The sequence below is a fragment of the Scomber japonicus genome, chromosome 14 (genome assembly GCF_027409825.1).
Source record: "Scomber japonicus isolate fScoJap1 chromosome 14, fScoJap1.pri, whole genome shotgun sequence".
Classification (NCBI taxonomy): domain Eukaryota; kingdom Metazoa; phylum Chordata; class Actinopteri; order Scombriformes; family Scombridae; genus Scomber; species Scomber japonicus.
In genome coordinates, this window is record NC_070591.1 from 1,503,501 (window position 1) to 1,575,589 (window position 72,089).

General features: G+C 41.0%; 3 protein-coding genes across 3 annotated transcripts in view; all 3 read right to left on the bottom strand.

Annotated features, from left to right (window-relative positions):
* Positions 1-7,670: 7,670 nt before the first annotated feature.
* On the bottom strand, positions 7,671-11,245 carry LOC128373235 (protein NLRC3-like). The gene is made up of 3 exons (XM_053333528.1): positions 11,206-11,245; positions 8,190-9,529; positions 7,671-8,147 (listed from the first exon to the last, which is right to left on the bottom strand). The coding sequence occupies exons 1-3, from the start codon at positions 11,243-11,245 to the stop codon at positions 7,671-7,673; spliced, it is 1,857 nt and encodes a 618-aa protein (XP_053189503.1).
* An 11,025-nt stretch (positions 11,246-22,270) lies between these two features.
* On the bottom strand, positions 22,271-59,073 carry LOC128373236 (ribonuclease inhibitor-like). The gene is made up of 5 exons (XM_053333529.1): positions 58,991-59,073; positions 55,251-55,259; positions 52,733-52,903; positions 38,061-38,234; positions 22,271-23,264 (listed from the first exon to the last, which is right to left on the bottom strand). Exons 1-5 carry the CDS (start codon positions 59,071-59,073, stop codon positions 23,237-23,239), a joined length of 465 nt encoding a protein of 154 aa, XP_053189504.1. The 3' UTR covers positions 22,271-23,236.
* Positions 59,074-64,332: 5,259 nt separating this feature from the next.
* Positions 64,333-72,089, bottom strand: part of prkn (parkin RBR E3 ubiquitin protein ligase) — a 13,094-nt gene continuing 5,337 nt past the window's right edge. Inside the window, 5 exon segments of the mRNA XM_053333481.1 lie at positions 64,333-64,564; positions 64,705-64,822; positions 65,380-65,610; positions 70,186-70,247; positions 71,419-71,555. Coding sequence (XP_053189456.1) covers positions 64,461-64,564; positions 64,705-64,822; positions 65,380-65,610; positions 70,186-70,247; positions 71,419-71,555 — 652 coding nt within the window. The 3' untranslated portion in view covers positions 64,333-64,460.

The following is a 72,089-nucleotide window of genomic DNA, read 5'->3' on the forward strand; positions in this document are numbered from 1 at the left end:
CTAGCTCTTATGATGCATGCTGGGATGGATCCCATCTTGTGTCATTGTTCTAACATTAAACACAGCTGGGAGCAGTTGGGGAGGAGCTTACCATCACAGCTGAAGCTTTGTTAACCCTTAAACAGACAATGTGCACCAGGAGATACAGACTCTTTCTCCTTCCTTCCGTCCTTCCTTCCTGTTGTCCTTCCTTCCTCCCTCCCTTCCTTCCTTCCTTCCTTCCTTCCTTCCTTCCTTCCTCAGATCTAAGTTCAGCTGTTAGGGTAAATGTTCCCTCCTTCTGTCCTTCCTTTCTTCCTTCCTTCATCTGTTCTTCCTTCCTTCCTTCCTCCCTCCCTCCCTCCCTTCCTCCTTTCCATCTTTCTTCCTCCCTCCTTCCTTTCCTTCCTTCTTCCTCCTCCCTCCTTCCTTTCCTTCCTTCTTCCTCCCTCCTTCCTTTCCTTCCTTCCCTTCTTCCCTCCTTTACTTCATATCTTCCTTCCTCCCTTCCTTCCCTTCCTCCCTCCTTTCCTTCCTTCCTTCCTTCAGGTGCAAATGACATAACTAGTAAGGCCTGTTTAAGGGTTAACCCTCTAACCCTCTAACCCTCTAACCCTAATTCCCAGGACCAGCAGCTGCTCGTTAAAGGTCACCAAAGTTAAACTTCACCATATAAAGTTGCATATTTACAGCATGAAGCTAATATTTGCTGCGACTGCACTGAAACGTTTGCTGCTATAAATGTTGTTCTGACACCTGATCCAGTTTAATTTCTTTAAGATGAGAACAAACATACAAACTGCAGGAGGTTGTTAACATTTACACCTTCAGGAATTAATACTAATACTTGATTTCCTGTCGTCACCATGTCGTCATGTTTGTTTTTACTTCCTGTGTTTTCCCACCGTTGCTGATTACATCATGTGTTTCACCTGTGTCTTGTTTCACTCACCTGTGTTCAGTTTGTAATCAGTCCTTCAGTTTTCAGTTCAGTCTTTATGGAGTAGTCGGTTTAGTTCCTGTGTCTGGGGCCCCGCTTCAGACAACAGTAAAGAATATAAACTTTACTCCAGCTTCTTGGATGCCTTCTAGTCTCTGAGGCCCTGAAATACGTACCCGGTTATTTTAAAAAACGGAGACATTAACCATCGTTTGCTCCGTTTAGACGCAAACAGAGAATTCGCCCCTGAAAACGAAGCTTTTTAAAAAGCAGATTTTGGAAAACTCTGTTTGCATGTAAACAGAGAAAAACGGAGATTTGTGGAGCCGGAAACTGCTCCTGGGTTAAATGAGACATAGTTTATAATCTACAGTCTATGTTTATAATCTATGGTGATCATGGATGCAGAGTAGCAGTCACATGTATGCTGGTGCAATCCCTTTGGATTAGTGCTGTACTATGTGGAGGAATGAAGTGACGTTGGTTGGTTCATCTCATCTGCCTGCTCTGCTCTGTGTGACAGTATTATAATATTTGTCTTGAGTTGTCTTTTAAAAACTGTCCACTGTGTCAGCAAGTCTTACATTTAAAGGTTTCTGTGGAGAATTAGGAAACAGTTTTTTGTTTTTAAAAAGCAGCTGTGGAGGATCATAAAATTACATTTATTGCCTTAAAAACTAAGAAATCAACTCTAAAAAAATAAACAGAGCCAGTATAGGTCATGTACAAGAAGAGTTATATGATCTTTAATTTTAGTTGTTTTGTTTTTTAGCCCTGTTAGCAGCATTCTGAATAGTCAGTAGTCTTCAGGCTTTTGGTAGAGCGGTCTATAGATCATTACGGAGAAGTATGAACCAGTTTCTGAGTTTGACATACCACAGAAAAGTGTGTTGTTAACCACCCTGCCAAATTTGAAAATCTGCCTCTTTCTCTGCTTCCAAATGCTGGGGGTGTGGACGCTGAGTCCGCTGAAGCCCCGCCCCCTAACAAATGTCACCTGTCAAAGTCACCACCTCTACCCAAAAAATGGACGCTACGCTAACTCAGCAGCTAACTGGCTACTGGTAGACTGTAGTGGCAGTAGAGTGCAGTGAATGTTTTTACACCGTTACAGCAGCGGGGCGGGTTTATGCTTCACCATGTTTAGTCTGAACTCTGGGCTCAACTATCTGACCTGAGTCAGTAGATCTCAGAGCTCTGGGCTCAACTATCTGACCTGAGTCAGTAGATCTCAGAGCTCTACTGGGTTTATATTCTACTAACATGTCATTCATGTATTCTGGACCTAAACCATTCAGTGATTTGTAGACCAGTAGCAGAACTTTAAGAGTTCAGTATTAAACAGACTAAAGATATTCCATCACACATCTGTCCCCTGATTATTAGCTTTGACTCCTCCCATCAGGCTGATGAGAGATGGTCAGGGTTCGGAGTAGTTTTGTGTATTTTATGAAGGATGTGTGTCAGGTGGACTGTCTTGGATTGCTTTTTACTTCTTAGTGTTTGTGTTTATTTTAATGTGGATGTGAAGTTTTTGGACATGCTTCTTAAATTTCAAAATTTTTCTACATGTTTGTTTCCTAGACAAAATGATTAACAGACATCTCTAACTACAGTGATTCTCTCATTTTCTAAATTAAAAAAATTTCTTTAGGGTTGAGCATAGCTCAGTGGGTAGAGCACCCGCCCCATGTGTATGTGTAGAGGCTGTAATCCTCGCTGCAGGCGACCCGGTTCAAATCCTGCACCGAGCGATCCTATCCTGCATGTCATTCCTCCCTCTCTGTCTCCTGTTTCCTGTCTATCTCTACTAACCTGTACATTAAAGGCAAAAAAGCCCAACAAAATATACTTTAACAAAAAAAAAAGTCTTTAAAATGTCTGTATCATCACTTGGTGGTGCTGTTTCTTCCTCCAGCTCTGACAAACATGCAAACATATAATTGAACATATATGAGAATAATGTTTCCAATAATAAATGACATATCAGTAGAAATGTAAATCTATAAATATCACCAAATTACACAGACAATTATTTTAAAGAAATGAATACTAAATTATAAGAATAATGGAGCTTTAAAATAAAGCGTGACATGAACTCAGATGCTGGTGGTCTAACAGATCCACAGAAATCCAAAACAAAGAACACAGATTCAATCAAATGTGAGTCATTTATACACAAAGACAGAAAAATAACTGCAATAAAAATAGATGTTAAACATGAAGTTTATTAGAAACACCTGTTTTTATCTTTTCTGCATCAAACAGCTCATATAGAACTAATCTGTAAAGTGCTGACTTCAGCTAAATCCAGAGATAACTGTTCAGTTTGGAGTCAGTTAAGAGACTTAAGTGAAGACGACAAAATCCAGATCCAGACTCCAGATGGATCATCAGGATCCAGCTGATCCTCTCTCAACACTCCTGGATGTTCACTCTCACTCTGACTGAGATCAATCCTTCCATCTGATGAGAGAAGAAGAAAGAACAGAGGAGATAAATGAGTGTTTAGTGAGACTCACTTGATCAGCTGTCAGTCAGTGATGCAGCACATCCAGTATAAAGAGCAGCAGGGACTTCAGTCCTGTTCAGACCAGAAGTGGAACAGCTGTGCAGCGTAGCTTGCTTCCTTTCAGCTCTCATGTTAACGTGTTGGAGTGAACACACTGAGCTCCAAGCTCACACACCTGCACACACTTTTACTATCAAGTGTGTTTCCTCTGCAGATTTCACTCAAGTACACAGAGGAAATAAAGTGCTGAGAGTCATGAACACATCATTACTGCAGAAACAGAGACATTCACTCATCAGTTTACTGATGGATTTACTGCTGATACATGTCAACTCTTATCAAAGTTTAAAGCTACAGAGTCTCTGTGGGATTTGAAGATGTTTCCTGCTGTTAAATCATCACATGACAATCAGTCAGAGGTCTCAGCTAAACAGCTGCTGTGATTCCTGGACTTCAGCAGAGGTTCTGGTCTGTATAAAGACCACATGGTTACTGAACGTAATGATGCTTGTGTGAAATCAGAGCCAGTGATTTGCAGGCTGCAGTCAGACTGATCTTAGAGCTCTGACAAAGATGAACTGATCAATAGTTTAGTGTTGAAATGAGAGAACAAACACTTTGAGATCAGATTTGATGATGAGGATCACTGTCTCTATACATCTTGTAAGGCTGTCAGCTGTAATCCAGCTTTATTTCCTGCAGACATCAACACAACAACAACAGTCGTCTTCACATCGACTCAAACACATGATCACAACAAGCTTCTGGCTCATCTGATTGGCTGACTGTTCTCTCTCTCTCTGTCTTTCTGTCCAATCCTGAAGCCTGTCACCATTCTCCTCTCACAGCTTCACTGAGGAAAGCAGCACTGAGAAGGTTGGAGCTTCACCAGGAAATACTGGATCTTTGCTTTGATACTGACTGTGTTTAATACTAAACTGCTGAAACCAGCACAGACTGACTCCAACTCTCTACTGACCTCAGAGTCTTCAGTCTGCAGTCTGGACTCTGCTGAAGATGAATCAGCTGCTTCACGTCTGATTCCTTCAGGTTGTTTCCCAACAGATACAGCTCTCTCAGATGGGAGGGGTTGTCCTTCAGAGCTGAGGCCAGATAATCACAGCTGATCTTTGACAACCTGCAGTACATCAATCTGAATAAAGAATAAATGAAGTCAGTTTAGAAACATAGTTCATGTTTGAAATTATTAAATGTTTCATAATCTGTTCAGAGCTGAAGAAGATTTAAATGTAGAAGTTTAGAAAATGTGTGTGTGTGTGTGCGTGTGCGTGTGCGTGTCTGTGTGTGTGTGTCTGTGTGTGAGTGTGTGTGTGTGTGTGTGTGTGTGTGTGTGTGCGTGTCTGTGTGTGTGTGTCTGTGTGTGAGTGTGTGTGTGTGTGTGTGTGTGCGCGCGTGTGTGTGTGTGTGTGTGTGTGTGTGTGTGTGTAATAAGTTCAGATGAAGCTAATATGAGGCTTTGACAGTCTGGTAGACTCACACTTGATTAGTGTGACTCAAAGTTCAGAATATTTAGAAGTAAATTCCCTCTTTGAGTTTGGATCCCTCCACTGCAGCTCAGCAAGGAAACACTGAAGAAACACAAACATACTTACTTGATATGTGGAACTCAGACTGCTGAAGCCTCATATTAGTTTACACTCTGGAAGTCATTTTTACTCACAACAAGACTGTGGATTTTAAATTCCTGAAAACATTTACATTCTACACATTTGTGTTCAACAAATCCTGAAAATTATGAACCAAACATTTGAAACTTCACTGAAGAATTTGAATTTAATAAAAAGAAATAAATCTACCAAAGCTACAGTCAGTGAACTCACCTCAGAGTCTCCAGTCTACAGTTTGGACTCTCCAGTCCAGCAGACAGACGCTTCACTGCTGAATCAGACAGTTTGTTGAAGCTCAGGTCCAGATGTGTCAGATGAGGGTTGGACTTCAGAGCTGAGGCCAAAACTTCACAGTGAGTCTCTGAGAGTCCACAGTCCCAGAGTCTGTAATGACACAAATATTACAACATATGTTATCATGAAAGAGGACACTTTATATTTACTTCATGCATTTGATGATCAAACAGTTTGACATTCACTATTTTGATGAACATTTGATCTTCACATCAGTGGTTCAAATCATCTTTTATAATATTTAAATCTTTGTTTTGTGAGGCATTTTATTCCTTTAATGGACAGTTGAGAGATAAACAGGAAACAAGAGGAGAGAGAGACAGAGAATGACATGCAACAAAGGTCCAGCACCAGAATCAAAGCACAGACCAGTAAGCTACCAGAACACTCCCAGTTCAGCTGATGCTGTCTCACTGTGTGTGTGTGTGTGTGTGTGTGTGTGTGTGTGTGTGTGTGTGTGTGTGTGTGTGTGTGTGTGTGTGTGTGTGTGTGTGTGTCTCAAAATTAAAAATGTACAGACAAAAAGAAATAAAATAAATACAGTTAAATTCAGAAACAGATCAAAAATGATTCAGATCTTATTTTAACGTCTGCTGAGTAAAATCAGGTATTTATGGAAGCACATTTCTGCCCATAATAAAAAAAAGATAAAACTTAGCTTTGACAATGAAAAGTCGAAATGATGAGATAAAAAGTCATAATTATGAGATATTTTAACACAGCAGTTCAACTAGTAGTATTATTATTTGGTTTTTAGGTAAAGTAAAACTTATAGTTACCTCATTTGCATATTGTGAGCGTGGTTAGGCCAGACGAAACACTGCCATTGAGGCGCATGCACACTTTTTATCTCATAATTTCAACTTACTTGGAGGATATTTTTATTATCAAAGCTTTATATTTTTTTGGGGGGGGGGCATCTTCCATAGGTATTACCTGTATGTCTGATTATATATCATGTAATAATAACTTTACTGCTTTCACTGATAACTGTAAAATACTGATATATGTTGTGATAAAATGCTGCTGTAATAAAACCTCAACCACAACCTCTAAAGTCCTTCATGTGTTTCACCAGGTTTGAATGAATCCTCCAACACACAAAGGAAGAGACATAGAAGAAAAAACTGTCAAATCCAATAATTACTAGAAATAAATAGAATAACTGTTCATTAACTGAACAGCTATAAACAACCAACTGAAACATCTGAGTCTAAATATAACTGACAAGTTATTTCAGCTATCAACAAGTAGAGCACTATTTACACTATAATAAGAATTTGAATTTAATAAATAGAAATAAATCTACCAAAGCTACAGTCAGTGAACTCACTCCAGAGTCTTCAGTCTACAGTTTGGACTCTCCAGTCCAGCAGACAGACGCTTCACTGATGAATCAGACAGTTTGTTCTCACTCAGGTCCAGATGTGTCAGATGAGGGTTGGACTTCAGAGCTGAGGCCACAACTTCACAGTGAGTCTCTGAGAGTCCACAGTACCGAAGTCTGTAATGACACAAATATTACAACATATGTTATCATGAAAGAGACACTTTATATTTACTTCATGCATTTGATGATCAAACAGTTTGACATTCACTATTTTGATGAACATTTGATCTTCACATCAGTGGTTCAGATCATCTTTTTAATATTTAAATCTTTGTTTTGTGAGGCATTTTATTCCTTTAATGGACAGTTGAGAGATAAACAGGAAACAAGAGGAGAGAGAGACAGAGAATGACATGCAACAAAGGTCCAGCACCAGAATTATATATCATGTAATAATAACTTTACTGCTTTCACTGATAACTGTAAAATACTGATATATGTTGTGATAAAATGCTGCTGTAATAAAACCTCAACCACAACCTCTAAAGTCCTTCATGTGTTTCACCAGGTTTGAATGAAGCCTCCAACACACAAAGGAAGAGAAATAGAAGAAAAAACTGTCAAATCTAATAATTACTAGAAATAAATAGAATAACTGTACATTAACTAAACAGCTATAAACAACCAACTGAAACATCAACATTATTTAAACTCAACATTTAAACAGCTCAACAACATCTGAGTCTAAATAGAACTGACAAGTTATTTCAGCTATGATCTATATACCTGTTCAGAAGGGTGTAATATTGGTATGAGGAGGGGGGGCAGATGTGTAAGTCTTTCTGTGTGTGTGTGTGTGTGTGTGTGTGTGTGTGTGTGTGTCTATAAACAAGTAGAGCACTATTTTAACAATAAGACTTTTATATTAATATTTGAAGAACTAAACTACTAATCTACACTGATTTATAATGTTAATCACATTTGGACTTACTGAGCCTCTCTGCAGTTCCTCACAGCTGGGATCAGGCTCCATCGTCCCTCCGCTGATGTGTTGTACATCTTCAGGTTAAACTCATCCAGAGGCTCCTCTGACATCTGCAGCATGTAGGCCAGAGCTGAGCAGTCAAACACAGAGAGTTTCTTGTCTGATCTGTTCTCTGACTTCAGGAACTGTTGGATCTCCTGATGTACTGAGCGGTCGTTCATCTCCATCAGACAGTGGAAGATGTTGATGCTCCTGTCAGGAGAGATACCCAAACTGTTCATCTCCTTCAGGTTGTTGATGACTCTCTGGATGGTTTCTGGACTGTTGTCTGTCTGACCCAGCAGGCCTCCTAAGAGACTCTGGTTGGACTCCAGAGAGAGGCCATGAAGGAAGCGGACAAACAGATCCAGGTGGCCATTTTTACTTCTGAGAGATTTCTCCATGGCTCTCTTCAGGAAGCCATCCAGGGATGTTAAATCCTCATTGCAGTCAGATGGCTTGTTTCTGAAATAAGCTGAAACTTTCTTGAGGACAGACTTTGGTTTTGATTCTCTCAGGAAGTCCTCCAGTATCTTTGTCTTCCTGCTGGTGTAACAGTGGTACATGTAGACTGCAGCCAGAAACTCCTGAACACTCAGATGAACAAAGCTGTAGACTGTTTTCTGGAAGATCACACTCTCTCTTTTGAAGATCTGTGTACAAACTCCTGATAACACCGAGGCCTCTGTGACATCAAGACCACACTGCTCCAGGTCTTCCTGGTAGAACATGATGTTCCCTTTCTCCAGTTGTTCAATTGCCAGCCTCCCCAGCTTCAGAAGAAGTTTCCTGTCAGCCTTCGTCAGCCCCTGTGGACTCGTCTCATGTCCCTCATCATACTTGTTCTTCTTCCTCTTTGTCTGAACCAGCAGGAAGTGTGAGTACATGTCAGTCAGGGTCTTGGGCAGCTCTCCTCTCTGGTCTGTGGTCAACATGTGGTCCAGAACTGTAGCAGTGATCCAGCAGAAGACTGGGATGTGACACATGATGTGGAGGCTCCTGGATGTCTTGATGTGTGAGATGATTGTGCTGGACTGCTTTTTATCACTGAATCTCCTCCTGAAGTATTCCTCCTTCTGGTCATCAGTGAAGCCTCGTACTTCTGTTACCCTGTCCACACATGAAGGAGGGATCTGATTGGCTGCTGCAGGTCGGGAAGTTATCCAGATGAGAGCCGAGGGAAGCAGCTTCCCCTCGATGAGGTTTGTCAACAGCACGCTGACTGATGACTTCTGTGTGACATCAGACACAACCTCACTGTTGTTGAAATCCAGTGAAAGTCTGCTTTCATCCAGCCCGTCAAAGATGAACAAAACTTTACAGCCAGCGAGCTTCTCTGCTGTGAGCTTCTGTAATGTTGGATAGAAAACATGGATCAGCATGAGCAGACTGTACTGCTCATCTTTGATCAAGTTCAGCGACCTGAATGAGAACAGAATCAGCAGACTGATATCTTGGTTGTTGGAGCGCTGTGCCCAGTCCAGAGTGAACTTCTGCACTGAGAAGGTTTTTCCAACGCCAGCAACGCCATTCATCAGAACCACTCTGATGTGTTTCTGTTGGTCAGGTAAGACTTTAAAGATGTCCTGACACTTGATTGGAGCGTCATGGAGGGTCTTCTTCTTGGAAACTGTTTCAAGCTGCCTCACCTCATGTTGGGTATTAACCTCTTCACTCTGTCCCTCTGTGATGTGGACCTCAGTGAAGATGCTGATGAGGAAGGTTTTAGTTCCTGCTTCATCAGTTCCTTGAGTCACACATTCACATGTGCTGCTCAGACTGATCTGATGTTCATCTAAAACCTCCTGCAGACCATTTTCTGCTGAAATAGAAGAAAAAAGGTAGAATGAAACAGAAATCAGTGTGAGTGTTAATGTTCAGTAGGATAGAGGAGGAAGATACCTGTCCTGTTTTCAGAGATGATGACATCAGCAGACAGATCTTCAGTCTTACTTTGTACAGTGCTGGTCTGACTGTCTGTCTGCAGTCCAGGTCTGGTTCTGGATCTTTCTGCACACTGGGGACAGGAGGAGTCTCCTGATGAAGCAGACTGGTCCCAGTATGAGGTGATGCACTGTCTGCAGAACCAGTGTCCACAGCTGGTAGAGACTGGATCCTTCAGGACGTCCTGACACAAAGAACAGCAGGACAGCTGCTCCTCCACAGAAACAGCCCTCCTCTTCCTCTCTCTGTGGACATGAACACATTCTTTATGTCACATGACATTAGTGGAGGCCAACCGACAGCTCACAAGCTGCATGCAGCTCTTTCCCCACATAAACAGTCCAGACTGTCAGTATTTACACACTTACACAGTTTCTGTTCTTCAGACTCTGAGATTCAACACTTTTAATTTAAAATTAAATATTGTATAGTAAGATTAGAAGAGTTGAACAGTAATTAAACAGAGACAACAATGTGCCAGCAAAGTTAGAGAAGAAGAAGGATTTAAAATAGATGTTTGATGAGGAGGGAAGTGGATTCAACACATTAGTTAGACCACAAGGAGACACACAATGTGTTTTGGTAAGTAAGTCAATGTGAACATGACTTTAGTCTGTTAGAAAACTCCACAGGCTCCTTTAAGCTACTCTGATCCATTAAAAGTCAGGAACAATAAGCAGGAGGAAACTGAGCCAAACAGAAAAGTCCACTAGTGAAAAATAACAGACTGCTGCTCTTTTATGTTGTGCTGCTGAAAAGAGAGCTCTGCTAAATATCTTCATAATGCATCTTTTCATGAGTGTTTCTCTCTCTCTGTTTCTGCTATAGTCTCTCTCCCTCTGCGTGAGTGTGATACAACACTTTGACACATTTGACTTTTCCCAAACGTTAAACATCAGACTCAGTTTCCTCTGCTGCAGTGGTCAGTCTGCAGTGATAAATCAGCTGCAGCAGGCTGTTTCTATACATTTACATGACCTCCTCCCATATTTAGTGTCTTTGAACAGGAACACGTTAAGACACAGTCTGTATTACATGAGACCAACATTGTACCTGCTGCTGCAGTCCTTTAATAAATAAGGACAGACACAGTTTGACTTGTTAGTAAATCCAATACCAACCCTGTCTCTGTCTCTGTACAGGGACACAAAGATATAAAACTCTGAAGTGAAAACCAGGATGAAAATACAAACTGAACTAATCAAACAAGGAACAGGTGGGAAGATACAAGAGCAGTCTGTGAGCTGATAGGCTGACGGAAACACAGAGAGCAGAACAGGAACACAGGAAGGAAACACAAAGCAACAAGAAAACTAAAACCTGAAAATACAACAAAGGGCATTTTTCAGTGTTGCATAAATCAGACCATTATTATCAGACTCTGACTCAGAACGTTTCATTCATGCCTTCATTTGTTCCCATCTTTACTTCTACAATGTCCTTTCCACCTGCCTTAAAGCTCCCTGGTTCATCTTCAGCTCATATAAAATGCAGCAGCTGGGCTGATAACTAGGACTGGCCTTAGATCTCACATCACTCCTTTTTTAACCTCACTGCATTGGCTGCCAGTGAAGTTCAGGATCAGTTTTAACATTCTTTTAATCACTAATAAGGTCTACACAGTTTTTCTGCTCAGGGACGCAGACTTTGTAAACCCTCCATTAGATGAGCTGAGTCTGTTAACTATTATAAAGAACATTTAAAACCCACTTTGTTAGGAAATCCTTTCTATAACATTCAATAAGTTGAAGGGTTTGCTCTGCATGGTGACTGCTTGCTGTTTGCTTTCTGTGTTCATATGTTTGTTATGTCTGAATATATTTTTAAATGTTTTTACTTTATATTTGTGTTCTCTGTTTCTTTCTGTACAAATGTTGTAAAGCACTTTATAATATGTGATAAAAAAAGATGTTACATAAATAAAGTTTTATATTTTTAATAATGTATTTACTGACAGTTAAACTAAAGACACATCTGCTGATGCTGGACTGTCACATTAACTTGTTCATGTCTACAAAGAAAACTAAACTATCTGACCTCTGCAACTTAACCTGTATTAAATATTGGTTCAAGCTACTAATAAATATTTCAAAACAACATCAAACACTCTTTCCACTAAATGAAAGATATAAACAAAGAAATAATGCAGTCAATCAAATGATATTAAACTGAATCATCTTCAGGTCAGTTTACAGTAGAAACAGTCTCTTACTTTGTGTCTGAGGGTCCAGGTTCATTACTGAAGTCTGGAGGAAAATCTTTAGACCGGTCACTCTTCATAGACAGACAGCTGGATATTACAGACTCTGCTCCGTCCTCCTCTTCCTCCTCTTTCTTCATCTTCTGGAGTCTGAGAGGTAAACCAGTAACACTGGAGACACACACACATACACAGTATAATAAACCCAGGAATAACTCAACTGCGATGTCTGAATTTAATACAGTTGACCAAAAAAACACAGAGGAAACAGTTCTGCATCTAAAACCATCAACATGCTGTCAACAATGCCATCTGACTTTTTAAAAACGATTGTGAACTCTGTCCAAACAGATTTGAGACAAGTGATAAATAGCTCACTTCAATCAGGCACGTTTCCTAAACCCCTAAAAGCAGCTGCCATTAAGCCACTCTTTTTTTCTTTTTTTAAAAAGATTTTGTTGGCATAGACACCTTTATTAAACAGTACACAGACAGGAAACATGGGAGAAAGAGGGGGGCTGACATGCCGCAAAGGACCCCCGATCTGGATTCAAACCGAGGTCGGCTGCGTATACTGCATGCACTCAAATCACTCGACCACCTGCACTCCCCCATTGAGCCACTCTTAAAAAAGAGAACGCTGGATGCTTCCATGTTAACCAACTACAGACCTATCTCAAATCTTCCTTTTATAGCCAAGATCGTTGAGAAAGAGGTTTTTAATCAACTCAGCAGTTTCTTGAACTCCAGTGGCCTTTTTGACAAATTTCAATCAGGCTTCCGACCAACAGGTTAACCCCTAACCCTAACCCCGACCCCGACCCCTAACCCTAACCACAGTACAGAAACAGCTCTTATTAGAGTGTTAAATGACACAAGGTTGAACACTGACTCAGGCAAGGTGTCAGTTCTGGTCCTGTTGGATCTCAGTACTGCGTTTGACACTGTGGATCACAGTATACTGTTGGACAGGTTGGAAACTTGGGCAGGACTCAGTGGAACAGTCCTAGACTGGTTCAGGTCCTACATGGAGGACTCAGTGGAACAGTCCTAGACTGGTTCAGGTCCTACATGGAGGACTCAGTGGAACAGTCCTAGACTGGTTCAGGTCCTACTTGGAGGACTCAGCGGAACAGTCCTAGACTGGTTCAGGTCCTACTTGGAGGACTCAGAGGAACAGTCCTAGACTGGTTCAGGTCCGACATGGAGGACTCAGTGGAACAGTCCTAGACTGCTTCCGGTCCTACTTGGAAGAGCAGAGTTATTTTGTGACCATTGGAAGTTATGAATCTGATCGAGTGGCTCTGACATATGGAGTTCCTCAGCGGTCAGTTAAAAAAAGAACATCTGAACTGAAAACCAGGATGAAAATACAAACTGAACTAATCAAACAAGGAACAGGTGGGAAGATACAAGAGCAGTATGTGAGCTGATAGGCTGACGGAAACACTGAGAGCAGAGCAGAAACACAGGAGGGAAACACAAAGCAACAAGAAAACCAAAATCTGAAAATACAACAAAGGGCATTTCTGTACAATCAAACACTCTTTCCACTAAATGAAAGATATCAACAAAGAAATAATGCAGTCAATGAAACGACAAAAATATTACAGACTGAATTTTTACAAACTTACATGATTATAAAATAAATATTGTTGTAATGTAGATTATCAAATGATATTAAACTGAATCATCGTCAGGTCAGTTTACAGTAGAAACAGTTTCCTACTTTGTGTCTGAGGGTCCAGGTTCATTACTGAAGTCTGGAGGGAAATCTTTAGACCGGTCACTCTTCATAGACGGACAGCTGGATATTACAGACTCTGCTCCATCCTCCTCTTCCTCCTCTTTCTTCATCTTCTGGAGTCTGAGAGGTAAACCAGTAACACTGGAGACACACACACATACACAGTATAAAATAAACCCAGTCCTGCCTCTCAACTTAGTAGCTTCTTATTAGTTGACATGACTTTAACTACAACCATGTGTGTTTTCTAGTCATCACAAAGAGAAACTTTGACTCTGGTTTAAATCCAACAAACAGACTTCAGATAAACATGTGTGTGCTTCTTAACTGTGACTTCTCTCTATTTAGAGCTCAGCAGTGAGTCACGTTACATCGCTGTGAGGACGCACAAACCAGGAAAACAACAACAGGAAACAACGTTTAACACCTCAAACTCTGTCATTTCACATTATTCTGACACACTTTAATCAACTATACAATGAATGTGATAAATAATCATCAGATTGATCAATAATGACAGTAATCATTATTTACAGTCCTGATATTAACACTCACCTGCCTCACACTGTTCCTCCTTCTGCTCTACTGACTGTGAAATGGCGTCTGACTGAATACTTTCACCTTCACTGCATACCTGCCTGCTGCTACATGTCTGCTCCTCCCCTTCTTTACTGGGAGGTGTGTGTGTGTGTGTGTGTGTATGTGTGTGTGTGTGTGTGTGTGTGTGTGTGTGTGTGTGTGTATGTGTCTATGTGTATTCCATTGTGAAGGGGTGTGAATACTTTCCTGATACTCTGTACAGCCCAATCTGATCTGATGTCGGCTGGATAATTAAAAAGAAGACAGGAAGTAAAGTGGGCCGGATCGGACCCCTCGGCGGGCCGGTTCTGGCCCACGGACCTCATGTTTGACTCCCCTGCTGTAGAGGGTTTATAGATACTTCTGAGCTCCTGAAGAAACAACAGTCAGGTGACTATCAGAGGCGGCTGGATGAAGATGTGACTTAAAGAAAGAAAGGATGAGGAGGAGTGAAAGCAGAGGGCAGCGAGCCTGGAGTCACTGTGAGGAAACATCAGAGTACAAACACACATCCAGCTGAAGGAAGAGGAGAAACTGGTTTTGGCTGATGAGACTTTAAAGTAGCTGTATGTAACAAATATATTCCAAGTAATCATAAAATTGCCCTAAATATCACCAGACATTAAGGAATCGTGTTCATTTCAAACACTGATATCACTGACAGTAGTAGTCCAGCCAGAATATTCACATTTGAAAAGCTCAGTTGCAGCCCTCAAATAATGTTTATGTTGTCATTCTGTGTTTTGGCCTGATGCACCACCCACCACCAAGTCAGTAGTGTTTCAGCATCCAGGTTGCCAGTTGCCACTGAGCTGCAGATAATGTCTGATGTTACAAAACCAACAAAAAACTCATTATGACTCTCAAAATCGTCGTGACAATTTGAGAAACAAAAAAAGGGTATGTATAGGAGATGCCTTTGAAACAGGTTGGGATGTCTGACTGTGGGTCACTTCGCATTGTGTATGTTGCACTCGTCTCGCGCGCATGCAGGATCACGTCCAACAACTGGCAACCCACGTGAAGTAGAGTCTGGCTGGGAGGGGGCGAGGAGTAACAGCTCTCTCCAGTGTTTTGAACGTGGGCCACAGTACCATTTCTAAACACTTGAGGCCTGTACTACGAAGCTGGATTAACCTATCCAGGATCTCTCTCCGTTACCTGGGTTGACTTAACCAGATCTTCGCAGTCCAGGATAAGCGGTACTACGAAGCTGGTTATCAACTCGGTAAATCAACCCAGGGTTTTCCAATCTGGATCACTGCGCGTTCACATAAAGGGGAGTTGTTTGCAGCGTCTGACCAATCACAAACATGGAGAAACCCTGCAGAGCAGCCTACTTTACCATGGAGGAGCAGACAATTATTCTTCAACAATATGAAGAATTCAATCACATCATCCAGGCTAAAAGCAACACTGTTGCTGCAGCAAAAGCCAGGAAGGAATGCTGGCAGAAAATTGCCGACTCTGTTAATGTGTAAATTCATGAGATCATACAATATTAATTTATCAGACAATATAAACGGACACTGATCACACAATGCCACTTTATTACGGCACAGACGTTTGGGGCAGAGCGCTTCCTCAGTGCCCTTCCTTTCATAGAGACATTAAGTTAGTTTAATATTCAACATTCAAAATACAAACCTATTATGCGCTTCAACCATTTGAGTGAATGATTTCAAACCAACTGTATAACATACAGAATAAATATCCCTCATGTGTCTCAAGGCTTATTTTACAAATATATATTTTCGTCAATTTTTTACAATTACAATAAATAAATACAGTTATTATGCAGCCTGACACTTTGATCTCAGGATGTCAAACCTACAGAATAATATCCCCCACGTGCCTCAATGATTATTTTTTAAATATATATTTTGGCCAATTAAAAAATTGCATCTATCCCTAAAAACTCATTCTCTCCTAAGCGCTCCTCTCGCGATCCGCGCACCAATGTTGACAGCCAGGATCTTTTAAGAATGGGCAGGTCATTTTCTAAGAGAGCTGATTGGTCAGGAGGTGGTGCTTTTATACTCGTTGATCTCTTATCCAGAACATAACCTGCTCCGGAGCAGGTTAGCCGTCCAGCATAAGTTACCATGGTGATTTATCCCGGTAAGAAGTGAACCAGCTTCGTAGTACGGAAAACCCAGGGTTAACCCTGAAGTTACCTCGATAAGAGAAAATCCAGCTTCGTAGTACAGGCCTTTGGTGTCAGAGTTACATACTTCAACTTTAAATAAACAACCTGAGTGATTATTTCACTGCTGAGACTTTTTAGAAGTGATTTCCTCTGAGATATAATTCATCATCTCTGACTGAGAGACTCAAACTATCAACTTTACTCCAACATGAAGAAAACAACATCACATTTATTCATTTATACATTTTGAACTCAGCAGCGAGACACACACACACACACACACACACACACACACACACACACACACGTATGCACAGTAAAGCACACACACACACACACACACACACACACACACACACACACACGCCCAGTAAAGCACACACACAGACACACACAAACATACACACACATATACACGCACACATATGCACAGTAAAGCACACACACACACACACACACACACACACACACACACACACACACAGTAAAACACACACACACACACACACACACACACACACACACACACGCACAGTAAAACACACACACACACACACACACACATATATGGACAGTAAAGCACACACACACATGCACAGTAAAGCACACACACACAAACATGCACAGTAAAGCACGCAAACACACACACACACACACACACACACACACATATGCACAGTAAAGCACACACACAGACACACACAGTAAAGCAAACACACACACACACACACACACACACACAATGCCTTTTTGTCATGAAAATACATTTCACCTACACACCTGGGGCCTGTTTCAGGAAGCAGGTTTAACTAACTCTGAGTTAAAACCTTAACTCTAGGTTGACCAACTCTGAGCTGTCAAACTCAGAGTTTTGGGTTTCAGAACAAGTGTTAACAGTTAGTTCAATCAACTCTGAGTCAAAGTAACTCTGAGTGAAGCTTGTGCATGAGGAGATACCAAGCCCTCATCAATGGAGCACAGATAACATGATTCACCATGACAACAGGAGAAACAAAGGGCTCAGTCCTCCCACTTCTCCCCAAAGGAGTTAGAAATATTAATGAATACATGCAGACGATGAGTATATTTAAGAAAAGTATGAATGAAAAAAAGAGAAACATTTTGTCTCGAGTGGTCGATTTATTCAACATTTATATTCTGTGTGTGTGTGTACGTGACACATTTAACATTCATGCAGACCCCAACAGGTACAAAACATAGGCCTACTTGGCAGCAACTGAATATGAAATATAAAAATATAGCTCAAACAAGTAAGGTATTGATTACAAGCAGATGTGATGTTGTTTAACCTGCCCTCATTAAACAGCATTTAAATGCTACATTCAACATGTGATATATATTTCAGTAGTTGATGAAATCTTCTAAGCAAAGAAGAAAGTCAATTTTTCAGCCATCCCAACACTGCCAGTATTTAATGTTGTCTATTTGAAAGCAACACCTACATGCCTTTATACATACAACACTAGAAAAGTAAACGTTTAAGTCAAATTTAGTTTTATGTTTGGGCACTTTCACCTTAATTTAACAGTAGCTGGTATATATATAGAGAGAGAAAGTTCCTCACTGGTATCGAACCAGCAACACTGTCACTATGAAGCATGAGCAGTAACCACTTGACTATCAATCACCTTCAAATATTGCCTTTGTGACAGCCCGACAGACGGTTGCCTTGGAAACATGAACTTGAACAGAGAACTTGTTCTGAACTGAGAGCATGTCCATGTGGTGTCGTACAGACGATACGAGGGCTGAGAATATTCTTCAGATAAATTATCGATTGTACAGAAAAATGGAAACACTCAAACAGAACATCATCAGAGAATGATAAAACATCCCAGCAGGGTCTGATCACCCTCTGACGGAAATTTATGCTTCGTATTTGTGCTTCAATATTAACTGACTCTTTAAGAAAAGGACACACCATGTCTGACACCTCCTTCAGTCTGCGGGCTTCAACTAAAAAGGAGGAGAAACTCAGGGTTAGTTGAAGAAAACCTGCTAGCGAGCAGGTTAGGTTCACGGAGTATGTTGCCAGGGTAACTGACTCAGAGTTAAGCTGAACTGGCTTTGTGAAACCGAAAAACCAGAGTTTCCCTCATCTCAGGATTAACTAACTCAGAGTTCTCACTAAACCTGCTTTCTGAAACGGGCCCCAGGTAGAGAAGCAACATCAAAGTGCAGTGACAGCTTTGTTTACCATCAACAAGCTGCTTTCAGACTCCACGTCTGGTTAGAAGAAGCATCTTCAGTTAAGTTAGCTAATTAGCGTTAGCTAGCCGGTCTGGTGATGTAAGTTATAACCATTAGGTGAGGAGTGGAGACAAAACAACGGAGACATTAACCCGGTAACTATTAACCTCTGAAGCCTGAGAGCCGCCGGAGGGGAAACAGCGCCCCCTATAGATTAAAAACGTCTCAGGGCAGTTAAACAAGCACGAATATATTCATCCAAACAAACTTCCCATTGTAAATTTACAACTACAAATGATGTCTTACCTTCGCTGTTTTCATGGTTAAAAGTTGTGTCTGGTCTCATAATATTCCTAGTAACAGCTTCAAGTCAGATTCAAGCTAGTTTCCATTTATTTCCATGAGGGATGAAGAGTAGACAGCTGCCGCGTCCTCCTCAATGCGGACACACGGTTTCTGTCGCCATCTAGTGGTTGAACTGTGCTATTGCGACAGACTGTACTACTTTCTAGAGCACGGGTGTCAAACTCATTTTCATTCAAGGGCCACATACAGCCTAATTTGATCTCATGTGGGCCGGATCATTAAAAAGATGGAAGGAACGAATGAAAAGAAGACAGAAAGGAAATATGGAAGAAAGGAAGGAAGGGAGGATGGAAGGAAGAAAGGACGGACAGAATGAAGGAAGGACAGAATGAAGGAAGGAAAAAAGAGGAAGGAAGGAGGGAAGAAAAGAGGGAAGGAAGGAAGAAAGGGAGGAAGGAAAAGTGGAAGGAAAATAACATAGGAAGAAAAGTGGGCCGGATTGGACTCCTCGGCGGGCTGGTTCTGGCCCACGGGCCGTATGTTTGCCTACCCCTATTCTAGAGGGCGTGAACTTGCTGCTGGAGCCCAATTTTTTCTTCATCAATATTTAAGAATAAACATTTTAATTTAAATTTCCCTAATTTCTGAGCTGTGGAAATTAATAAAGGTAAAATAAATTAAAGATTGTTGACTCTTGGAAGCCATTTTTATTTAAATAGTATCAGTTCCAGGACAAAACGTACCACATTTGTGTTTTGTATATTTGCATAACTTTTTCTCTGTAGACAGAAATAAGATCGTTCTCTAAAGCAAGTGTTAACTAAAATCAGTGTCCCAGATAAACACGTTCAATAGACGATTTAGAAGTAAGCTAAAAGTCATCCAAAAGTATTTAGAATACATTACTTTACTTGAGTAATCCAAGGGAATACATTACAGATTACATTTTAGGACATGTAATCAGTAACCCCCCCAACACTGTAAGTAAACAAGTTTCAACCATAACATCTGATGAGGTTTTGTACCTGCTCCTCTTTTGACTGGAGATCAGCTGTTGATTGACTTTTTGCTCTGATTTTTAACCTGTAACGTGCTTTTTCAACCACGAGGTGGCAGAAAAAAGCATTTATACAAATGAGGACAACAGGTCAAAGTTCAGCAGTAGATTTATTTATGGGGAAAAAGACATTTAAAATCACAACTTAAAGATCCAGGAGAACATTTTATAGAATATAACGAATACAGCAATATGTATGAACGCTGAGTTTTTAATTTAGTTTAACCCCCCCCCCCTCTTTAATCATTTAAATCACTCTACACATCAACTTTCATAAAAGGCATAAACAACGGAAATAATGAAAACAGTTAATATGAATAAACACACAACAATTCATCTTAAAACCATCAAAGAGTAAATATGATTATCATACTTAAATACATACTTAAATACAAACTTAAATACGTAAATACAGTACAGACCAAAAGTTTGGACACACCTTCTCATTCAATGAGTTTCCTTTCTTTTCATGACTATTGACATTGTAGATTCACACTGAAGGCATCAAAACTATGAATTAACACATGTGGAAATATGTACTTAACAAAAAAGTGTAAAACAACTGAAAATACGCCTTATATTCTAGGTTCTTCAAAGTAGCCACCTTTTGCTTTGATTACTGCTTCGCACACTCTGCATTCTCTTGATGAGCTTCAAGAGGTAGTCACCTGAAATGGTTTTCACTTCACAGGTGTGCCATGTCAGGTTTAATAAGTGGGATTTCTTGCCTTATAAATGGGGTTGGGACCATCAGTTGTGTTGTGCAGAAGTCAGGTGGATACACAGCTGATAGTCCTACTGAATAGACTGTTAGAATTTGTATTATGGCAAGAAAAAAGCAGCTAAGTAAAGAAAAACGAGTGGCCATCATTACTTTAAGAAATGGAGGTCAGTCAGTTTGAAAAATTGGGAAAACTTTGAAAGTGTCCCCAAGTGCAGTCGCAAAAACCATCAAGCGCTACAAAGAAACTGGCTCACATGAGGACCGCCCCAGGAAAGGAAGACCAAGAGTCACCTCTTCTGCGGAGGATAACTTCATCCGAGTCACCAGCCTCAGAAATCACAGGTTAACAGCAGCTCAGATTAGAGACCAGGTCAATGCCACACAGAGTTCTAGCAGCAGACACATCTCTAGAACAACTGTTAAGAGGAGACTGTGTGAATCAGGCCTTCATGGTAGAATAGCTGCTAGGAAACCACTGCTAAGGACAGGCAACAAGCAGAAGAGACTTGTTTGGGCTAAAGAACACAAGGAATGGACATTAGACCAGTGGAAATCTGTGCTTTGGTCTGATGAGTCCAAATTTGAGATCTTTGGTTCCAACCACTGTGTCTTTGTGCGACGCAGAAAAGGTGAACGGATGGACTCTACATGCCTGGTCCCCACCGTGAAGCATGGAGGAGGAGGTGTGATGGTGTGGGGGTGCTTTGCTGGTGACACTGTTGGGGATTTATTCAAAATTGAAGGCATACTGAACCAGCATGGCTACCACAGCATCTTGCAGCGCCATGCTATTCCATCCGGTTTGCGTTTAGTTGGACCATCATTTATTTTTCAACAGGACAATGACCCCAAACACACCTCCAGGCTGTGTAAGGGCTATTTGACCAAGAAGGAGAGTAATGGGGTGCTGTGCCAGATGACCTGGCCTCCACAGTCACCGGACCTGAACCCAATCGAGATGGTTTGGGGTGAGCTGGACCGCAGAGTGAAGGCAAAAGGGCCAACGAGTGCTAAGCATCTCTGGGAACTCCTTCAAGACTGTTGGAAGACCATTTCAGGTGACTACCTCTTGAAGCTCATCAAGAGAATGCCAAGAGTGTGCGAAGCAGTAATCAGAGCAAAAGGTGGCTACTTTGAAGAACCTAAAATATAAGACATATTTTCAGTTGTTTCACACTTTTTTGTTAAGTATATAATTCCACATGTGTTAATTCATAGTTTTGATGCCTTCAGTGTGAATCTACAATTTTCATAGTCATGAAAGTAAAGAAAACTCTTTGAATGAGAAGGTGTGTCCAAACTTTTGGTCTGTACTGTACATTCTGCCTAGTCAATCAATTATATACATATAAGCATTACACTTATAACTTCTCATAGTATACTCTATAATTAAAACTGAGAAAATAAATGCTCATAAAAATATACAGAATACAACTAATTATCAACTCTGAACGTTAAATACTACAAACTAATTAAAGCACTAATGTTTTAAAATCTACAATCAATACAATCAATATTCAGCATATGGAGTAAAAAGTAAAATGTAATAATATAAAAACATTTCAATACAAAGTCAAAATGAAAACACTGAACACACTGAATCACATGGTAGAGTGAGTGACACACTTTCCACACAGTAGAGGGTCACCAGCATGAAGACGTTACTAGCTCTTATGATGCATGCTGGGATGGATCCCATCTTGTGTCATTGTTCTAACATTAAACACAGCTGGGAGCAGTTGGGGAGGAGCTTACCATCACAGCTGAAGCTTTGTTAACAGGCTCACATTTCCTCCACAATATTTTCACTCTCACTTATTTCAACTTGTTCATTTTCCTCCTGACAAATGATAAACAACCATCTGATGTTTCATTACTTTAACAATATGATCTCTGTTCCTGGTTTGAGTTCAAGTGTGACAGCAGCAGTGTTCTGTGTTAGTTTTATAGATATTATTTTAATATGTTTTAATGGTGGAAACAGGACTGGACCAGCTGCTGATATGATCATCAAAACTTAGACTGGAATCAATAAATACAAAGTTGTTCAGCACAAGCTTGATGTTGTTATGAACAGAAGCAGGATATGATTTGACCTGCATGTTCCATAACCTTGGTAAGTTACCTGCCTGGTTACCTGTCTATACACATAATATACCAAATGACCCCTGTTTAATATTTCCAGCTGAGACTGTGAGAAAACTACAACACGTCATCATTATTTCTACTCTGCTGCTCTGACTGTGGTAAAACAGCCACGTCTCACTCTCTCCCAGCAGTAATCCTTCTCCTGCTGAAAGTCACAGTCAATTCTCTTCTGCTTCATTCATTAGTTTTAGTCCTCGTTAACTCTCAGTGTGATTCTGAGACGCTTGATAAATATGAGCCAAGGCTCACAGTCTGACTTATAACACCTGTTTTTATCTTTTCTGCATCAAACAGCTCATGTAGAACTAATCTGTAAAGTGCTGACTTCAGCTAAATCCAGAGATAACTGTTCAGTTTGGAGTCAGTTAAGAGACTTAAGCGAAGACGACAAAATCCAGATCCAGACTCCAGATGGATCATCAGGATCCAGCTGATCCTCTCTCAACACTCCTGGATGTTCACTCTCACTCTGACAGAGAGCATGACCCCCAGCTGATGAGAGAAGAAGAAAGAACAGAGGAGATAAACGAGTGTTTAGTGAGACTCACTTGATCAGCTGTCAGTCAGTGATGCAGCACATCCAGTATAAAGAGCAGCAGGGACTTCAGTCCTGTTCAGACCAGAAGTGAAGCAGCTGTGCAGCGTAGCTTGCTTCCTTTCAGCTCTCATGTTAATGTGTTGGAGTGAACACACTGAGCTCCAAGCTCACACACCTGCACACACTTTTACTATCAAGTGTTGTAGCGACTACTGTTCTGAAAGGTGACATGTCCACAAAATCATATTGAAGTCCAGATGACATTTTTACTGCAGTTTATTTGAATGAAAAAATCAGAAAGGACTGAGAAGCAGCTGTTCCACAAACATTTAAAAATCCTGATGTGATCCGACTGTGAGAATAAAGTGATGAAAGACGATGATGACGGTCAACAGAAAATATCGGAGCTCTACTAACTCCCTTTGTTCAAAACTCCCGTCGCCACCCAAGTGAACAGGTAAAATAAGGGGAAACCACACCCATGTGTAACTCAATGCATGTGACGCAATACGTGCAGCTGAAGCAAATATAAACATAAAACATATTTTGGCTCCTACAAGTGTGTTTCCTCTGCAGATTTCACTCAAGTACACAGAGGAAATAAAGTGCTGAGAGTCATGAACACATCATTACTGCAGAAACAGAGACATTCACTCATCAGTTTACTGATGGATTTACTGCTGATACATGTCAACTCTTATCAAAGTTTAAAGCTACAGAGTCTCTGTGGGATTTGAAGATGTTTCCTGCTGTTAAATCATCACATGACAATCAGTCAGAGCTCTCAGCTAAACAGCTGCTGTGATTCCTAAAGCCTGTCACCATTCTCCTCTCACAGCTTCACTGAGGAAAGCAGCACTGAGAAGGTTGGAGCTTCACCAGGAAATACTGGATCTTTGCTTTGATACTGACTGTGTTTAATACTAAACTGCTGAAACCAGCACAGACTGACTCCAACTCTCTACTGACCTCAGAGTCTCCAGTCTGCAGTCTGGACTCTGCTGAAGATGAATCAGCTGCTTCACATCTGATTCCTTCAGGCTGTTGTCGCTCAGTTCCAGATATCTCAGATGGGAGGGGTTGGACTTCAGAGCTGAGGCCAGATAATCACAGCAGATCTTCGACAAACTGCAGAACATCAATCTGAATAAAGAATAAATGAAGTCAGTTTAGAAACAAAGTTCATGTTTGAAATTATTAAATGTTTCATAATCTGTTCAGAGCTTAAGAAGATTTAAATGTAGAAGTTTTGAAAATTTGTGTGTGTCTGTGTGTGTGTGTGTGTGTGTGTGTGTGTGTGTGTGACTGTGTGTGTGTGTGTGTATGTGTGTGTGACTGTGTGTGTGTGTGTGTGTGTATGTGTGTGACTGTGTGTGTGTGTGTGTATGTGTGTGTGCGTGTGTATGTGAGTGTATGTGTATATGTGTGTGTGTGTGTGTGTGTGTGTGTGTGTGTGTGTGTGTGTGTGTGTGTAATAAGTCCAGTTGAAGCTAATATGAGGCTTTGACAGTCTGGTAGACTCACACTTGATTAGTGTGACTCAAAGTTTCAGAATATTTAGAAGTAAATTCCCTCTTTGAGTTTGGATCCCTCCACTGCAGCTCAGCAAGGAAACACTGAAGAAACACAAACATACTTGATATGTGGAACTCAGACTGCTGAAGCCTCATATTAGTTTACACTCTGGAAGTCATTTTTACTCACAACAAGACTGTGGATTTTAAATTCCTGAAAACATTTACATTCTACACATTTGTGTTCAGCAAATCCTGAAAATTATGAACCAAATATTTGAAACTTCACTGAAGAATTTGAATTTAATAAATAGAAATAAATCTACCAAAGCTACAGTCAGTCAACTCACATTAGAGTCTTCAGTCTACAGTTTGGACTCTCCAGTCCAGCAGACAGACGCTTCACTGATGAATCAGACAGTTTGTTGTAGCTCAGGTTCAGAAATGTCAGATGAGGGTTGGACTTCAGAGCTGAGGCCAAAACTTCACAGTGAGTCTCTGAGAGTCCACAGTCAATAAGTCTGTAATGACACAAATATTACAACATATGTTATCATGAAAGAGACACTTTATATTTACTTCATGCATTTGATGATCAAACAGTTTGACATTCACTATTTTGATGAACATTTGATCTTCACATCAGTGGTTCAGATCATCTTTTTAATATTTTAAATCTTTGTTTTGTGAGGCATTTTATTCCTTTAATGGACAGTTGAGAGATAAACAGGAAACAAGAGGAGAGAGAGACAGAGAATGACATGCAAAAAAAAAGATAAAACTTAGCTTTGATAATAAAAAGTTGAAATGATGAGATAAAAAGTCATAATTATGAGATATTTTCACACAGCAGTTCAAGTAGTAGTATTATTATTTGGTTTTTAGGTAAAGTAAAACCTATAGTTACCTCATTTGCATATTGTGAGCGTGGTTAGACCAGACGAAACACTGCCATTGAGGCGCATGCACACTTTTTATCTCATAATTTCAACTTACTTGGAGGATATTTTTATTATCAAAGCTAAGTTATATATTCTTTTTTTTGTGGAAATGGACTTCCATAGTTATTACCTATATGTCTGATTATATATCATGTAATAATAACTTTACTGCTTTCACTGATAACTGTAAAATACTGATATATGTTGTGATAAAATGCTGCTGTAATAAAACCTCAACCACAACCTCTAAAGTCCTTCATGTGTTTCACCAGGTTTGAATGAAGCCTCCAACACACAAAGGAAGAGAAAGAGAAGAAAAAACTGTCAAATCTAATAATTACTAGAAATAAATAGAATAACTGTTCATTAACTAAACAGCTATAAACAACCGACTGAAACATCAACATTATTTAAACTCAACATTTAAACAGCTCAACAACATCTGAGACTTAATATAACTGACAAGTTATTTCAGCTATAAACAAGTAGAGCACTATTATAACTATAATAAGAATTTGAATTTAATAAATAGAAATAAATCTACCAAAGCTACAGTCAGTGAACTCACCTCAGAGTCTTCAGTCTACAGTTTGGACTCTCCAGTCCAGCAGACAGACGCTTCACTGATGAAACAGACAGTTTGTTCTTACTCAGGTCCAGATGTGTCAGATGAGGGTTGGACTTCAGAGCTGAGGCCAAAACTTCACAGTGAGTCTCTGAGAGTCCACATTCCCAAAGTCTGTAATGACACAAATATTACAACATATGTTATCATGAAAGAGGAAACTTTATATTTACTTCATGCATTTGATGATCAAACAGTTTGACATTCACTATTTTGATGAACATTTGATCTTCACATCAGTGGTTCAGATCATCTTTTTAATATTGAAATCTTTGTTTTGTGAGGCATTTTATTCCTTTAATGGACAGTTGAGAGATAAACAGGAAACAAGAGGAGAGAGAGACAGAGAATGACATGCAACAAAGGTCCAGCACCAGAATTAAAGCACAGACCAGTAAGCTACCAGAACACTCCCAGTTCAGCTGATGCTGTCTCACTGTGTGTGTGTGTGTGTGTGTGTGTGTGTGTGTGTGTGTGTGTGTGAGTGTGTGTGTGTGTGTTTGTTTGTTTGTTTGTTTGTTTGTTTGTGTGTGTGTGCGTGTGTGTGTGTGTGTGTGTGTGTTTGTGTGTTTGTTTGTGTGTGTGTGTCAAGACAAAAAGAAAAAAAAAAGGTTTTTAGGTAAAGTAAAACCTATAGTGGTTAGACCAGACGAAACACTGCCATTGAGGCGCATGCACACTTTTTATCTCATAATTTCAACTTACTTGGAGGATATTTTTATTATCAAAGCAAAGTTTTATATTCTTTCTTTTGTGGAAATGGGCTTCCATAGCTATTACCTGTATGTCTGATTATATATCATGTAATAATAACTTTACTGCTTTCACTGATAACTGTAAAATACTGATATATGTTGTGATAAAATGCTGCTCTAATAAAACCTCAACCACAACCTCTAAAGTCCTTCATGTGTTTCACCAGGTTTGAATGAAGCCTCCAACACACAAAGGAAGAGAAATAGAAGAAAAAACTGTCAAATCTAATAATTACTAGAAATAAATAGAATAACTGTACATTAACTAAACAGCTATAAACAACCAACTGAAACATCAACATTATTTAAACTCAACATTTAAACAGCTCAACAACATCTGAGACTAAATATAACTGACAAGTTATTTCATCTATAAACAAGTAGAGCACTATTTACACTATAATTTTATATACTTTATATTTGAAGAACTAAACTACTAATCTACACTGATTTATTATGTTAATCACGTCTGGACTTACTGAGCCTTTCTGCAGTTCCTCACAGCTGGGATCAGTCTCAGTCGTCCCTCCTTTGATGTGTTGTACTTCTTCACGTTAAACTCATCCAGAGGCTCCTCTGACATCTGCAGCATGTAGGCCAGAGCTGAGCAGTCAAACACAGAGAGTTCCTTCTCTGATCTGTTCTCTGACTTCAGGAACTCTTGGATCTCCTGATGTACTGAGCGGTCGTTCATCTCCATCAGACAGTGGAAGATGTTGATGCTTCTGTCAGGAGAGATATCACGACTGTTCATCTTCTTCAGGTTGTTGATGACTCTCTGGATGGTTTCTGGACTGTTGTCTGTCTGACCCAGCAGGCCTCCTAAGAGACTCTGGTTGGACTCCAGAGAGAGGCCATGAAGGAAGCGAACAAACAGGTCCAGGTGGCCATTTTTACTTCTGAGGGATTTCTCCATGACTCTCTTCAGGAAGTCATCAAGAGATGTTAAACCATGATCACTGTCAGATGGCTTGTTTCTGAAATGAGCTGAAACTTTCTTGAGGAAAGACTTTAGTTTTGATTCTCTCAAGAAGTCCTTCAGTACCTTTGTCTTCCTGCTGGTGTAACAGTGGTACATGTAGACTGCAGCCAGAAACTCCTGAATGCTCAGATGAACAAAGCTGTAGACGGATTTCTGGAAGCTCACACTCTCTCTTTTGAAGATCTCTGTACAAACTCCTGATAACACCGAGGCCTCTGTGACATCAAGACCACACTGCTCCAGGTCTTCTTGGTAGAACAGGATGTTGCCTTTCTCCAGTTGTTCAAACGCCAGCCTCCCCAGCTTCAGAAGAAGGTTCCTGTCAGCCTCCGTCAGCTCCTGTGGACTCGTCTCATGTCCCTCATCATACTTGTTCTTCTTCCTCTTTGTCTGAACCAGCAGGAAGTGTGAGTACAGGTCAGTCAGGGTCTTGGGCAGCTCTCCTCTCTGGTCTGGAGTCAACATTTGGTCCAGAACTGTAGCAGTGATCCAGCAGAAGACTGGGATGTGACACATGATGTGGAGGCTCCTGGATGTCTTGATGTGTGAGATGATTGTGCTGGACTGCTCTTCATCACTGAATCTCCTCCTGAAGTACTCCTCCTTCTGGTCGTCAGTGAAGCCTCGTACTTCTGTTACCCTGCTAACACATGAAGGAGGGATCTGATTGGCGGCTGCAGGTCGGGAAGTTATCCAGATGAGAGCCGAGGGAAGCAGATTCCCCTTGATGAGGCTTCTCAGCAGCACGCTGACTGATGACTTCTGTGTGACATCAGACACGACCTCACTGTTGTTGAAATCCAGTGAAAGTCTGCTTTCATCCAGGCCGTCAAAGATGAACAAAACTTTACAGCCAGCGAGCTTCTCTGCTGTGAGCTTCTGTAATGTTGGATAGAAAACACGGATCAGCATGAGCAGACTGTACTGCTCATCTTTGATCAAGTTCAGCGCCCTGAACGAGAACAGAATCAGCAGACTGATATCTTGGTTGTTGGAGCGCTGTGCCCAGTCCAGAGTGAACTTCAGCACTGAGAAGGTTTTTCCAACACCAGCGACACCGTTCATCAGAACCACTCTGATGTGTTTCTGTTGGTCAGGTAAGACTTTAAAGATGTCCTGACACTTGATTGGAGCGTCATGGAGGGTCTTCATCTTGGAAGCTGTTTCAAGCTGCCACACCTCATGTTGGGTATTAACCTCTTCACTCTGTCCCTCTGTGATGTGGACCTCAGTGAAGATGCTGATGAGGAAGGTTTTAGTTCCTGCTTCATCAGTTCCTTGAGTCACACATTCACATGTGCTGCTCAGACTGATCTGATGTTCATCTAAAACCTCCTGCAGACCACTTTCTCCTGAAAGAGAAGAAAAAAGGTAGAATGAACCAGAAATCAGTGTGACTGTTAATGTTCAGTAGGATAGAGGAGGTAGATTCCTGTTTTCAGAGATGATGACATCAGCAGACAGATCTTCAGTCTTACTTTGTACAGTGCTGGTCTGACTGTCTGTCTGCAGTCCAGGTCTGGTTCTGGATCTTTCTGCACACTGGGGACAGGAGGAGTCTCCTGATGAAGCAGACTGGTCCCAGACTGGATCCTTCAGGACGTCCTGACACAAAGAACAGCAGGACAGCTGCTCCTCCACAGAAACAGCCCTCCTCTTCCTCTCTCTGTGGACATGAACACATTCTTTATGTCACATGACATTAGTGGAGGCCAACCGACAGCTCAAAAGCTGCATGCAGCTCTTTCCCCACATAAACAGTCCAGACTGTCAGTATTTACACACTTACACAGTTTCTGTTCTTCAGACTCTGAGATTCAACACATTCAATTCAAAATGAAATAATATAAAGTAAGATTACAAGAGTTCAACAGTAATTAGACATGTGTAAACTAATGTAAACAATGCAGGATTTAAAATAGATGTTTGATGAGGAGGAAAGTGAATTCAACACATTAGTTAGACCACAAGGAGACACACAATGTGTTTTGGTGAGTAAGTCAATGTGAACATGACTTTAGTCTGTTAGAAAACTCCACAGGCTCCTTTAAGCTACTCTGATCCATTAAAAGTCAGGAACAATAAGCAGGAGGAAACTGAGCCAAACAGAAAAGTCCACTAGTGAAAAATAACAGACTGCTGCTCTTTTGTGTTGTGCTGCTGAACAGAGAGCTCTGCTAAATATCTTCATAATGCATCTTTTCATGAGTGTTACTCTCTCTCTCTGTTTCTGCTATAGTCTCTCTCCCTCTGTGTGAGCGTGATACAACAGTTTGACACATTTGACTTTTCCCAAACGTTAAACATCAGACTCAGTTTCCTCTGCTGCAGTGGTCAGTCTGCAGTGATAAATCAGCTGCAGCAGGCTGTTTCTATACATTTACATGACCTCCTCCCATATTTAGTGTCTTTGAACAGGAACACGTTAAGACACAGTCTGTATTACATGAGACCAAACATTGTACCTGCTGCTGCAGTCCTTTACTAAATAAGGACAGACACAGTTTGACTTGTTAGTAAATCCTTAGTAAATATCACCCTGGGTTACCTGCTGCTACTTTACATTTATTAACTAGAAAATCAAAGAGCAATACCAGCCTTGTCTCTTAACCTGTATTAAATATTGGTTCACTAAATGAAAGATATAAACAAAGAAATAATGCAGTCAATGCTCAAAGGACAAAAAAATTAGAAACTGATTTTTTACAAACTTACAGAATTATAAACAGTCAGCCTGCTATCACCTGAAGAATATATGAAGAATTAAAGGACTTATGTCAGGGTTTATAAAATCTTGTCCATGCATTTATCTTCAGCAAACGTTAAACATCAGACTCAGTTTCCTCTGCTGCAGTGGTCAGTCTGCAGTCTGATGAATCAGCAACAATCACATTAAGAATATATCAATAATTAAAGGACTTATGTCTCAGCAGGGTTTATTAAATATTGTCCATGCATTTATCTTCAGCTACTGCAACAGAGTCTTTACAGGTTTCCCTAAAAAGTCCATCAGACAGCTGAAGCTAATTCAGAGTCACTAAGACCAAGAAAGTGGATCACATCGGTCCAGTTCTCAGATCTTTATACTGACTTCCTGTCTGTCAGAGAATAGACTTTAAAATCGTGCTGCTGGTTTATAAGCACTGAATGATTTAGAGCCAAAACACATTTCTGATGTTCTGCTACGTTATGAAGCATCCAGACCTCTCAGCTGGTCTGGATCAGGTCTGCTTTCTGTCCTCAGAGTCCAAACTAAACCTGGAGAAACACAGTTCAGGTTTTATTCTCCACATATCTGAACAAACTCCCAGAAGACTGAAGGTCTGCTCCAACTCTCAGTTCTTTAAATCACAGCTGAAGACTTTTCTGTTTGCTGCTTTTTATTAAATCATCTTTAGGGTTAATATCTCACACTGCACTGTGACTCTTTATTCTGCTGTTTATCTGTTTTATTCTATTTTACATTCATTTTATTTCCAATTCAACACGTTTTTTCAACATTTTGCCGTATGTTGCTTTTATATCCTGTCTTGATGTATTTCATGTTTTATATGAATCACTTTGAATTGTCTTGTTGTTGAAATGTTCTATACAATAAACGTGTCTTGTCTTCTTCATGTGTAAACACTGTGAATGAATATGACACATCCTGAACATTTATCTCCTGTAAACTCACAGTGTGTTTGTAGAGTCTGATGCATGAATGAAGTCTGACTGAATCATTTACACACATTTTCATGAGCTGCACAGCTTTGATAAACACATCAGCTGATACTTTATATTTAAATGTCTGAACCTGCTGCAGAAGATCTTCAGACTCTCACTGATAACTGATGGAGATGGTTTAGTAGAGTGTGTGTTGTCAGTCAGTGGTGTTTGATTTTAAATGATATTAAACTGAATCATCTTCAGCTCAGTTTACAGTAGAAACAGTCTCTTACTTTGTGTCTGAGGGTCCAGGTTCATTACTGAAGTCTGGAGTACGGCCTTTAGACCGGTCACTCTTCATAGACAGACAGCTGGATATTACAGACTCTGCTCCGTCCTCCTCTTCCTCCTCTTTCTTCATCTTCTGGAGTCTGAGAGGTAAACCAGTAACACTGGAGACACACACACACATACACAGTATAATAAACCCAGTCCTGCCTCTCAACTTAGTAGCTTCTTATTAGTTGACATGACTTTAACTACAACCATGTGTGTTTTCTAGTCATCACAAAGAGAAACTTTGACTCTGGTTTAAATCCAACAAACAGACTTCAGATAAACATGTGTGTGCTTCTTAACTGTGACTTCTCTCTATTTAGAGCTCAGCAGTGAGTCACGTTACATCGCTGTGAGGACGCACAAACCAGGAAAACAACAACAGGAAACAACGTTTAACACCTCAAACTCTGTCATTTCACATTATTCTGACACACTTTAATCAACTAAACAATGAATGTGATCAATAATCATCAGATTGATCAATAATGACAGTAATCATTATTTACAGTCCTGATATTAACACTCACCTGCCTCAGACTTGCTGTTTTCCTCCTACTGCTCTGATGAATGGCGTCTAAATGGACTTTCACCTTTATTGCCTACCTGTCTGCTCCTCCCTTTTTTTACTGTAAGTCACATGTGTGTGTGTGTGTGTGTGTGTGTGTGTAAGTGTGTTATTGTACTACTATCTCTGTGAGGACCAATTACAGTTTTAGACTTTGACATGTTGTAGGCTTCAGACTTAGTTTTAGAGTTTTAAAGCAAATAATTTAACTGAATCCAGACCAGACTAACCTCACCCTAACCCATTACAAAGCTCTACCTCAGACTGTCTTGTTCATTGTGTGTGTGTGTGTGTGTATTTCATTGTGAAGGGGTGTGACTACTTTCCTGATACACACTGTACAGCCCAATCTGATCTGATGTGGGCCGGATCATTATAAAGAAGACAGGAAGTAAAGTGGGCTGGATCGGACCCCTTGGCAGGCCGGTTCTGGCCCATGAGCCTCATGTTTGACTCCCCTGCTGTAGAGGGTTTATAGATACTTCTGAGCTCCTGAAGAAACAACAGTCAGGTGACTATCAGAGGCTGCTGAATGAAGATGTGACTTAAAGAAAGAAAGGATGAGGAGGAGTGAAAGCAGAGGGCAGCGAGCCTGGAGTCACTGTGAGGAAACATCAGAGTACAAACACACAAACACACACACACACACACACACACAGTAAAACACACATCCAGCTGAAGGAAGAGGAGAAACTGCTTTTGGCTGATGAGACTTTAAATAAACAACCTGAGTGATTATTTCACTGCTGAGACTTTTTAGAAGTGATTTCCTCTGAGATATAATTCATCATCTCTGACTGAGAGACTCACACTATCAACTTTACTCCAACATGAAGAAAACAACACATTTATTCATTTATACACTTTGAAGTCAGCAGTGACACACACACACACACACACACACACACACACATGCACAGTAAAGCGCACACACAAACACACACACATATGCACGCACACATATGCACAGTAAAGCGCGCGCACACACACACACACACACACACACACACACACACACACACACACACGCACACACACACACACACGCACAATAAAGCACACACACACACACAAACACACATATGCACAGTAAAGCACACACACACACACAGACACATATGCACAGTAAAGCACACACACACATGCACAGTAAAGCGCACACACACACACACACACACACACACACATATGCACAGTAAAGCACACACACACACATATGCACAGTAAAGCACACACACAGACACACACACACACACACACACACACACACGCACACACACACACACACACACAATGCCTTTTTGTCATGAAAATACAGAGAACATTTCAACTACACACCTGGTAGAGAAGCAACATCAAAGTGCAGTGACAGCTTTGTTTACCATCAACAAGCTGCTTTCAGACTCCACGTCTGGTTAGAACAAGCATCTTCAGTTAAGTTGGCTAATTAGCGTTAGCTAGCCGGTCTGGTGATGTAAGTTATAACCATTAGGTGAGGAGTGGAGACAAAACAACGGAGACATTAACCCGGTAACTATTAACCTCTGAAGCCTGAGAGCCGCCGGAGGGGAAACAGCGCCCCCTATAGATTAAAAACGTCTCAGGGCAGTTAAACAAGCACGAATATATTCATCCAAACAAACTTCCCATTGTAAATGTACAACTACAAATGATGTCTTACCTTCGCTGTGTTCATGGTTAAAAGTTGTGTCTGGTCTCATAATATTCCTAGTAACAGCTTCAAGTCAGATTCAAGCTAGTTTCCATTTATTTCCATGAGGGATGAAGAGCAGACAGCTGCCGCGTCCTCCTCAATGCGGACACACGGTTTCTGTCGCCATCTAGTGGTTGAACTGTGCTATTGCGACAGACTGCACTACTTTCTAGAGCAGGGGTGTCAAACTCATTTTCATTCAAGGGCCACATACAGCCCAATTTGATCTCATGTGGGCCGGATCATTAAAAAGATGGAAGGAACGAATGAAAAGAAGACAGAAAGGAAATATGGAAGAAAGGAAGGAAGGGAGGAAGGAAGGAAGAAAGGACGGACAGAATGAAGGAAGGAAAAAAGAGAGGAAGGAAGGAGGGAAGAAAAGAGGGAAGGAAGGAAGAAAGGGAGGAAGGAAGGAGGGAAGAAAAGAGGGAAGGAAGGAAGAAAGGGAGGAAGGAAAGATGGAAGGAAAATAACACAGGAAGAAAAGTGGGCCGGATTGGACTCCTCGGCGGGCTGCTTCAGGCCCACGGGCCGTATGTTTCCCACCCCTGTTCTAGAGGGCGTGAACTTGCTGCTGGAGCCCAATTTTTTCTTCATCAATATTTCAGAATAAAAATTTAAATTTAAATTTCCCTAATTTCTGAGCTGTGGAAATTAATAAAGGTAAAAGAAAGTGAAGATTGTTGACTCTTGGATGCCATTTTTATTTAAATAGTATCAGTTGCAGGACAAAACGTACCACATTTGTGTTTTGTGTATTTGCATAACTTTTTCTCTGAATACAGAAATAAGATCGTTCTCTAAAGCAAGTGTTAACTAAAATCAGTGTCCCAGATAAACACGTTCAATAGATGATTTTGAAGTAAGCTAAAAGTCATCCACAAGTATTTAGACTACATTACTTTACTTGAGTAATCCAAGGGAATACATTACAGATTACATTTTAGGACATGTAATCAGTAACCCCCCCAACACTGTAAGTAAACACGTTTCAACCAAAACATCTGATGAGGTTTTGTACCTTTGCTCCTCTTTTGACTGGAGATCAGTTGTTGATTGACTTTTTGCTCTGATTTTTAACCTGTAATGTGCTTTTTCGACCACGAGTTGGCAGAAAAAAGCATTTATATGAATTAGGACAACAGGTCAAAGTTCAGCAGTAGATTTATTTATGGGGAAAAAAAACATTTAAAATCACAACTTAATGATCCAGGAGAACATTTTATAGAATATAATGAATACAGCAATATGTATGAATGCTGAGTTTTTAATTTAATTTTACACCCCCCCCTTTAATCATTTAAATCACTCTACTCATCAACTTTTATAAAAGGCATAAACAACGGAAATAATGAAAACAGTGAATATGAATAACTAAACACACATCAAGTCATCTTAAAACCATCAAAGAGTAAATATGATTATCATACTTTAGTAAATACATTCTGCCTAGTCAATCAATTATATACATATAGGCATTACACTTATAACTTCTCATAGTATACTCTATAATTAAAAATGAGAAAATAAATGCTCATAAAAATATACAGAATACAATATTTTAAAATCTACAATCAATACAATCAATATTCAGCATATGGAGTAAAAAGTAAGATGTAATAATATAAAAACATTTCAATACAAAGTCAAAATCAAAACACTGAACACACTGAATCACATGGTAGAGTGAGTGACACACTTTCCTCACAGTAGAGGGTCACCAGCATGAAGAGGTTACTAGCTCTTATGATGCATGCTGGGATGGATCCCATCTTGTGTCATTGTTCTAACATTAAACACAGCTGGGAGCAGTTGGGGAGGAGCTTACCATAACAGCTGAAGCTTTGTTAACAGGCTCACATTTCCTCCACAATATTTTCACTCTCACTTATTTCAACTTGTTCATTTTCCTCCTGACAAATGATAAACAACCATCTGATGTTTCATTACTTTAACAATATGATCTCTGTTCCTGGTTTGAGTTCAAGTGTGACAGCAGCAGTGTTCTGTGTTAGTTTTATAGATATTATTTTAATATGTTTTAATGGTGGAAACAGGACTGGACCAGCTGCTGATATGATCAGGATATGATTTGACCTGCATGTTCCATAACCTTGGTAAGTTACCTGCCTGGTTACCTGTCTATACACATAATATACCAAATGACCACTGTTTCATATTTCCAGCTGAGACTGTGAGAAAACTACAACACGTCATCATTATTTCTACTCTGCTGCTCTGACTGTGGTAAAACAGCCACGTCTCACTCTCTCCCAGCAGTAATCCTTCTCCTGCTGAAAGTCACAGTCAATTCTCTTCTGCTTCATTCATTAGTTTTAGTCCTCGTTAACTCTCAGTGTGATTCTGAGACGCTTGATAAATATGAGCCCAGGCTCACAGTCTGACTTATAACACCTGTTTTTATCTTTTCTGCATCAAACAGCTCATGTAGAACAAATCTGTAAAGTGCTGACTTCAGCTAAATCCAGAGATAACTGTCCAGTTTGGAGTCAGTTAAGAGACTTAAGTGAAGAGGACAAAATCCAGATCCAGACTCCAGATGGATCATCAGGATCCAGCTGATCCTCTCTCAGCACTCATGGATGTTCACTCTCACTCTATCAGAGATGGCTTCCATCTGATGAGAGAAGAAGAAAGAACAGAGGAGATAAATGAGTGTTTAGTGAGACTCACTTGATCAGCTGTCAGTCAGTGATGCAGCACATCCAGTATAAAGAGCAGCAGGGACTTCAGTCCTGTTCAGACCAGAAGTGGAACAGCTGTGCAGCGTAGCTTGCTTCCTTTCAGCTCTCATGTTAACGTGTTGGAGTGAACACACTGAGCTCCAAGCTCACACACCTGCACACACTTTTACTATCAAGTGTGTTTCCTCTGCAGATTTCACTCAAGTACACAGAGGAAATAAAGTGCTGAGAGTCATGAACACATCATTACTGCAGAAACAGAGACATTCACTCATCAGTTTACTGATGGATTTACTGCTGATACATGTCAACTCTTATCAAAGTTTAAAGCTACAGAGTCTCTGTGGGATTTGAAGATGTTTCCTGCTGTTAAATCATCACATGACAATCAGTCAGAGCTCTCAGCTAAACAGCTGCTGTGATTCCTGGACTTCAGCAGAGGTTCTGGTCTGTTTAAAGACCACATGGTTACTAAACGTAATGATGCTTATGTGAAATCAGAGCCGGTGATTTGCAGGCTGCAGTCAGACTGATCTTAGAGCTCTGACAAAGATGAACTGATCAATAGTTTAGTGTTGAAATGAGAGAACAAACACTTTGAGATCAGATTTGATGATGAGGTTCACTGTCTCTATACATCTTGTAAGGCTGTCAGCTGTAATCCAGCTTTATTTCCTGCAGACATCAACACAACAACAACAGTCGTCTTCACATCAACTCAAACACATGATCACAACAAGCTTCTGGCTCATCTGATTGGCTGACTGTTCTCTCTCTCTCTCTCTGTCTTTCTGTCCAATCCTGAAGCCTGTCACCATTCTCCTCTCACAGCTTCACTGAGGAAAGCAGCACTGAGAAGGTTGGAGCTTCACCAGGAAATACTGGATCTTTGCTTTGATACTGACTGTGTTTAATACTAAACTGCTGAAACCAGCACAGACTGACTCCAACTCTCTACTGACCTCAGAGTCTCCAGTCTGCAGTCTGGACTCTGCTGAAGATCAATCAGCTGCTTCACGTCTGATTCCTTCAGGCTGTTCCAGGTCAGATCCAGATATCTCAGATGGGAGGAGTTGGACTTCAGAGCTGAGACCAGATAATCACAGCTGATCTTTGACAAACTGCAGCGCCACAATCTGAATAAAGAATAAATGAATTCAGTTTAGAAACAAAGTTCATGTTTGAAATTATTAAATGTTTCATAATCTGTTCAGAGCTGAAGAAGATTTAAATGTAGAAGTTTAGAAAATGTGTGTGTGTGTGTGTGTGTGTATGTGTATGAGGTGTATGAGTGTGTGTGTGTGTGTGTGTGTGTGTGTGTATGAGGTGTATGAGCGTGTATGAGTGTGCTTGTCTGTGTGTGTGAATGTGTGTGTGTGTGTGTGATAAGTTCCAATCAAATATTTAATCATTGAAGTTTTATTAAAAAAAAAAGAGTTAAAGTCTCATCTCGTCTTGTTTTTCAGAACTCATTATCGTGTGTTGTCTAGTTCTCGTTGAAGCTAATATAAGGCTTTGACAGTCTGGTAGACTCACACTTGATTAGTGTGACTCAAAGTTTCAGAATATTTAGAAGTAAATTCCCTCTTTGAGTTTGGATCCCTCCACTGCAGCTCAGCAAGGAAACACTGAAGAAACACAAACATACTTACTTGATATGTGGAACTCAGACTGCTGAAGCCTCATATTAGTTTACACTCTGGAAGTCATTTTTACTCACAACAAGACTGTGGATTTTAAATTCCTGAAAACATTTACATTCTACACATTTGTGTTCAACAAATCCTGAAAATTATGAACCAAACATTTGAAACTTCACTGAAGAATTTAAATTTAATAAATAGAAATAAATCTACCAAAGCTACAGTCAGTGAACTCACTCCAGAGTCTTCAGTCTACAGTTTGGACTCTCCAGTCCAGCAGACAGACGCTTCACTGATGAATCAGACAGTTCGTTGAGACCCAGGTTCAGATGTGTCAGATGAGGGTTGGACTTCAGAGCTGAGGCCAAAACTTCACAGTGAGTCTCTGAGAGTCTACATTCAGAAAGTCTGTAATGACACAAATATTACAACATATGTTATCATGAAAGAGACACTTTATATTTACTTCATGCATTTGATGATCAAACAGTTTGACATTCACTATTTTGATGAACATTTGATCTTCACATCAGTGGTTCAGATCATCTTTTTAATATTTAAATCTTTGTTTTGTGAGGCATTTTATTCCTTTAATGGACAGTTGAGAGATAAACAGGAAACAAGAGGAGAGAGAGACAGAGAATGACATGCAACAAAGGTCCAGCACCAGAATCAAAGCACAGACCAGTAAGCTACCAGAACACTCCCAGTTCAGCTGATGCTGTCTCACTGTGTGTGTGTGTGTGTGTGTGTGTGTATGTGTGTGTGTGTGTGTGTGTGTGTGTGTGTGTGTGTGTGTCTCAAAAATAAAAATGTAGACAAAAAGAAATAAAATAAATACAGTTAAATTCAGAAACAGATCAAAAATGATTCAGACCTCATTTTAAAGTCTGCTGAGTAAAATCAGGTATTTATGGAAGCCCATTTCTGCCCCCCCCCCCCAAAAAAAAAAAAAGATAAAACTTAGCTTTGACAATAAAAAGTCGAAATGATGAGATAAAAAGTCATAATTATGAGATATTTTCAATATCAAGTAGTTCAAGCAGTTCAAGTAGTAGTATTATTATTTGGTTTTTAGGTAAAGTAAAACCTATAGTTACCTCATTTGCATATTGTGAGCGTGGATAGGCCAGACGAAACACTGCCATTGAGGCGCATGCACACTTTTTATCTCATAATTTCAACTTACTTGGAGGATATAAAGCTAAGTTTTATCTTCTTTTTTTTGTGGAAATGGGCTTCCATAGCTATTACCTGTATGACTGATTATATATCATGTAATAATAACTTTACTGCTTTCACTGATAACTGTAAAATACTGATATATGTAGTGATAAAATGCTGCTCTAATAAAACCTCAACCACAACCTCTAAAGTCCTTCATGTGTTTCACCAGGTTTGAATGAAGCCTCCAACACACAAAGGAAGAGAAAGAGAAGAAAAAACTGTAAAATCTAATAATTACTAGAAATAAATAGAATAACTGTTCATTAACTTAACATAAACTCAACATTTAAACAGCTCAACAACATCTGAGACTAAATATAACTGACAAGTTATTTCATTTATAAACAAGTAGATCACTATTATAACTATAATAAGAATTTTATATACTTTATATTTGAAGAACTAAACTACTAATCTACACTGATTTATAATATTAATCACATCTGGACTTACTGAGCCTTTCTGCAGTTCCTCACAGCTGGGATCAGTCTCAGTCGTCCCTCCTTTGATGTGTTGTACTTCTTCAGGTCCAACTCATCCAGAACCTCCTCTGACATCTGCAGCATGTAGGCCAGAGCTGAGCAGTCAAACACAGAGAGTTTCTTCCCTGATCTGTTCTCTGACTTCAGGAACTGTTGGATCTCCTGATGTACTGAGCGGTCGTTCATCTCCATCAGACAGTGGAAGATGTTGATGCTTCTGTCAGGAGAGATATCACCACTGTTCATCTCCTTCAGGTTGTTGATGACTCTCTGGATGGTTTCTGGACTGTTGTCTGTCTGACCCAGCAGGCCTCCTAAGAGACTCTGGTTGGACTCCAGAGAGAGGCCATGAAGGAAGCGGACAAACAGGTCCAGGTGGCCATTTTTACTTCTGAGGGATTTCTCCATGACTCTCTTCAGGAAGTCATCAAGAGATGTTAAACCATGATCACTGTCAGATGGCTTGTTTCTGAAATGAGCTGAAACTTTCTTGAGGAAAGACTTTGGTTTTGGTTCTCTCAGGAAGTCCTTCAGTACCTCTGTCTTCCAGCTGGTGTAACAGTGGTACATGTAGACTGCAGCCAGAAACTCCTGAATGCTCAGATGAACAAAGCTGTAGACGGATTTCTGGAAGCTCACACTCTCTCTTTTGAAGATCTCTGTACAAACTCCTGATAACACCGAGGCCTCTGTGACATCAAGACCACACTGCTCCAGGTCTTCTTGGTAGAACATGATGTTTCCTTTCTCCAGTTGTTCAAACGCCAGCCTCCCCAGCTTCAGAAGAAGGTTCCTGTCAGCCTCCGTCAGCTCCTGTGGACTCGTCTCATGTCCCTCATCATACTTGTTCTTCTTCCTCTTTGTCTGAACCAGCAGGAAGTGTGAGTACATGTCAGTCAGGGTCTTGGGCAGCTCTCCTCTCTGGTCTGTAGTCAACATGTGGTCCAGAACTGTAGCAGTGATCCAGCAGAAGACTGGGATGTGACACATGATGTGGAGGCTCCTGGATGTCTTGATGTGTGAGATGATTGTGCTGAACTGCTCTTCATCACTGAATCTCCTCCTGAAGTACTCCTCCTTCTGGTCATCAGTGAAGCCTCGTACTTCTGTTACCCTGCTAACACATGAAGGAGGGATCTGATTGGCTGCTGCAGGTCTGGTAGTTATCCAGATGAGAGCCGAGGGAAGCAGCTTCCCCTTGATGAGGCTTCTCAGCAGCACGCTGACTGATGACTTCTGTGTGACATCAGACACGACCTCACTGTTGTTGAAATCCAGTGAAAGTCTGCTTTCATCCAGGCCGTCAAAGATGAACAGAACATTACAGACAGCGAGCTTCTCTGCTGTGAGCTTCTGTAATGTTGGATAGAAAACATGGATCAGCATGAGCAGACTGTACTGCTCATCTTTGATCAAGTTCAGTGCTCTGAACGAGAACAGAATCAGCAGACTGATATCTTGGTTGTTGGAGCGCTGTGCCCAGTCCAGAGTGAACTTCTGCACTGAGAAGGTTTTTCCAACGCCAGCGACGCCGTTCATCAGAACCACTCTGATGTGTTTCTGTTGGTCAGGTAAGACTTTAAAGATGTCCTGACACTTGATTGGAGCGTCATGGAGGGTCTTCATCTTGGAAGCTGTTTCAAGCTGCCTCACCTCATGTTGGGTATTAACCTCTTCACTCTGTCCCTCTGTGATGTGGACCTCAGTGAAGATGCTGATGAGGAAGGTTTTAGTTCCTGCTTCATCAGTTCCTTGAGTCACACATTCACATGTGCTGCTCAGACTGACCTGATGTTCATCTAAAACCTCCTGCAGACCACTTTCTGCTGAAAGAGAAGAAAAAAGGTAGAATGAAACAGAAATCAGTGTGAGTGTTAATGTTCAGTAGGATAGAGGAGGTAGATTCCTGTTTTCAGAGATGATGACATCAGCAGACAGATCTTCAGTCTTACTTTGTACAGTGCTGGTCTGACTGTCTGTCTGCTGTCCAGGTCTGGTTCTGGATCTTTCTGCACACTGGGGACAGGAGGAGACTCCTGACGAAGCAGGCTGGTCCCAGTATGAGGTGATGCACTGTCTGCAGAACCAGTGTTCACAGCTCGTAGAGACTGGATCCTTCAGGACGTCCTGACACAAAGAACAGCAGGACAGCTGCTCCTCCACAGAAACAGCCCTCCTCTTCCTCTCTCTGTGGACATGAACACATTCTTTATGTCACATGACATTAGTGGAGGCCAACCGACAGCTCACAAGCTGCATGCAGCTCTTTCCCCACATAAACAGTCCAGACTGTCAGTATTTACACACTTACACAGTTTCTGTTCTTCAACCTCTGAGATTCAACACATTCAGTTTGAAATTAAATAATATATAGTAAGATTACAAGAGTTCAACAGTAATTAAACAAAGAAGAAGAAGAAGACTGCAAGCTAGTAAACATGGATGTAAACAATGCAGGATTTAAAATAGATGTTTGATGAGGAGGGAAGTGGATTCAACACATTAGTTAGACCACAAGGAGACACACAATGTGTTTTGGTAAGTAAGTTAATGTGAACATGACTTTAGTCTGTTAGAAAACTCCACAGGCTCCTTTAAGCTACTCTGATCCATTAAAAGTCAGGAAACATAAGCAGGAGGAAACTGAGCCAAGTGAAAAATAACAGACTGCTGCTCTTTTGTGTTGTGCTGCTGAACAGAGAGCTCTGCTAAATATCTTCATAATGCATCTTTTCATGAGTGTTTCTCTCTCTCTGTTTCTGCTATAGTCTCTCTCCCTCTGTGTGAGTGTGATACAACACTTTGACACATTTGACTTTTCCCAAACGTTAAACATCAGACTCAGTTTCCTCTGCTGCAGTGGTCAGTCTGCAGTGATAAATCAGCAACAATCACATTAAGAATATATCAAGAATTAAAGGACTTATGTCTCAGCAGGGTTTATTAAATCTTGTCCATGCATTTATCTTCAGCAGACTGGACTACTGTAACAGAGTCTTTACAGGTCTCCCTAAAAAGTCCATCAGACAGCTGCAGCTGATTCAGAGTCACTAAGACCAAGAAAGTGGATCACATCAGTCCAGTTCTCAGATCTTTATACTGACTTCCTGTCTGTCAGAGAATAGACTTTAAAATCGTGCTGCTGGTTTATAAGCACTGAATGATTTAGAGCCAAAACACATTTCTGATGTTCTGCTACGTTATGAAGCATCCAGACCTCTCAGCTGGTCTGGATCAGGTCTGCTTTCTGTCCTCAGAGTCCAAACTAAACCTGGAGAAACACAGTTCAGGTTTTATTCTCCACATATCTGAACACACTCCCAGAAGACTGAAGGTCTGCTCCAACTCTCTTCTTTAAATCACAGCTGAAGACTTTTCTGTTTGCTGCTTTTTATTAAATCATCTTTAGGGTTAATATCTCACACTGCACTGTGACTCTTTATTCTGCTGTTTATCTGTTTTATTCTATTTTACATTCATTTTATTTCCAATTCAACACTTTTTGTCAACATTTTGCCATATGTTGCTTTTATATCCTGTCTTGATGTATTTCATGTTTTATATGAATCACTTTGAATTGTCTTGTTGTTGAAATGTTCTATACAATAAACGTGTCTTGTCTTCTTCATGTGTAAACACTGTGAATGAATATGACACATCCTGAACATTTATCTCCTGTAAACTCACAGTGTGTTTGTAGAGTCTGATGCATGCATGAAGTCTGACTGAATCATTTACACACATTTTCATGAGCTGCACAGCTTTGATAAACACATCAGCTGATACTTTATATTTAAATGTCTGAACCTGCTGCAGAAGATCTTCAGACTCTCACTGATAACTGATGGAGATGGTTTAGTAGAGTGTGTGTTGTCAGTCAGTGGTGTTTGTTTTTAAATGATATTAAACTGAATCATCTTCAGGTCAGTTTACAGTAGAAACAGTCTCTTACTTTGTGTCTGAGGGTCCAGGTTCATTACTGAAGAATGGAGGAGGATCATTAGACCGGTCACTCTTCATAGACAGACAGCTGGATATTACAGACTCTGCTCTGTCCTCCTCTTCCTCCTCTTTCTTCATCTTCTGGAGTCTGAGAGGTAAACCAGTAACACTGGAGACACACACACATACACAGTATAATAAACCCAGTCCTGCCTCTCAACCTGGTCGAACAGAATTAGATAAATGTTAGTCCTTAAACAGTCAATCTGTGTTGTTCACTGTATATTTTTTATATAAAAAATATTAATTTTTTTTCTGTCTGTAGCTCAGAACCAAGAAGACATTTTCATCTACTTTGGCAGTTATCATTTTATCATCTTATCTTTATAGTCTGAATGGACTTTCAACTTTACTCCCTACCTGTCTGCTCCTCCCCCATTCTTTACTTTAGGTCATATGTGTGTGTGTGAGAGATAGAGAGAGAGAGAAAGAGAAGGGGGAACTCCATAAACCAGGTGTACACTAAATCTTAATTGTCTGTCGGTCAGACAAAACCAGACGTGTGATGAAATCCTCTGTAGACCAAACCTCCTCATTTAATAACACTCAGTTCGGCCTTTGAAGGATGCGACCCCTGAATTGAGACAGCTGTGTCTCAATCCTTTAAAGACTGTATTTGAAGACTGAATGTCTCACAGCGTTATTATCAAGGTTGTCCCATTTTAAAGTCTCCTTCATGGTCCATAGCTGTGTCCCAGCTTTTCATGAGCTGCACAGCTTTGATAAACACATCAGCTGATACTTTATATTTAAATGTCTGAACCTGCTGCAGAAGATCTTCAGACTCTCACTGATAACTGATGGAGATGGTTTAGTAGAGTGTGTGTTGTCAGTCAGTGGTGTTTGATTTTAAATGATATTAAACTGAATCATCTTCAGGTCAGTTTACAGTAGAAACAGTCTCTTACTTTGTGTCTGAGGGTCCAGGTTCATTACTGAAGAATGGAGGAGGATCATTAGACCGGTCACTCTTCATAGACAGACAGCTGGATATTACAGACTCTGCTCCGTCCTCCTCTTCCTCCTCTTCCTCCTCTTTCTTCATCTTCTGGAGTCTGAGAGGTAAACCAGTAACACTGGAGACACACACACATACACAGTATAATAAACCCAGTCCTGCCTCTCAACTTAGTAGCTTCTTATTAGTTGACATGACTTTAACTACAACCATGTGTGTTTTCTAGTCATCACAAAGAGAAACTTTGACTCTGGTTTAAATCCAACAAACAGACTTCAGATAAACATGTGTGTGCTTCTTAACTGTGACTTCTCTCTATTTAGAGCTCAGCAGTGAGTCACGTGACATCGCTGTGAGGACGCACAAACCAGGAAAACGTTTCAACACCTCAAACTCTGTCATTTCACATTATTCTGACACACTTTAATCAACTAAACAATGAATGTGATCAATAATCATCAGATTGATCAATAATGACAGTAATCATTATTTACAGTCCTGATATTAACACTCACCTGCCTCAGACTTGCTGTTTTCCTCCTTCTGCTCTACTGACTGTGAAATGGCGTCTAAATGGACTTTCACCTTTATTGCCTACCTGTCTGCTCCTCCCTTTTTTTACTGGAAGTCACATGTGTGTGTGTGTGTGTGTGTGTGTGTGTTATTGTACTACTATCTCTGTGAGGACCAATTACAATTTTAGACTTTGACATTTTGTAGGCTTCAGACTTAGTTTTAGAGTTTTAAAGCAAATAATTTAACTGAATCCAGACCAGACTAACCTCACCCTAACCCATTACAAAGCTCTACCTCAGACTGTCTTGTTCATTGTGTGTGTGTGTGTGTGTATTTCATTGCGAAGGGGTGTGAAAACTTTGCTGATACTCTGTACAGCCCAATCTGATCTGATGTGGGCCGGATCATTAAAAAGATGAAAGGAAGGAAGAGAAGACAGGAAGTAAAGTGGGCCGGATCGGACCCCTCGGCGGGCCGGTTCTGACCCACGGGCCTCATGTTTGACTCCCCTGCTGTAGAGGGTTTATAGATACTTCTGAGCTCCTGAAGAAACAACAGTCAGGTGACTATCAGAGGCTGCTGAATGAAGATGTGACTTAAAGAAAGAAAGGATGAGGAGGAGTGAAACCAGAGGGCAGCGAGCCTGGAGTCACTGTGAGGAAACATCAGAGTACAAACACACACACACACACACACACACACACACACACACACACACACAGGCACACTAAAACACACATCCAGCTGAAGGAAGAGGAGAAACTGCTTTTGGCTGATGAGACTTTAAATAAACAACCTGAGTGATTATTTCACTGCTGAGACTTTTTAGAAGTGATTTCCTCTGAGATATAATTCATCATCTCTGACTGAGAGACTCACACTATCAACTTTACTCCAACATGAAGAAAACAACATCACATTTATTCATTTATACACTTTGAACTCAGCAGCGACACACACACACACACACACACACACACACACACACACACACAGACACAGACACACAGACAGACAGACGCACAGTAAAGCATACACACACACATGCACAGTAAAGCACAAACACACACATGCACACACACACATACACAAAGACACACACACAGACACACAGACACACACATGCACAGTAAAGCACAAACACACACATGCACACACACACATACACAAAGACACACACACAGACACACAGACACACATATGCACAGTAAAGCACAAACACAAAAACACACACACACACACACACGCACAGTAAAGCACATACACAGACACACATATGCACAGTAAAGCACACACACACACACACACATGCACACACACACAAATGCACAGTAAAGCGTACACACACACACACACATATGCACAGTAAAGCACACACACACAAACACACACACATATGCACAGTAAAGCACACACACACACACACACACATATGAACAGTAAAGCAAACACACACACACACACACACACATATGCACAGTAAAGCACGCACACACACACATATGCACAGTAAAGCACACACACACACACACACATATGCACAGTAAAGCACACACACACACACACACACACACGCACACGCACACGCACATATGCACAGTAAAGCACGCACACACACACACACACATATATATGCACAGTAAAGCACACACACACACACACACACACACACATATGCACAGTAAAGCACGCACACGCACACACACACACACACACACACACACATATGCACAGTAAAGCACACACACACACACACATATGCACAGTAAAGCGCGCGCGCGCACACACACACACACACACACACACACACACACACACACACACACACACACACACACAATGCCTTTTTGTCATGAAAATACAGAGAACATTTCACCTACACACCTGGTAGAGAAGCAACATCAAAGTGCAGTGACAGCTTTGTTTACCATCAACAAGCTGCTTTCAGACTCCACGTCTGGTTAGAAGAAGCATCTTCAGTTAAGTTGGCTAATTAGCGTTAGCTAGCCGGTCTGGTGATGTAAGTTATAACCATTAGGTGAGGAGTGGAGACAAAACAACGGAGACATTAACCCGGTAACTATTAACCTCTGAAGCCTGAGAGCCGCCGGAGGGGAAACAGCGCCCCCTATAGATTAAAAACGTCTCAGGGCAGTTAAACAAGCACGAATATATTCATCCAAACAAACTTCCCATTGTAAATGTACAACTACAAATGATGTCTTACCTTCGCTGTTTTCATGGTTAAAAGTTGTGTCTGGTCTCATAATATTCCTAGTAACAGCTTCAAGTCAGATTCAAGCTAGTTTCCATTTATTTCCATGAGGGATGAAGAGCAGACAGCTGCCGCGTCCTCCTCAATGCGGACACACGGTTTCTGTCGCCATCTAGTGGTTGAACTGTGCTATTGCGACAGACTGCACTACTTTCTAGAGCACGGGTGTCAAACTCATTTTCATTCAAGGGCCACATACAGCCCAATTTGATCTCATGTGGGCCGGATCATTAAAAAGATGGAAGGAACGAATGAAAAGAAGACAGAAAGGAAATATGGAAGAAAGGAAGGAAGGGAGGATGGAAGGAAGGAAGGAAGGAAGAAAGGATGGACAGAATAAAGGAAGGACAGAATGAAGGAAGGAAAAAAAAAGGATACTATTGATACTATTTATTTAAATAGTATCAGTTGCAGGACAAAACGTACCACATTTGTGTTTTGTATATTTGCATAACTTTTTCTCTGAAGACAGAAATAAGATCGTTCTCTAAAGGAAGTGTTAACTAAAATCAGTGTCCCAGATAAACACGTTCAATAGATGATTTTGAAGTAAGCTAAAAGTCATCCAAAAGTATTTAGAATACATTACTTTACTTGAGTAATCCAAGGGAATACATTACAGATTACATTTTAGGACATGTAATCAGTAACCCTCCCAACACTGTAAGTAAACAAGTTTCAACCATAACGTCTGATGAGGTTTTGTACCTGCTCCTCTTTTGACTGGAGATCAGTTGTTGATTGACTTTTTGCTCTGATTTTTAACCTGTAATGTGCTTTTTCGACCACTAGGTGGAACAAAAAAAGGATTTATAAATTGAGGACAACAGGTCAAAGTTCAGTAGTAGATTTATTTATGGGGAAAAAGACATTTAAAATCACAATTTAATGATCCAGGAGAACATTTTATAGAATATAAAGAATACAGCAATATGTATGAATGCTGAGTTTTTTATTTAGTTTAACACCCCCCCCCCTCCCATTTAAATCACTCTGCACATCAACTTTCATGAAGGCATAAACAACGGAAATAATGAAAACAGTGAATATGAATAACTAAACACACATCAAGTCATCTTAAAACCATCAAAGAGTAAATATGATTATCATACTTTAGTAGACACATTCTGCCTAATCAATCAATTATATACATATAGGCATTAAACCTATAACTTCTCATAATATACTCTATAATTAAAAATGAGAAAATAAATGCTCATAAAAATATACAGAATACAACTAATTATCAACTCTGAGCGTTAAATACTACAAACTAATTAAAGCACTAATGTTTTAAAATCTACAATTAATACAATCAATATTCAGCATATGGAGTAAAAAGTAAGATGTAATAATATGAAAACATTTGAATACAAAGTCAAAATCAAAACACTGAACACACTGAATCACATGGTAGAGTGAGTGACACACTTTCCACACAGTAGAGGGTCACCAGCATGAAGAGGTTACTAGCTCTTATGATGCATGCTGGGATGGATCCCATCTTGTGTCATTGTTCTAACATTAAACACAGCTGGGAGCAGTTGGGGAGGAGCTTACCATAACAGCTGAAGCTTTGTTAACAGGCTCACATTTCCTCCACAATATGTTAATTCTCACTTATTTCAACTTGTTCATTTTCCTCCTGACAAATGATAAACAACCATCTGATGTTTCATTACTTTAACAATATGATCTCTGTTCCTGGTTTGAGTTCAAGTGTGACAGCAGCAGTGTTCTGTGTTAGTTTTATAGATATTATTTTAATATGTTTTAATGGTGGAAACAGGACTGGACCAGCTGCTGATATGATCATCAAAACTTAGACTGGAATCAAAAAATACAAACTGTTTCAGCACAGGCTTGATGTTGTTATGAACAGAAGCAGGATATGATTTGACCTGCATGTTCCATAACCTTGGTAAGTTACCTGCCTGGTTACCTGTCTATACACATAATATACCAAATGACCACTGTTTAATATTTCCAGCTGAGACTGTGAGAAAACTACAACACGTCATCATTATTTCTACTCTGCTGCTCTGACTGTGGTAAAACAGCCACGTCTCACTCTCTCCCAGCAGTAATCCTTCTCCTGCTGAAAGTCACAGTCAATTCTCTTCTGCTTCATTCATTAGTTTTAGTCCTCGTTAACTCTCAGTGTGATTCTGAGACGCTCATCAGGATCCAGGTGATCCTCTCTCAACACTCCTGGATGTTCACTCTCATTCTGACAGAGATCACCACCTCCATCTGATGAGAGAAGAAGAAAGAACAGAAGAGATAAGTGAGTGTTTAGTGAGACTCACTTGATCAGCTGTCAGTCAGTGATGCAGCACATCCAGTATAAAGAGCAGCAGGGACTTCAGTCCTGTTCAGACCAGAAAGTGGAACAGCTGTGCAGCGTAGCTTGCTTCCTTTCAGCTCTCATGTTAACGTGTTGGAGTGAACACACTGAGCTCCAAGCTCACACACCTGCACACACTTTTACTATCAAGTGTTGTAGCGACTACTTTTCTGAAAGGTGACATGTCCACAAAATCATATTGAAGTCCAGATGACGTTTTTACTGCTGTTTATTTGAATGAAAAAATCAGAAAGGACTGACAAGCAGCTGTTCCACAAACATTTAAAAATCCTGATGTGATCCGACTGTGAGAATAAAGTGATGAAAGACGATGATGACAGTCAACAGAAAATATCGGAGCTCTACTAACTCACTTTGTTCAAAACTCCCGTCGCCACCCAAGTGAACAGGTAAAATAAGGGAAACCACACCCATGTGTAACTCAATGCATGTGACGCAATACGTGCAGCTGAAGCAAATATAAACATAAAACATATTTTGGCTCCTACAAGTGTGTTTCCTCTGCAGATTTCACTCAAGTACACAGAGGAAATAAAGTGCTGAGAGTCATGAACACATCATTACTGCAGAAACAGAGACATTCACTCATCAGTTTACTGATGGATTTACTGCTGATACATGTCAACTCTTATCAAAGTTTAAAGCTACAGAGTCTCTGTGGGATTTGAAGATGTTTCCTGCTGTTAAATCATCACATGACAATCAGTCAGAGCTCTCAGTTAAACAGCTGCTGTGATTCCTGGACTTCAGCAGAGGTTCTGGTCTGTATAAAGACCACATGGTTACTAAACGTAATGATGCTTGTGTGAAACCAGAGCCAGTGATTTGCAGGCTGCAGTCAGACTGATCTTAGAGCTCTGACAAAGATGAACTGATCAATAGTTTAGTGTTGAAACGAGAGAACAAACACTTTGAGATCAGATTTGATGATGAGGATCACTGTCTCTATACATCTTGTAAGGCTGTCAGCTGTAATCCAGCTTTATTTCCTGCAGACATCAACACAACAACAACAGTCGTCTTCACATCAACTCAAACACATGATCACAACAAGCTTCTGGCTCATCTGATTGGCTGACTGTTCTCTCTCTCTGTCTTTCTGTCCAATCCTGAAGCCTGTCACCATTCTCCTCTCACAGCTTCACTGAGGAAAGCAGCACTGAGAAGGTTGGAGCTTCCCCAGGAAATACTGGATCTTTGCTTTGATACTGACTATGTTTAATACTAAACTGCTGAAACCAGCACAGACTGACTCCAACTCTCTACTGACCTCAGAGTCTCCAGTCTGCAGTCTGGACTCTTCTGAAGATCCATCAGCTGCTTCACGTCTGAATCCTTCAGGCTGTTGTAGCTCAGTTCCAGATATCTCAGATGGGAGGGGTTGGACTTCAGAGCTGAGGCCAGATAATCACAGCTGATCTTTGACAAACTGCAGTAATTCAATCTGAATAAAGAATAAATGAAGTCAGTTTAGAAACAAAGTTCATGTTTGAAATTATTAAATGTTTCATAATCTGTTCAGAGCTGAAGAAGATTTAAATGTAGAAGTTTAGAAAATGTGTTTGTGTGTGTGTGTGTGTGTGTGTGTGTGTATGTATGTGTGACTGTGTGTGTGTGTGTGTGTGTGTATGTGTGTGTGACTGTGTGTGTGTGTGTGTGTGTGTGTGTGTGTGTGTGTGTGTGTGTGTGTGTATGTGTGTGTGTGACTGTGTGTGTGTGTGTGTGTGTGTGTGTGTGTGTGTGTGTGTGTGTGTGTGTGTGTGTGTGTAATAAGTTCAGTTGAAGCTAATATGAGGCTTTGACAGTCTGGTAGACTCACACTTGATTAGTGTGACTCAAAGTTTCAGAATATTTAGAAGTAAATTCCCTCTTTGAGTTTGGATCCCTCCTCTGCAGCTCAGCAAGGAAACACTGAAGAAACACAAACATACTTACTTGATATGTGGAACTCAGACTGCTGAAGCCTCATATTAGTTTACACTCTGGAAGTCATTTTTACTCACAACAAGACTGTGGATTTTAAATTCCTGAAAACATTTACATTCTACACATTTGTGTTCAACAAATCCTGAAAATTATGAACCAAACATTTGAAACTTCACTGAAGAATTTGAATTTAATAAATAGAAATAAATCTACCAAAGCTACAGTCAGTGAACTCACGTCAGAGTCTCCAGTCTACAGTTTGGACTCTCCAGTCCAGCAGACAGACGCTTCACTGATGAATCAGACAGTTTGTTGAGACTCAGGTCCAGATCTGTCAGATGAGGGTTGGACTTCAGAGCTGAGGCCAAAACTTCACAGTGAGTCTCTGAGAGTCCACAGTCCCAAAGTCTGTAATGACACAAATATTACAACATATGTTATCATGAAAGAGACACTTTATATTTACTTCATGCATTTGATGATCAAACAGTTTGACATTCACTATTTTGATGAATATGAATATTTTGATATTTTTAATATTGAAATCTTTGTTTTGTGAGGCATTTTATTCCTTTAATGGACAGTTGAGAGATAAACAGGAAACAAGAGGAGAGAGAGACAGAGAATGACATGCAACAAAGGTCCAGCACCAGAATCAAAGCACAGACCAGTAAGCTACCAGAACACTCCCAGTTCAGCTGATGCTGTCTCACTGTGCTTGAATGAAACAATCATTCTCATCACTCTCTCTCAGACCTGCACACTTTTAATCTTTGTTTAGCTTTAATCTTGCAGATGAAGGAGAGAACATGGAGTTACATTGAGGCTTCCATAATGTGCACAGTGTGTGTGTGTGTGATCTGATCCCATGTCTGTCTCCACTAAGTTAACATGAGGACATCTTGATTAGAAAACCACTTTTACTGTCCACTATGTTTAATGTGACTGCAGGATATTTAGACTCAGTTCAGCTCAGTGAACAGTTCCAGTTGAGAAAGATCATCTATCTTTGCTACCTGCTGCTGTCAGGTTCACATCCATAAGCAGCTACATTTACTGACTGTTCACAAACACTAATGAACTAATGACCTGACAATATTACACCTGTACATCATTAAATATCAATGTATTAAATATTTAGATGTTTTGTTCATTTTAAAGCCTGCTAAGTAAAACCAGGTATTACCTGTATGTCTGATTATATATTATGTAATAATAACTTTACTGCTTTCACTGATAACTGTAAAATACTGATATATGTTGTGATAAAATGCTGCTGTAATAAAACCTCAACCACAACCTCTAAAGTCCTTCATGTGTTTCACCAGGTCCAACACACAAAGGAAGAGACATAGCAGAAAAAACTGTAAAATCCAATAATGACTATAAATAAATAGAATTAAAGCTGCAAGCCCCCCATGCACCGCCCCGTACGTGCATGTTGGTGCATGCTGCAGTCACATGGCAGACACAACGGGCACATAGACTTCTTGGCACAAGTCAAATTGCCTGTGTCCACTAGGTGGTGCTAGAGATCACCCACCAATTACATGTCATGTTGCAGTGTATGATGTGGAGAACACATCCTGTAAATTTCATATTAATCGGATAATGTTTGTCATATGACTTCCTGTGTCCAGTAGGTGGCGCTGTGTATATGAAGCAGTATTGATGCATAGATGTGTTCAGGGCGGGACCCTCTACATGCATGATGAATTTGGTGTAAACGCGACAATGTCTGTAGGAGTTATAAGGACTTCCTGCTTTATGGCGAAGCATCGAAATTGTCTGCACAGCCACGCCCAACAGGAAGAAGTCATAAAAAAGATTCTGATAACTGGTCTTATGTCTCAGCTGAGTCAATTTCAGGTATATATACTTAAGATTATGGGAGTAATTATTGAAAGAATGAAGCAAGTGAATTCCTGTTGCCAGTAGGGGGCGCTATGACTGTCACTAAATATGAGACTGTACATGTGTTCAGACCGGGACACTGAACAAGCATATGAAATTTGGACCATGTGGAGTCAAGTTATGAGGGTTTGAAATTTCATGGCGAAGCATCGAAATTCGCCGCGTCACCACGGCAACCAGGAATGACAGACGAAAAAGCTTTTGATAACTTTTCATCTCTTTCTTTCATGTCTCAAGATGATTCTGTGTGAATTTGAAGTGGATGGGATGAAAATGAAAATGGCCGACTTCCTGTTGGTGTGACAGTATGTGTCCAAGAGACTTTTTTGTGCGTCAATATCATGATGAACATGTGTACCGAGTTTCATTTCTCTATGTCAATCTGTGGCGAGGGGCTCGATTTTCTTGATTTTGCAGGGGGGCACTAGAGAACCATTTTGCCACGCCCTTTTATGAAAACCATAAAATATCAAATTTTTTGCCGGGTCTGGCTTGCGTGCAAAAGTTGGTGACTTTTTGGGCACGTTTAGGGGGGCAAAAAGGCAGTCATCGTGACAGAAACAAAATAAAAAGAAGAATCTTGACAGATACAATAGGGCTTCGCGCTGGTCAGCGCTCGGGCCCTAATAACTGTTCATTAACTTAACAGCTACAAACAACCAACTAAAACATCAACATTATTTAAACTCACAAAATTTAAACAGCTCAACAACATCTGAGACTAAATATAACTGACAAGTTATTTCATCTATAAACAAGTAGAGCACTATTATAAGAATCATTTTACATACTTTATATTTGAAGAACTACATGTTAACATGTTAATCACATCTGGACTTACCGAGCCTTTCTGCAGTTCCTCACAGCTGGGATCAGTCTCAGTTGTCCTTCATCTGATGTGTTGTACTTCTTCAGGTCCAGCTCATGCAGAACCTCCTCTGACATCTGCAGCATGTAGGCCAGAGCTGAGCAGTCAAACACAGAGAGTTTCTTCTCTGATCTGTTCTTTGACTTCAGGAACTGTTGGATCTCCTGATGTATTGAGCGGTCGTTCATCTCCATCAGACAGTGGAAGATGTTGATGCTTCTGTCAGGAGAGATATCACCACTGTTCATCTTCCTCAGGTTGTTGATGACTCTCTGGATGGTTTCTGGACTGTTGTCTGTCTGACCCAGCAGGCCTCCTAAGAGACTCTGGTTGGACTCCAGAGAGAGGCCATGAAGGAAGCGGACAAACAGGTCCAGGTGGCCATTTTCTCTTCTGAGAGATTTCTCCACAACTCTCTTCAGGAAGTCATCCAGGGATGTTAAACCATGATCACTGTCAGATGGCTTGTTTCTGAAATGAGCTGAAACTTTCTTGAGGACAGAATTTGGTTTTGATTCTCTCTGTTTGTCCCCTTCTCTCAGGAAGTCCTTCAGTACCTTTGTCTTCCTGCTGGTGTAACAGTGGTACATGTAGACTGCAGCCAGAAACTCCTGAATGCTCAGATGAACAAAGCTGTAGACTGTTTTCTGGAAGATCACACTCTCTCTTTTGAAGATCTGTGTACAAACTCCTGATAACACCGAGGCCTCTGTGACATCAAGACCACACTGCTCCAGGTCTTCTTGGTAGAATATGATGTTTCCTTTCTCCAGTTGTTCAAACGCCAGCCTCCCCAGCTTCAGAAGAAGGTTCCTGTCAGCCTCCGTCAACTCCTGTGGACTCTTCTCATGTCCCTCATCATACTTGTTCTTCTTCCTCTTTGTCTGAACCAGCAGGAAGTGTGAGTACATGTCAGTCAGTGTCTTGGGCAGCTCTCCTCTCTGGTCTGTCGTCAACATGTGGTCCAGAACTGTAGCAGTGATCCAGCAGAAGACTGGGATGTGACACATGATGTGGAGGCTCCTGGATGTCTTGATGTGTGAGATGATTGTGCTGGACTGCTTTGTATCACTGAATCTCCTCCTGAAGTACTCCTCCTTCTGGGCGTCAGTGAAGCCTCGTACTTCTGTTACCCTGCTAACACATGAACAAGGGATCTGATTGGCTGCTGCAGGTCGGGAAGTTATCCAGATGAGAGCTGAGGGAAGCAGCTTCCCCTGGATGAGGTTTGTCAACAGCACGCTGACTGATGACTTCTGTGTGACATCAGACACGACCTCACTGTTGTTGAAATCCAGTGAAAGTCTGCTTTCATCCAGGCCGTCAAAGATGAACAAAACTTTACAGTCAGCGAGCTTCTCTGCTGTGAGCTTCTGTAATGTTGGATAGAAAACATGGATCAGCATGAGCAGACTGTACTGCTCATCTTTGATCAAGTTCAGCGCCCTGAACGAGAACAGAATCAGCAGACTGATATCTTGGTTGTTGGAGCGCTGTGCCCAGTCCAGAGTGAACTTCAGCACTGAGAAGGTTTTTCCAACGCCAGCGACACCGTTCATCAGAACCACTCTGATGTGTTTCTGTTGGTCAGGTAAGACTTTAAAGATGTCCTGACACTTGATTGGAGCGTCATGGAGGGTCTTCATCTTGGAAGCTGTTTCAAGCTGTCTCACCTCATGTTGGGTATTAACCTCTTCACTCTGTCCCTCTGTGATGTGGACCTCAGTGAAGATGCTGATGAGGAAGGTTTTAGTTCCTGCTTCATCAGTTCCTTGAGTCACACATTCACATGTGCTGCTCAGACTGATCTGATGTTCATCTAAAACCTCCTGCAGACCACTTTCTGCTGAAAGAGAAGAAAAAAGGTAGAATGAAACAGAAATCAGTGTGACTGTTAACGTTCAGTAGGATAGAGGAGGTAGATTCCTGTCCTGTTTTCAGAGATGATGACATCAGTAGACAGATCTTCAGTCTTACTTTGTACAGTGCTGGTCTGACTGTCTGTCTGCAGTCCAGGTCTGGTTCTGGATCTTTCTGAACACTGGGGACAGGAGGAGTCTCCTGATGAAGCAGACTGGTCCCAGTATGAGGTGATGCACTGTCTGCAGAACCAGTGTCCACAGCTGGTAGAGACTGGATCCTTCAGGACGTCCTGACACAAAGAACAGCAGGACAGCTGCTCCTCCACAGAAACAGCCCTCCTCTTCCTCTCTCTGTGGACATGAACACATTCTTTATGTCACATGACATTAGTGGAGGCCAACCGACAGCTCACAAGCTGCATGCAGCTCTTTCCCCACATAAACAGTCCAGACTCTCAGTATTTACACACTTACACACTTTCTGTTCTTCAGACTCTGAGATTCAACACATTCAATGACAGAGACAACAATGTGCCAGCAAAGACAGAGAAGAAGAAGAAGACTGCAAGCTAGTAAACATGGATGTAAACAATGCAGGATTTAAAATAGATGTTTGATGAGGAGGGAAGTGGATTCAACACATTAGTGAGACCACAAGGAGACACACAATGTGTTTTGGTAAGTAAGTCAATGTGAACATGACTTTAGTCTGTTAGAAAACTCCACAGGCTCCTTTAAGCTACTCTGACCCATTAAAAGTCAGGAACAATAAGCAGGAGGAAACTGAGCCAAACAGAAAAGTCCACTAGTGAAAAATAACAGACTGCTGCTCTTTTGTGTTGTGCTGCTGAACAGAGAGCTCTGCTAAATATCTTCATAATGCATCTTTTCATGAGTGTTTCTCTCTCTCTGTTTCTGCTATAGTCTCTCTCCCTCTGTGTGAGTGTGATACAACAGTTTGACACATTTGACTTTTCCCAAACGTTAAACATCAGACTCAGTTTCCTCTGCTGCAGTGGTCAGTCTGCAGTGATAAATCAGCTGCAGCAGGCTGTTTCTATACATTTACATGACCTCCTCCCATATTTAGTGTCTTTGAACAGGAACACGTTATGACACAGTCTGTATTACTTGAGACCAAACATTGTACCTGCTGCTGCAGTCCTTTAGTAAATAAGGACAGACACAGTTTGGGTTACCTGCTGCTACTTTACATTTATTGACTAGAAAATCAAACAGCAATACCAGCCCTGTCTCTTAACCTGTTTTAAATATTGGTTCAAGCTACTAATAAATATTTCAGAACAGCATCAAACACTCTTTCCACTAAATTAAAGATATAAAGAAATAATGCAGTCAATCAAATGATATTAAACTGAAACATCTTTAGGTCAGTTTACAGTAGAAACAGTCTCTTACTTTGTGTCTGAGGGTCCAGGTTCATTACTGAAGACTAGAGGATATTCTTTAGACTGGTCACTCTTCATAGACAGACAGCTGGATATTACAGACTCTGCTCCGTCCTCCTCTTCCTCCTCTTCCTCCTCTTTCTTCATCTTCTGGAGTCTGAGAGGTAAACCAGTAACACTGGAGACACACACACATACACAGTATAATAAACTCAGTCCTGCCTCTCAACTTAGTAGTTACTCTTCATAGACAGACAGCTGGACACTGGAAACTCTGCTCTGTGTCTGTAGAAATAAATATTATTTTACACATATCATTAGTTCCTGTAAAGATCAGATGTATCATGAAACATGTCACAGAGTCATGATTTAATAAAGACATCAATAGTTGTGTTCATATCTCCTTCTGCATGTTCTAAACATTTTATCTACAGCTGCAAACTGGATCAGTTTCACTGAAGACTTTCTAACATCTCTCCAGCGGTTTGTGTCATATTTGTCAGATAAATGTGTTTCAGTCTCCATGGTAACTATGTGTCTTCATCTGCTCTGCTGTTACATGGGATGCCCCAGGGCTCAATCCTGGTCCTATTCTCTTCTCTCTGTATATGCTTTCCTTGGGTCAGATAATCAGTCACTTTGGTTGTATAGCCTATCATTGTTACACAGACGACACTCTGCTATATTTTACAGTAAAACCTGATGATTTTAGTAACTTAGACACTCTCCACTACTGTTTAGCTGTGATACAGGGTTGGCGGTACATGCGTAGGACTGTCCGATGTCAGTCTATGTTTGTTCCAACACTGTCTATTTACCTGTACGTTTGTATTGCATGTTGTTTTTTTATTGTATGTCATTTATGTGCTGCAACTTTTTTCCCTGTCTCTGAGACAAATTCCTCCCTGGTGGAGACCAATAAAAGTAACCTAACCTAAAGGACTGGATGTCTCTCAACTTTCTTCAACTTATTTCTGACAAGACTGAGCTTCTCATTGTTGGCTCTGAAAATACAGTAGAAACAGTCTATTACTTTGTGTCTGAGGGTCCAGGTTCATTACTGAAGAGTAGAGGATATTCTTTAGACCGGTCACTCTTCATAGACAGACAGCTGGATATTACAGACTCTGCTCCGTCCTCTTCCTCCTCTTCCTCCTCTTTCTTCATCTTCTGGAGTCTGAGAGGTAAACCAGTAACACTGGAGACACACACACATACACAGTATAATAAACCCAGTCCTGCCTCTCAACTTAGTAGCTTCTTATTAGTTGACATGACTTTAACTACAACCATGTGTGTTTTCTAGTCATCACAAAGAGAAACTTTGACTCTGGTTTAAATCCAACAAACAGACTTCAGATAAACATGTGTGTGCTTCTTAACTGTGACTTCTCTCTATTTAGAGCTCAGCAGTGAGTCACGTTACATCGCTGTGAGGACGCACAAACCAGGAAAACAACAACAGGAAACAACGTTTAACACCTCAAACTCTGTCATTTCACATTACTACTGACTGTGAAATGACGTCTGACTGACTACTTTCAAAAGCCTGTTCCTCCCTGCTTGTTCCCTTTTCTTTACTGGAAGTCATGTGTGTGTGTGTGTGTGTGTGTGTGTGTGTGTGTGTGTGTGTGTATGTGTGTGTGTGTGTGTGTGTGTGTGTGTGTGTGTGTGTGTGTGTGTGTGTGTCAGTGGCGGCTGCTGGTGTTTTAAAGAGGGGAAGCTCACTTTACATCTTCATCATAAAACTTGTCATATTGAAGCGATGCAGTTACAAATAAAAGGAGTGTTTAACTGAGGCTGTTGTATGCTTAATCTATGCCATAGAACCACATCAACACACACACAAAAAAGATTTTCAAAACTAGCCACTAGCCTGCCCAGGTAGGCCTGCACAGGACAAAGGGCCTTAAAGCAACACTGAACATGTCACCCACCCAGGTAACAGAGCCCTATAGTAAAAGGTGAAATAATCACCCTGTAACTGTCTCGGAGACAGATTTCATCTTTTATTTTGAAAGTTAAGGTCATAGGTCAGTGTTTGGGGAGGTGTGCTGCATTATGGGTGAGAAGAGATGTAAACGGAGAACGACAACGTGGCTACAAAGAAGACATACAGCCAGAAAGTAATTTGCATGGTTCAAGAGGCGCACACGGTAACTGTTTGCTTTGTTTTGTGGTTTCAATTGTCATATTTGTGTGGCATTTGTGGGAATTCTTTATAAAAACATTTAGTGTGCCTTTTATTGCCATGCTTGGGCCTGTGTAATGAGAGAAACTTGAGACTGTGGATGATAGAGAGAGATATTTTTTGACTTGTTGTGTTTTGTGTTATTTTTATAGTTTTCACGGTGTCTTGAGAGGATAAGAGATAAGAATAAAAAACAACCGGAGACATCAGTATGAGACGTGGCCTTATTCATTGGACCAGTGCATTTATACACCCTATGAAAAGGTGATTATTTCCAATATACTGAATGCAAATTGAATTTGGTTTGGAGGGATTATAACAGTCTTGGATATGTCATTGATGAGTAAAAAGATTGATTTCTAGGTTGTTGTTTTCTTTTTTGTGAACCTGACCGTCAGTGAGTGCTTTGGGACGGGGGCAGGGCTCGCAGCAGAACCCGCTGCTCGTTGAGGACAGACTGATACGTGTTTTCATGTCAAAGTCTCCAAAACATCAGAAAACTCTCCAATAACACCAGAAAAACTCGCTAGATTTGTCGATAGTCACCTTTGAGGAAAAAAGTCGCCAAGAAGAGTTGGAAAGTCGCCAGATTTAGTGAGAAAGTCAAGCTATATTGGCAAAACTACACTCAGAAGAGTCAGCCTATCCAAAGCTGTCTATCAAGGGCTTTGCAGAGCGTCCGACCCGCCCAGAAAACAGAAAAGTCCACTAGTGAAAAATAACAGACTGCTGCTCTTTTGTGTTGTGCTGCTGAACAGAGAGCTCTGCTAAATATCTTCATAATGCATCTTTTCATTAGTGTTTCTCTCTCTCTGTTTCTGCTATAGTCTCTCTCCCTCTGTGTGAGTGTGATACAACAGTTTGACACATTTGACTTTTCCCAAACGTTAAACATCAGACTCCGTTTCCTCTGCTGCAGTGGTCAGTCTGCAGTGATAAATCAGCTGCAGCAGGCTGTTTCTATACATTTACATGACCTCCTCCCATATTTAGTGTCTTTGAACAGGAACACGTTAAGACACAGTCTGTATTACTTGAGACCAAACATTGTACCTGCTGCTGCAGTCCTTTAGTAAATAAGGACAGACACAGTTTGGGTTACCTGCTGCTACTTTACATTTATTGACTAGAAAATCAAACAGCAATACCAGCCCTGTCTCTTAACCTGTTTTAAATATTGGTTCAAGCTACTAATAAATATTTCAGAACAGCATCAAACACTCTTTCCACTAAATGAAAGATATAAAGAAATAATGCAGTCAATCAAATGATATTAAACTGAAACATCTTCAGGTCAGTTTACAGTAGAAACAGTCTCTTACTTTGTGTCTGAGGGTCCAGGTTCATTACTGAAGACTAGAGGATATTCTTTAGACTGGTCACTCTTCATAGACAGACAGCTGGATATTACAGACTCTGCTCCGTCCTCCTCTTCCTCCTCTTCCTCCTCTTTCTTCATCTTCTGGAGTCTGAGAGGTAAACCAGTAACACTGGAGACACACACACATACACAGTATAATAAACTCAGTCCTGCCTCTCAACTTAGTAGTTACTCTTCATAGACAGACAGCTGGACACTGGAAACTCTGCTCTGTGTCTGTAGAAATAAATATTATTTTACACATATCATTAGTTCCTGTAAAGATCAGATGTATCATGAAACATGTCACAGAGTCATGATTTAATAAAGACATCAATAGTTGTGTTCATATCTCCTTCTGCATGTTCTAAACATTTTATCTACAGCTGCAAACTGGATCAGTTTCACTGAAGACTTTTTAACATCTCTCCAGTGGTTTGTGTCATATTAGTCAGATAGATGTGTTTCAGTCTCCATGGTAACTATGTGTCTTCATCTGCTCTGCTGTTATATGGGATGCCCCAGGGCTCAATCCTGGGTCCTACTCTGTTCTCTCTGTATATGCTTCCCTTGGGTCAGATAATCAGTCACTTTGGTTGTATAGCCTATCATTGTTACACAGACGACACTCTGCTATATTTTACAGTAAAACCTGATGATTTTAGTAACATAGACACTCTCCACTACTGTTTAGCTGTGATACAGGGTTGGCGGTACATGCGTAGGACTGTCCGATGTCAGTCTATGTTTGTTCCAACACTGTCTATTTACCTGTACGTTTGTATTGCATGTTGTTTTTTTATTGTATGTCATTTATGTGCTGCAACTTTTTTCCCTGTCTCTGAGACAAATTCCTCCCTGGTGGAGACCAATAAAAGTAACCTAACCTAAAGGACTGGATGTCTCTCAACTTTCTTCAACTTATTTCTGACAAGACTGAGCTTCTCATTGTTGGCTCTGAAAATACAGTAGAAACAGTCTCTTACTTTGTGTCTGAGGGTCCAGGTTCATTACTGAAGACTAGAGGATATTCTTTAGACTGGTCACTCTTCATAGACAGACAGCTGGATATTACAGACTCTGCTCCGTCCTCCTCTTCCTCCTCTTCCTCCTCTTTCTTCATCTTCTGGAGTCTGAGAGGTAAACCAGTAACACTGGAGACACACACACATACACAGTATAATAAACCCAGTCCTGCCTCTCAACTTAGTAGCTTCTTATTAGTTGACATGACTTTAACTACAACCATGTGTGTTTTCTAGTCATCACAAAGAGAAACTTTGACTCTGGTTTAAATCCAACAAACAGACTTCAGATAAACATGTGTGTGCTTCTTAACTGTGACTTCTCTCTATTTAGAGCTCAGCAGTGAGTCACGTTACATCGCTGTGAGGACGCACAAACCAGGAAAACAACAACAGGAAACAACGTTTCAACACCTCAAACTCTGTCATTTCACATTATTCTGACACACTTTAATCAACTAAACAATGAATGTGATAAATAATCATCAGATTGATCAATAATGACAGTAATCATTATTTACAGTCCTGATATTAACACTCACCTGCCTCAGACTTGCTGTTTTCCTCCTTCTGCTCTACTGACTGTGAAATGGCGTCTGACTGAATACTGAAAACTTTAACTTCCTGTCTGTTTGTTCCTCTTTACTGAAGTCACTTATTTTTCCTCAATCTACCGACTTATCTAACAAAGTCTGTACACAAGTCACATCATGAAGTGACAGAACAGGTTTGGGTGCGTTATCAACCTACAGCTGGTCAGATCTTAGTATCGGTTTGTTTTCTTTAAAAACAGTCTGAGTCTCCAGGTAATCAGGACTTTGTTTCCACTGTTCATTACTATCTCTGTGAGGACCAATTACAGTTTTAGACTTTGACATGTTGTAGGCTTCAGACTTAGTTTTAGAGTTTTAAAGTAAATAATTTAACTGAATCCAGACCAGACTGTTTCTAAACAGCAGTGGAAACAGATAAAGTACCAATATCACAATATAAAAATACTACATTACAAAGCTCTACCTCAAACTGAAGATGTGACTTAAAGAAAGAAAGGATGAGGAGGAGTGAAAACAGAGGGCAGTGAGCCTGGAGTCACTGTGAGGAATCATCAGAGTACACACACACACACACACACACACACACACACACACACACACACACACACACACACACACACACACACACATTTAAAAACCCAGCCATGTGTAAAATCTTTTTTTTATTTTTTATTATAAATACATTTATTTTGTGCATTTTTGTCTTTATTGACAGTTCAGATCTGAAGTCTTCATCCAGCGTGTGTGTGTGTGTGTGTGTGTGTGTGTGTGTGTGTGTATCTTCAGGCGAACCAGTGGTCTCCCATACACTCTCTGTTCCAGGGAACTCTGCAGAGCCAGCACCACTCTGCCTTACACAGAGGACACTGCATGTGCATACAGCCGCCTGCAGGGGGAGACAGCACACTCATTACCTGTGTGTGTGTGTGTGTGTGTGTGTGTGTGTGTGTGTGTGTGTGTGTGTGTGTTAGAAACAATCCTCTCTTATTAACAATAAAGAAATGAAACACTGCAGGTTGTTTTTACCGTTTTTCTCCACAGGAACTGAACACTCAGGACAGCGTTTAGTCGACTCCTCAATGAGAAGCTGAGAGGCTCGATCCCACCTCCCTCTGAGGGACGCCTCCTCCTCCACCACAAAACCCTGAGAGAGGAGAGGAGGAGAGGAGGGGAGGAAGAGAAAGGAGAGGAGAGGAAAAGAGGAGGAGAGGAAGAGAGGAGAGGAGAGGAGAGGAGGAGAGGAGGAGAAATGAGAGGAGAGGAGAGGAGAGGAGGAGGGGAGGGGAAGAGGAGAGAGGAGAGGAGGGGAGGAGAGAGGAGAGAGGAGGGGAGAGGAGAGGAGGAGAGAGGAGAAGTGTAGGAGAAGAGGAGAGGAGGAAAGTAGAGTGGAGGAGAGAGGAGAGTGGAGAGGAGAGGGGGGGGAGGAGAGGAGAGGAGGAGGGGAGGAGGGGAGGAGAGGAGGGGAGAGGAGAGAGGGAGGGGAGGAGAAGGAGAGGAGAGGGGGAGGGGAGGAGAGGGAGAGGAGAGGGGGAGAGGAGGAGAGGAAGGGAGGACGAGAGAGAGAGGAGAGGAAGAGGAGAGGAGAGGAGAGGAGGTTAACAGACTATAAATAAACATGAATAACATTAATAATATAATTATAATGGAGGCAGCAGTCAGAGCACCTCTAACATCAAACCCTAACCCTAACCCTAACCTCACCTGTGATGCTCCACCTGTGGGCGGAGTCAGTGCGGTGCGACAGGCTCCGTCATGGTACTCCTCCCTGCACGCCCTGCAGAAGACCAAGCCGCAGCCCAGCTGTCTGTCACACTCCACCCTGCTGCTGCCGTCAGGGGGCAGAAGCCCCGCCCCACAGCCGGGTGACGGACACATCACTCCTCCAATCCCCAACAGGCACTGCTCCGCCCCGAACTGCAGGTACCGCCCATACTGAGAGACACAGACCCCAGACCCGTTTAATGAGAGACCCCAACCAGCAGTATATATATATATATATATACACACACACACGGGTCCATGTGGTGTAATTTAAATTTAAAGGGTTAAAATGTGAAAATAAACGTATGAATAACTTCACACATTCTTTTTTTGTGGACCCAGCATCAAATTTCTGCTTTTAATCCATTTAGAGAGAATATATTAGAGGATTATGGTAAAAATGTCTAAGTGGTGTAACCATAAAAACTTTGTACCAAATAATTGAACGTTGCTTAAAAACAGTAAATAGTCAATAAAACACCTTCCTTCCTTCCTTCCTTCCTTCCTTCCTTCCTTCCTTCCTTCCTTCCTTCCTTCCTTCCTTCCTACCTTCCTTCCTTCCTTACACCATATCAACTAGTTTGGCATGATCTTACTTCCTTCCTTCCTTCCTTCCTTCCTTCCTTCCTACCTACCTACCTACCTAACAGCATATCAACTAGTTTGGCATGATCTTACATTATAACTTTTATATTAAATAAAGCTAATGGAATACTATTGTTCTAAATATTACATTATTTAATATCTATCATTCTTTTGTGGTTACACCATTTGACATTTTCAGGAGCATTCAGTCTTTTGGTATAAAATGGGTCAAATGTCATTTCAAATCTCTGTTATTGATGTTTTTTTAATATATTGATTATATTGAACTGGGCGTAACGTCCATGATGTCTTGCTGCGGAGTTCAGTCTGAATTCAGTCCCTTCCTTCCTTCCTTCCTTCCTTCCTTCCTTCCTCTCTTCTTTCTTCCTTCCTTCCTTCTGTCCTTCCTTACTCCCTTCCTTCCTTCCTTGACTATCTTATTGATCTTTTTTTAATATATTGATTATATTGAACTGGGCGTAACCTCCATGATGTCTTGCTGCGGAGTTCAGTCTGAATTTATCTAGAAAACCAACTCCCTTCCTTCCTTCCTTCCTTCCTTCCTTCCTTCCTCTCTTCTTTCTTCCTTCCTTCCTTCTGTCCTTCCTTACTCCCTTCCTTCCTTCCTTGACTCTCTTATTGATCTTTTATTAATATATTGATTATATTGAACTGGGCGTAACCTCCATGGTGTCTTGCTGCGGAGTTCAGTCTGAATTCAGTTCCTTCCTTCCTTCCTTCCTTCCTTCCTTCCTTGACTCTCTTATTGATCTTTTTTTAATATATTGATTATATTGAACTGGGCGTAACCTCCATGATGTCTTGCTGCGGAGTTCAGTCTGAATTTATCTAGAAAACCAACACCCTTCCTTCCTTCCTTCCTTCCTCTCTTCTTTCTTCCTTCCTTCCTTCTGTCCTTCCTTACTCCCTTCCTTCCTTCCTTGACTCTCTTATTGATCTTTTTTTAATATATTGATTATATTGAACTGGGCGTAACCTCCATGATGTCTTGCTGCGGAGTTCAGTCTGAATTTATCTAGAAAACCAACACCCTTCCTTCCTTCCTTCCTTCCTTCCTTCCTTCCTTCTTTCCTTCCTTCCTTCCTTCCTCTCTTCTTTCTTCCTTCCTTCCTCCTGTCCTTCCTTACTCCCTTCCTTCCTTCCTTGACTCTCTTATTGATCTTTTTTTAATATATTGATTATATTGAACTGGGCGTAACCTCCATGGTGTCTTGCTGCGGAGTTCAGTCTGAATTCAGTCCCTTCCTTCCTTACTTCCTTCTTTCCTTCTTTCCTTCCTTCCTTCCTTCCTCTCTTCTTTCTTCCTTCCTTCCTTCTGTCCTTCCTTACTCCTTTCCTTCCTTCCTTGACTCTCTTATTGATCTTTTATTAATATATTGATTATATTGAACTGGGCGTAACCTCCATGATGTCTTGCTGCAGAGTTCAGTCTGAATTCAGTTCCTTCCTTCCTTCCTTCCTTCCTTCCTTCCTCTCTTCTTCCTTCCTTCTGTCCTTCCTTACTCCCTTCCTTCCTTCCTTGACTCTCTTATTGATCTTTTTTTAATATATTGATTATATTGAACTGGGCGTAACCTCCATGGTGTCTTGCTGCGGAGTTCAGTCTGAATTCAGTCCCTTCCTTCCTTCCTTCCTTCCTTCCTTCCTCTCTTCTTTCTTCCTTCCTTCCTTCTGTCCTTCCTTACTCCCTTCCTTCCTTCCTTGACTCTCTTATTGATCTTTTATTAATATATTGATTATATTGAACTGGGCGTAACCTCCATGATGTCTTGCTGCGGAGTTCAGTCTGAATTCAGTCCCTTCCTTCCTTACTTCCTTCTTTCCTTCTTTCCTTCCTTCCTTCCTTCCTCTCTTCTTTCTTCCTTCCTTCCTTCTGTCCTTCCTTACTCCTTTCCTTCCTTCCTTGACTCTCTTATTGATCTTTTATTAATATATTGATTATATTGAACTGGGCGTAACCTCCATGATGTCTTGCTGCAGAGTTCAGTCTGAATTCAGTTCCTTCCTTCCTTCCTTCCTTCCTTCCTTCCTCTCTTCTTCCTTCCTTCCTTCCTTCTGTCCTTCCTTACTCCCTTCCTTCCTTCCTTGACTCTCTTATTGATCTTTTTTTAATATATTGATTATATTGAACTGGGCGTAACCTCCATGGTGTCTTGCTGCGGAGTTCAGTCTGAATTTATCTAAAAAACCAACACCCTTCGTTCCTTCCTTCCTTCCTTCCTTCCTTCCTTCCTCTCTTCTTTCTTCCTTCCTTCCTTCTGTCCTTCCTTACTCCCTTCCTTCCTTCCTTGACTCTCTTATTGATCTTTTATTAATATATAGATTATATTGAACTGGGCGTAACCTCCATGATGTCTTGCTGCGGAGTTCAGTCTGAATTCAGTCCCTTCCTTCCTTCCTTCCTTCTTTCCTTCTTTCCTTCCTTCCTTCCTTCCTCTCTTCTTTCTTCCTTCCTTCCTTCTGTCCTTCCTTACTCCCTTCCTTCCTTCCTTGACTCTCTTATTGATCTTTTATTAATATATTGATTATATTGAACTGGGCGTAACCTCCATGATGTCTTGCTGCAGAGTTCAGTCTGAATTCAGTTCCTTCCTTCCTTCCTTCCTTCCTTCCTTCCTTCCTCCCTCTCTTCTTTCTTCCTTCCTTCCTTCCTTCTGTCCTTCCTTACTCCCTTCCTCCCTTCTGTCCTTCCTTACTCCCTTCCTTCCTTCCTTGACTCTCTTATTGATTTTTTTTTAATATATTGATTATATTGAACTGGGCGTAACCTCCATGATGTCTTGCTGCGGAGTTCAATCTGAATTTATCTAGAAAACCAACTCCCTTCCTTCTTTCCTTCCTTCCTTCCTTCCTCTCTTCTTTCTTCCTTCCTTCCTTCTGTCCTTCCTTACTCCCTTCCTTCCTTCCTTCCTTCCTACCTACCTAACACCATATCAACTGGTTTGGCATGATCTTACATTATAACATTTATATTAAATAAAGCTAATGGAATACTATTGTTCTAAATATTATATTATTTAATATGTATCATTCTTTTGTGGTTACACCATTTGACATTTTCAGGAGCATTCAGTCTTACTTTTGGTATAAAATGGTTTAAAAGTCATTTCAAATCTCTCTTATTGATCTTTTTTTAATATATTGATTATATTGAACTGGGCGTAACCTCCATGATGTCTTGCTGCGGAGTTCAGTCTGAATTCAGTTCCTTCCTTCCTTCCTTCCTTCCTTCCTTCCTTCCTTCCTTCCTCTCTTCTTCATCCTTCCTTCCTTCTGTCCTTCCTTACTCCCTTCCTTCCTTCCTTGACTCTCTTGTTGATCTTTTTTTAATATATTGATTATATTGAACTGGGCGTAACCTCCATGGTGTCTTGCTGCGGAGTTCAGTCTGAATTTATCTAGAAAACCAACACCCTTCCTTCCTTCCTTCCTTCCTTCCTTCCTCTCTTCTTTCTTCCTTCCTTCCTTCTGTCCTTCCTTACTCCCTTCCTTCCTTCCTTGACTCTCTTATTGATCTTTTTTTAATATATTGATTATATTGAACTGGGCGTAACCTCCATGATGTCTTGCTGCGGAGTTCAGTCTGAATTTATCTAGAAAACCAACACCCTTCCTTCCTTCCTTCCTTCCTTCCTTCTTTCCTTCCTTCCTTCCTTCCTTCCTCTCTTCTTTCTTCCTTCCTTCCTCCTGTCCTTCCTTACTCCCTTCCTTCCTTCCTTGACTCTCTTATTGATCTTTTTTTAATATATTGATTATATTGAAGTGGTCGTAACCTCCATGATGTCTTGCCGCTGAGTTCAGTCTGAATTCAGTCCCTTCCTTCCTTCCTTCCTTCCTTCCTTCCTTCCTTCCTTCCTTCCTTCCTTCCTCTCTTCTTTCTTCCTTCCTTCCTTCTGTCCTTCCTTACTCCCTTCCTTCCTTCCTTCCTTGACTCTCTTATTGATCTTTTATTAATATATTGATTATATTGAACTGGGCGTAACCTCCATGATGTCTTGCTGCCGCTGAGTTCAGTCTGAATTTATCTAGAAAACCAACAAAAATACTAAATGTACATTTTAACAAACCTGATGCTGCTTTTAAATCTAGTTTAACTGATTAATTGATGATCTTATTAATCTCTGCTCTGATGTGACTCACCTGGTCGTCTCCTAAAATGTGGAAATGATGCAACTCTTTAATGAGAGAGTCTGTGCAGCCAGCTGAGAAGAAACAGATATCACACATTAACCCTTTATAGGATACTCATTGAAAGGAAGGAAAGAAGGCAGGAAGGAAGGACGGAAGGAAGGACGGAGGAAAGAAGGAAGGAAGGAAGGAAGGTAGGGGGGAGGAAAGAAAGAGAGAAGGAGGGAGGGAGGGAGGGAGGGAAGAAAGAAGGAAGGAAGGAAGAAGAAAGGGGGATGGAGGAAGGAAAGAAGGAAAGGAGGAGAGAAGGAGGGAGGCAGGAAGAACAGATGGAAGGAAGGAAAGGAAGGGAGGAAGGAAAGAAGGAAGGGAGGAGAGAAGGAGGGAGGGAGGAAGGACAGATGGAAGGAAGGAACGGAAGGACGGACGGACGGAGGAAATAAGGAATGAGGGAGGGAGAAAGTAAAAGAGGAAGGGAAGAAAGAAGGCAGGGAGGAAGGAAAGAAGGCAGGGAGGAAGGAAAGGAAGGAAGGAAGGAAGGAAGGATACTTTGGGATATTTACAGAAGTTACCAAATATAATTATTTGCCCAATAAAGAGTTACTACATTTATACTGCAGCTGTCACATGACCTGATGTCACAGACTCTACATCACATGATGAGGACGAGCAGCTGTGAACCGGCCTTTATACAAACTAAGCATTATGGGAAATGTAGTTCTAAAGTTGAAGTGAGACTAATTAGACGAAATTCATTCATATTCATTATACACACATACACACACACACACACACTCACACACACACACACACATACATACACACACACACATAAACAAACACACTCTCGCACACACTCACACACAGTCTCACACACAGTCTCACACACACACACACACAAAATCACTCATGCACACATACACACACACACACACACACATAAACAAACACACTCTCGCACACACACACAGTCTCACACACACACACACACACACACTATCACTCATGCACACATACACACACACACACACACTATCACTCATGCACACACACATAGTCACACACACACATACACACACACACACATAAACACACACACTCTCGCACACACACACACATAGTCACACACACACATACACACACACGCACACACACACACACACACATAAACACACACACTCTCGCACACACACACACACTATCAGTCATGCACACAAACTCACACACACACACACACAGTCTTACCTGCACACGGCAGTGAGTAGCCAATCACAGGATGGTAAACGAACTGTCTCTCGTCCAGTCGGGTCTGAGAGTAACGACGGAAACAGTCGAGACAAATCACATGACGCTCCAGACACTGGAAGACCAGGACCACGTCCCTGAGAGACAGACGGGTGGAGACAGACAGGTGGAGACAGACAGGTAGAAAGTCAGTTAGAGACAGACAGGTGGAGACAGACAGGTGGAGACAGACAGGTGGAGACAGTCAGGTAGAGACAGACAGGTAGAGACAGACAGGTGGAGACAGACAGGTGGAGAGTCAGGTGGAGACAGACAGGTGGAGACAGACAGGTAGAGACAGACAGGTAGAGAGTCAGGTGGAGACAGACAGGTGGAGACAGACAGGTGGAGACAGACAGGTGGAGACAGACAGGTGGAAAGAGTCAGGTAGAGACAGACAGGTAGAGAGAGTCAGGTAGAGACAGACAGGTAGAGACAGACAGGTGGAGACAGACGGGTAGAGACAGACAGGTGGAGACAGACAGGTGGAGAGTCAGGTGGAGACAGACAGGTGGAGACAGACAGGTAGAGACAGACAGGTAGAGAGTCAGGTGGAGACAGACAGGTGGAGACAGACAGGTGGAGACAGACAGGTGGAGACAGACAGGTAGAGACAGACAGGTAGAGAGTCA

Bases quoted from the DNA above. Each gene is read 5' to 3' on its own strand.
- LOC128373235 (XM_053333528.1), bottom strand. From the start codon at position 11,245: ATGTTAAAACTGATCCTGAACTTCACTGGCAGCCAATGCA. The intron at 9,530-11,205 runs GTGAGGTTAAAA...CTTCTATTTCAG, and splicing joins CTTCACTGGCAGCCAATGCA to CAGAAAATGGTCTGCAGGAG. The intron at 8,148-8,189 runs GTTTCAGCTTAT...GACTGCAATGAG, and splicing joins CAAAGTCTGTCCTCAAGAAA to GATTTAACATCCCTGGATGG.
- LOC128373236 (XM_053333529.1), bottom strand. From the start codon at position 59,073: ATGGAGACTGAAACACATTTATCTGACAAATATGACACAAACCGCTGG. The intron at 38,235-52,732 runs GTGAGTTCACTG...TTCTTTATTCAG, and splicing joins TGTAGACTGGAGACTCTGAC to ATTGTGGCGCTGCAGTTTGT. The intron at 23,265-38,060 runs GTCAGTAGAGAG...TTCTCTCATCAG, and splicing joins TGCAGACTGGAGACTCTGAG to CTGGGGGTCATGCTCTCTGT.